This window comes from Nelusetta ayraudi, unplaced genomic scaffold (genome assembly GCF_046127955.1).
Source record: "Nelusetta ayraudi isolate G7.1 ecotype Tasmania unplaced genomic scaffold, CSIRO-AGI_Nayr_v1 ptg000033l, whole genome shotgun sequence".
NCBI lineage: Eukaryota > Metazoa > Chordata > Actinopteri > Tetraodontiformes > Monacanthidae > Nelusetta > Nelusetta ayraudi.
The window spans coordinates 19,294-87,494 of NW_027466083.1; the positions used below are offsets into that span (position 1 = coordinate 19,294).

The 68,201-nt window shown below is 43.1% G+C and overlaps 6 protein-coding genes and 1 long non-coding RNA gene across 14 annotated transcripts in view; 3 read left to right on the forward strand and 4 right to left on the reverse strand.

The window, feature by feature from the left end:
• Positions 1-3,548: 3,548 nt before the first annotated feature.
• On the forward strand, positions 3,549-17,643 carry LOC142891623 (dual specificity protein phosphatase CDC14AB-like). Of its 2 annotated transcripts, XM_076031279.1 has the most exons (14): positions 3,549-3,699; positions 5,409-5,496; positions 7,857-7,932; positions 8,959-9,051; positions 9,131-9,210; positions 10,297-10,363; positions 11,513-11,575; positions 11,954-12,041; positions 13,943-14,173; positions 14,298-14,436; positions 14,557-14,755; positions 14,874-14,968; positions 16,739-16,879; positions 17,010-17,643. In XM_076031279.1, exons 1-14 carry the CDS (start codon positions 3,654-3,656, stop codon positions 17,056-17,058), a joined length of 1,455 nt encoding a protein of 484 aa, XP_075887394.1. In that variant the 5' UTR covers positions 3,549-3,653; the 3' UTR covers positions 17,059-17,643. The 2 variants fall into 2 exon arrangements, with proteins under 2 accessions (XP_075887394.1, XP_075887395.1); XM_076031280.1 differs by lacking the exons at positions 3,549-3,699; positions 5,409-5,496 and adding an exon at positions 7,509-7,756.
• dnai4 (dynein axonemal intermediate chain 4) lies at positions 14,147-27,239 on the reverse strand. Of its 2 annotated transcripts, XR_012927296.1 has the most exons (18): positions 27,102-27,239; positions 26,819-26,996; positions 25,982-26,145; positions 25,763-25,869; positions 25,497-25,653; positions 25,207-25,346; positions 24,308-24,472; positions 23,636-23,815; positions 23,414-23,553; positions 21,930-22,016; positions 21,702-21,856; positions 20,995-21,155; positions 20,795-20,907; positions 20,144-20,242; positions 19,651-19,877; positions 19,062-19,215; positions 18,545-18,627; positions 14,147-14,165 (listed from the first exon to the last, which is right to left on the reverse strand). XR_012927296.1 is itself a non-coding variant. In XM_076031278.1 (17 exons), the coding sequence occupies exons 1-17, from the start codon at positions 27,122-27,124 to the stop codon at positions 18,598-18,600; spliced, it is 2,280 nt and encodes a 759-aa protein (XP_075887393.1). In that variant the 5' UTR covers positions 27,125-27,239; the 3' UTR covers positions 18,054-18,597. The 2 variants fall into 2 exon arrangements, 1 of the variants encoding a protein (XP_075887393.1); XM_076031278.1 differs by lacking the exon at positions 14,147-14,165 and having other exon boundaries at positions 18,054-18,627.
• Positions 27,240-29,109: 1,870 nt separating this feature from the next.
• On the forward strand, positions 29,110-34,448 carry fam151a (family with sequence similarity 151 member A). The gene is made up of 13 exons (XM_076031287.1): positions 29,110-29,203; positions 29,401-29,561; positions 29,909-30,049; positions 30,189-30,338; positions 30,412-30,574; positions 30,710-30,767; positions 30,999-31,088; positions 31,359-31,435; positions 31,614-31,753; positions 31,911-32,054; positions 32,421-32,527; positions 32,868-33,047; positions 33,866-34,448. Exons 1-13 carry the CDS (start codon positions 29,178-29,180, stop codon positions 34,175-34,177), a joined length of 1,749 nt encoding a protein of 582 aa, XP_075887402.1. The 5' UTR covers positions 29,110-29,177; the 3' UTR covers positions 34,178-34,448.
• Positions 34,449-34,641: 193 nt separating this feature from the next.
• LOC142891624 (acyl-coenzyme A thioesterase 11-like) lies at positions 34,642-45,094 on the reverse strand. Of its 5 annotated transcripts, XM_076031285.1 has the most exons (19): positions 44,962-45,094; positions 44,272-44,370; positions 43,528-43,579; positions 42,631-42,831; positions 42,419-42,488; positions 42,271-42,331; positions 41,490-41,594; positions 41,182-41,317; positions 40,893-40,984; positions 39,416-39,477; positions 38,723-38,842; positions 38,487-38,625; positions 38,028-38,083; positions 37,834-37,900; positions 37,622-37,705; positions 37,375-37,508; positions 36,468-36,635; positions 35,895-36,021; positions 34,642-35,417 (listed from the first exon to the last, which is right to left on the reverse strand). In XM_076031285.1, the coding sequence occupies exons 4-19, from the start codon at positions 42,821-42,823 to the stop codon at positions 35,175-35,177; spliced, it is 1,857 nt and encodes a 618-aa protein (XP_075887400.1). In that variant the 5' UTR covers positions 42,824-42,831; positions 43,528-43,579; positions 44,272-44,370; positions 44,962-45,094; the 3' UTR covers positions 34,642-35,174. The 5 variants fall into 5 exon arrangements, with proteins under 5 accessions (XP_075887400.1, XP_075887398.1, XP_075887399.1 ...); XM_076031283.1 differs by lacking the exon at positions 43,528-43,579; XM_076031284.1 differs by lacking the exon at positions 44,962-45,094 and having other exon boundaries at positions 44,272-44,694.
• Positions 45,095-46,565: 1,471 nt separating this feature from the next.
• On the reverse strand, positions 46,566-52,098 carry mrpl37 (mitochondrial ribosomal protein L37). The gene is made up of 8 exons (XM_076031288.1): positions 51,574-52,098; positions 50,929-51,112; positions 49,691-49,806; positions 48,755-48,943; positions 47,902-48,053; positions 47,254-47,385; positions 47,028-47,102; positions 46,566-46,856 (listed from the first exon to the last, which is right to left on the reverse strand). The coding sequence occupies exons 1-8, from the start codon at positions 51,959-51,961 to the stop codon at positions 46,779-46,781; spliced, it is 1,314 nt and encodes a 437-aa protein (XP_075887403.1). The 5' UTR covers positions 51,962-52,098; the 3' UTR covers positions 46,566-46,778.
• Positions 52,099-52,403: 305 nt separating this feature from the next.
• LOC142891595 (uncharacterized) lies at positions 52,404-55,160 on the reverse strand. Its single transcript, XR_012927291.1, has 4 exons — positions 54,880-55,160; positions 54,409-54,548; positions 53,596-54,231; positions 52,404-53,319 (listed from the first exon to the last, which is right to left on the reverse strand). It is a non-coding gene; the product is annotated as an uncharacterized LOC142891595 (long non-coding RNA).
• A 1,272-nt stretch (positions 55,161-56,432) lies between these two features.
• The window catches only part of LOC142891631 (casein kinase I-like), a 14,454-nt gene continuing 2,685 nt past the window's right edge, over positions 56,433-68,201 (forward strand). The window contains exons 1-9 of one of the 2 annotated variants that reach the window (XM_076031299.1): positions 56,433-56,584; positions 61,898-62,892; positions 63,551-63,620; positions 64,686-64,834; positions 64,928-65,162; positions 65,428-65,513; positions 66,719-66,803; positions 66,968-67,116; positions 67,905-67,985. In XM_076031299.1, the coding sequence (XP_075887414.1) occupies positions 62,608-62,892; positions 63,551-63,620; positions 64,686-64,834; positions 64,928-65,162; positions 65,428-65,513; positions 66,719-66,803; positions 66,968-67,116; positions 67,905-67,985 (1,140 nt within the window). In that variant the 5' untranslated portion in view covers positions 56,433-56,584; positions 61,898-62,607. The remainder of the gene's footprint in view (positions 56,585-61,897; positions 62,893-63,550; positions 63,621-64,685; positions 64,835-64,927; positions 65,163-65,427; positions 65,514-66,718; positions 66,804-66,967; positions 67,117-67,904; positions 67,986-68,201) is intronic. The other variant, XM_076031300.1, reaches the window with a different exon arrangement.

Consider the following 68,201-nt stretch of genomic DNA (forward strand, 5'->3'; position numbering starts at 1 on the left):
CAGAGTGAAAGAATAATTATTGACATGCGCCTCTTACGTGCTAAAAAAAAAATTCAATAGCACTATTCTGGAAAAAAACTAACAAAAACAAGTCGGGCAAGCGTTACATTCTGGGTTACGCAGATGTTGGCAGCCTTGCCTCTCGAAAAAAAAAAATCACATATTTGCTGAAAGGGAAACAAGGCTTATTTGATAAAGTTTGGGGACCATTTATATTGGTTGTAAAAGGTGTGTAAATCCCCTGAAGGTTTAATATTTTTGCAGACCTTGTATGTAACTTTGTTTATCTGAGAGTTGTTCGTTCATGTGTTCTGCTTTGTTTTTATTTTATTTCTATTTTCTTTCTTCTTCTTTTTTTTCCTCCTTTCTTCTGTTTACTTATATGATCACATCATTTGGATATCTGGGTACTCTGTCTATACTGGATGTGTGTTGGAGTGGAGATACCAATACCTGAAACTGCACTGAATGTACCTTGTATATATGACAGTGTTATATATGTATTAAAAATTTTTTTTAAAAGAATCTGAAGAGAATTTACTGCTGAGCTGTGCCATCATAATACTTGATTTATGACGCAACACTGGCACTTTATAAACAGTGGCACTTTATAAACGGTGACAAAGGTCGATGCAGTGATGGTGAGTTTTACTGTGTGTGTTGACGGTGCATGTTGCAATGTCCTCAGTGACCCCACCCACAGCACGCCTGCTAATCTGCTCTCTAATAGGCTCATTTGAGAAGATGAAGCGACAACCGGGAATAGGACCACACGACCCAACAAGGCCAAGTTCAGGGTCGGCTGAGTTCGAGTGATGTGAGTCAGACTGTGCGAGGATACTACAAACCAATTCCCAAAATGTTTTCATTGCACCGCCTATAGCTCAGGGGTGGGCAAACTACGGCCCAGGGGCCAAATGTGGCCGGCAAAACTTTTTAATCCGGCCCGCTGAACTTGAAGAAATGATATGAATAGGAAGTAAGTTGTAAAGCAGATGTATTTCCTTCATGTTTCCAGTGTTTTCACAGTCATTTCAATAAAGAGCTAAACACCCTGGTGGGGCTTCAAAGACGCTGACTTGCTTGCAACTGTGCTTCATTTTCCATTGACATTAAAGCAGCATGTTTTCTCCATCATATCCCATAATAGATTGTTTCCTCCTATGAGGTGGCTCACCAGAACACTCCATCCATCTGCTGCTGCTCCGCTACCCCCCTCTGGCACACTGTAGACCCCAGTGTGGCCCCACCAGTCCAACAGTTGGCCCACCACTGGCCGCGCTGCTGGGCAATTTGGTGCATTGGCTACCACTGTTGCTCTAAAGCAAGAAGGTTGCGGGTTCACTTCCAACTCCTGGCCTTCCTGTGTGGCGTTAGCATGTCCTCTCCTCACCAGAGCCGCTCTGGCTTCTCTCGGCCTGGACTGCCAACTCCTCCCACAGTCCAAACACATGCACATTTGGCCAATTGGCAACTTGGCATGTCTCAGATGGTGTGACTGCGAGTGCAAAGTGCGAGTGTTTGTCTCTCCAAGCAACCCTGTGATCCTGTCCGCGGTGCAACCCTGCATTTAGCCCAGACTCCAGCGCCCCCTGTGACCCTGAGAGCGAAGGAGAAGCGTTGATGGAAAATGAGTGGACGGTTGGATGACAATTTGTTGTTCGTAATGCTGTCACAGTGGCACTAACATGCAGTTGAAAATTAGCTTGAGGCCTCAAATTAAAAATAGGAATCTCACGGGAGCTTGTAAAAGTGGCGTCCATGTGAGAAATCAATTTGCAAGTGCTGAAATTAAATCAAAGCACCGCTTATAAAGACAACCCGATCATGACCCTGCAGAAATTCTCAAAAACTGTTGCGCGATTCTGCAATGTATTTGGCCCCAACCCTGGTCCTCATGGCTAACATTGAGTTGTCTATTACAACTTTACTACAAATTCTGGGACATCCCTATTAATACGTTTTGCCCACTTCTGAATCCTAATGTAGGGCTACTTTAAAATGTTCAATCAATCAACGGCAGTGCTTGGAATCACTTTTCACAATCCAAAAGACACCAAATGATCCATCCAGCCAGTTTCACCTGTTCATTTATACATGCGAAAATATTTAGTGTAGTGTCACGGTATGACACCACCCAGACGTGTACACCCTTGTACTGTACATCCTTCATTTGAGGAAGTGTGGAAGAACGAGAGGAAACACTAAACAGAGAGCAGAGACTCAAAATAGATTCATGAACTGAAATGTTTTCCAAGTTATATGAACGGTTCAGAATACAACTGGAGAACTACCACGCTGGTATTAAAACCTTGCGCCGTGCTCGTGATCATACACTCCTGCAGCAGAGTGATGATGTAAGCGCTGGTGCAGCCTGACCCCCCCCTCACCCCCCCCCCCCCCCCCCCCAGCGGAGTGTGAACTCATGGCTCAGAGGGAGCTCAGACATTTGGCACTCAAACTTTGGATCAGCACCTCGGGGTGACGGGAGCGAACTACATTCCTCAGCCGCCGAGACGCTTCAATCTGCTGTGGAAGTCTCACCAGTTACGTGACTGGACTGTTTTGAAAGGACACTGAAGTTATTTCAAATACACGGTAGAAGAAGAAGACGAAGACCTTTATTGATCCCACGGTGGGGGAAAGTGCATAATTACAGCAGCAAAAAGAAAAAAGCTGCAGTGCAAAAAGATCAAGAAATATATTAACTAAGGATATAGACAAAAATAAAATATTCATAGAAACAGAGAGCAGGAGTCACCAACACGGTTCGCCCCCCAAGGACCACCTGAGTGGCTGCAGGTTGGTTCTAAATAAATAGCGCAACTCGGCCTTGGTCCTTCGGTGACATCCGGAGAGGTTTAGGTCGACATTGAAAAACTGTGTTTAATTCAAAAGTGTTCATAAAAAGTCTTTGTTAAAAATGCCCTCTGGTTGGAAAGGCTTGGATACTGTAAAACAACTGGCAATGGTAACAACTGCTCAGTCTATCATTCAAATGTACTTTGTTAATGTACTATGTGGAAGATGAGGGATTACAGGTGTACTGTTTTTTTTCCATCAAGCCTCCCTCAGCCTCCACCGGGCGTTAAGAGCGTGAACGCTGCCAGTGCGCGCAGGTGTGCGCGTGTGTGCGTGTGCGCATGTGGCCAATGAGAAGGCAGGCATGTGCAGAGCAGCAGGGAGATTAGTGCGCTCGCTCTGCGCCTCTCAGCAGCTTGACGCGTCGCATCTCTCTCTCTCTCTCTCTCTCTCTCTCTCTCTCTCTCTCTCTCTCTCTCTCTCTCTCTCGCGTTGTCGCGCGCGCGTTTGTCGGAAACATTCGAGGAAATGCGGTAATTTGCAAACAAACCGCGGCTGGAGGAGGAGCAGGAAGTGCCTCTGCTCTCCGTGACGGCACAAGGGGACGCGGAGACTTCCTGCGAGGGGATTGGACAACCTGCCAGCTGGTGAATGTGTTTGTGTTGCGACGGTGAAAAAGTTTTTTTTCTCAATGAAAGATTCACAGCTGCTGTTGCTGCTGCTGCTGCTACGTTTTGGACCCCCGGCGTCGCGGTTCTTTGGACTCGTCTCGACAGATAACCTGGCAGTGGACCTTCTCAAGTGAACACCAGCAGGTTGCAGTGGAGAGCATCAGTTTGTGAAGGGCTCCAATGGCAGAGGACTATGAGCAGTCTGCTGCCGCAGAGTTTATTAAAGGTAAGTCACACGTGTCATAGGATTATAACTATTAAAACTTCACTACACGATGGATTCTGAAGGTAAATAGTGAATTTAAATTTAAAAAAAAAAATGCTTCTAACAAAAATGTGATCGTTTTAATATGGAGTGATAGCTGTACTGCACTGAGGGAACTTTCACAGCAGCGTATCAGGCTTCAAAAACATTCAATATACAAAGAGGTGCGCCTGCTGAAATATGAGTGAAGTTCAAGCCGCTGATCATCATAGAAATCATTTGGAGCACGTGCCACCAACCTTTCAGAACTACAGAGCTGCTTCATGGGGTCCTGAGTCAAGTGAAGGGCAACCAGTTTGCTAGACTCTACTGGAATAAGAAGCTTTCTCAGTTATACTGATCTATGGAAAGACGTGTTTAAAAAAAAAAAAAAGTTCTCAATACTTTTCAGCAATGACAAAACAAGGTGGGATAAAACTGAATTTTAAGTGCTATTTTCCGAACAGGCCTGTGTGTGTGTGTGTGTGGGGGGGGGGGGGGGGGGGGACTCGTGTGGTCCTTGGGGGGCTACCTGGTGTCCGCAGGCACCACGTTGGTGACCCCTGATTTAGAGGGACATCTATGGTGATGTCTTTTAAAAAACACTCTTTGAGAATTGTCTCATTCAAGCAAAAACATGCAGAAATTAAACATGAAATCATAAAGAATGAGGATAAGGTGAGGTGAGAGAGATTATTTCAATTTTGGTCTTGAAATCCAAAACATTTTTTGCTTCTTTTTCTCTCTTTTTTAACGAGGTGATCTGCATCAATCATTATCTCTAATAATTATGAACTTCTTCTCCAAAGTAGAAAATGTTAAATAAAAGCAGTAAAAAACAAACAAACCAAAAAACACTACATTTATACAAAGGTCACTGGATACAAAACTTCAAAAACTGTTTATGGTGAGAAGACACACAGGCCCCTCACAGGCAGAAGGTCCAGTACACAGTAAATATCCTCCAGGAAGAGGTTATTTAAAATAATCTGGGATGTCACCCTGACGTTAAGATGTTTAGTTGTAGTGTTGTAGTCAAGATGGCACCAACCAAGACTAGAGGTTCTAAAAAAAAAAAAAAAAATAGCACAACTTAGTGTTGGTCCTTCAATGACATCCAGAGAGGTTTAGGAACTAGAGAGCATCAAGACGCATCAAGACCAGACCAAGACTGTAGATGTCATAGAAACGTAACAACAAAACAGAACAAATGACTTTATGAATGGAATTTTTAAAATTCAAGTTGCCAACTTGTCAATTATTTTGAACATTTTCAAAAAAAAACAACTTTGCTTGATAAAATTAAAAAAAATAAATGATTAACGGAAAATGATGGCATGCCAAGCCTGATCAAAATGTGCATTAAACCTTCAATGTTTGAGCTCAACACTAAAAATGCACTCATCTCATCTCACTTGTGGTGCTAATGAAAGAGCTCAGAGTTGTGTGAGGCTCGAGGGATGAGCTGGTGAAGCAAAAGCTATATTTTACTTTATTATCATCCGGTCCGAGACCGGTCCGAGACCGAGACCCTTTACGAAGTGGTCTGGAGACGGAGACCAACCTCCACTACTTGCGTTGGATTTTTCTCATCTCTGCGAGAGTAAAACTGAGACAAGCTGAACTCCCCAACATGTCAGTGTGTGATACGTCTGTCATTCTGCCCTCCTTGCTGTGCTCCGCTCTGACAGATCGGCTGTACTTTGCCACCCTCCGTGTCAAGCCGAAGAACACAGCCAGCACTCACTACTTCTGCACGGACGAGTTTGTCTACGAGAGGTGAGCCCCTCCTAAACTTGTTGCCTCTGTCTGCCCGTCAGTCTGTCTGTCCAATCTACAAACTGTGGTGCCACACAATCCACAGCATCGCACATTTCAAGGAAGGGGGAGAAATATTACATAACTCTCGGTTTATTATGTGTTCTGCACAGAGATTGCACCACTGATTCCATACGTTTAGATTGTAATGGCTTCACCCACCTAGGGGTGCCTTGGATTCAGCTAGAGTAGAATAGACTGTTTGCCAAGTTTTGTACATTGTAATGAGTTCACTGAATAATAAAACAAAACAATTAAATGAATAAATAACATTTTAGAAACATTCAGAAAAGCAGCACGACTGACAGATGGAAGCTTGAACCCTCTCTTATTACATTTTTTTTTACAGCACACCACTAGTATCACTATATTACTGCTTATCCTGCGCTCACAGTCCCAGTGCCACACACAAATAAGTATAGTGGAGGAAAAGAGGTTTTAAGAACTGTATCTAAAGCAGTAATGAATGTACAGGTTGGACGTCATGCTTGGAGCATTTACACCACCAGTCAAAGGTTTGGACTCACCCATTCCTTCTTGATCTTGACTACTTTCTCCACTGTAGATACACACTGAAGACATCAAATATACGAGCGAGATATGTGGGTTCATGTGGCAAAAAAAAAAAAATATGATGGGTGGATATTCTGGATCATCTAAAACAGAAACCTTGTCAGAGTTATTTCACTATATAATTATGTAGTTCCATGTGTGTTCATTCATAGTTTTGATGCCTTGAATGACAACTTACAGTGTAAATAGTTATTAAATGAAAAAAAAAAAACATGAAAGAAGCATGTGTCCAAACTTTTGACCGGTAGTAGTCATTTAATCATTAATCATTTTGCCTCATTAGAGCAAAAAACCTCTCTAGATATGGCAATGACTTGGTGGAGATTTCAGGTGCAATGTTGCACTGTGATGATCTGGCCCAAAGTGTGCATGTGTGACGGGAAGCCAGTCACCCTCCTTCACATCCAGGCCAGCCAACGCTCAGTCGCACAGACTGTCGCCCGGACGCGATGCCTCTTCTTTCCCACGAGTGTTGAGCCGGTGGTTGTCCTCCCACGGTGAGATTGAGGCCAAGACGAGATCAGTGGCTGTGACCTGGAGATGGCAGGGGATTGGGGACAAACACTGGCCGTCACCATTCCACTGTCTGCTTTTTTTTTTATGTGATTAACACAGTGGACACACTTGGCACAGCCACCTGATGACACACCAACACTGTGACAATGTCAATGTGTTTTTTTTACGATATTATGATCAGTGGCACTACCACATTTAAAGTATGCAAAAAAAAGTATAATTTACCCCCCCTCAAAAAAATAGCTTTGACAAAATGAAAGCGGTGCTACAACTTCAATCTGCAGTATTCAGGAATCAAAATTGTGTGGGTTATAAGTGTTGTGAAGAAAGTTCTGACAACAGAGAGCAGTGCTGGGATTGCCAGCAGCCATCTGCATGAGAACCACCTGGTATGCAGGGCTGGCGCTGTCAAAAATGTGTTGGGATCAATTCCGAGCTACGAATTTCCTGGTTTCAGCCAAGTAAACCGATCTCAGAGAGAAACTCCAAAGCAAACCAAGTCTGTTAGTCTGTTAGTTTCTTAGACCAGGAAAAGAAGTCGACTTTTCCAGGTTCAGAACTTTCTGAGGAAATCAGTCTTTTTGACGATGCTTCCACATTGGATGGTCCAGGGACTCGGTTCAAATCGTCAAGGAATTGCTAAGTTTTCCGTACGCTCATTTGGTTCCGTCTGCTGCGGAGTGTAAAGATTGCAATATTTGGGAAATACCGGAGACATACGCTACGGAAAGGATCGCAGTACGCATTTGAGTAGACAGATAGCTAGCGTTAGCGGCGCATGCTCATGCAAGCAGCTAGCGCAAGAGGGTGCTATTACTGACGCTGTTGGTAGCCAAATGCTGCCAGTATCAGAGGAACAAAACAACATTTTAATACTGTCTGTCCATGAGTCCAGGACAGATACTGTAGACGCGATAACACAGCAGCCACAGCACCTTCTGCTCTTTGCTCTGCGGCTCGTATCTGTGCGACGCAAACTCCTTCCTTGTGATGCGTCAAAAACTGTGGGCTTCTCAATTATTATTATTAGCAAGCAGGAAGTGTGTACTACTCTGCTGGGATGGCTGTAAAAAAAAAAAAATAGCACTGTACAATGTTGTGGACAGTTTCATTGGGTGCTGTAAATAAACTGGTTTGTATTTTGGAGGAAAATTTACTTTGGCAAAATGAAATTTAAAAAAAAACAACAAAAGAAAAACATCACTCTTTACTCTGTTTTATCTGTGTTGCAGTTTCTATGCAGACTTTGGGCCCCTCAACTTGGCTATGTTATATAGGTACTGCTGCAAACTCAACAAGAAGCTAAAGGTAGAACACTCCACCACACACCACTAATTATGTAACGTCTTAGGATTTTAAGATGAAAGGGTTCTACTGTTGATTGTGATTAGAGGCTCAAATGCACCAATCAACCTGAATGCAGGCATTGTTGTGTTCTTTATTGTGTTTATTGTGTAGTGCGCCCTCTGTTGTCCTGTGCAGTGTTTGACGTTGTGTGTTTATTGTTTATCTTATTTGGTGTTTTTGACCTTCTGTTCTGACCTAATGGGGACGAAATATGTAAAGCAGCCTTTTGGCATTTTTAGATTGATACACTGTAAACATTTTAGGCTGTAAATGTACAGTGAAGTACTAGATACTGTCATTTTACGGTAAATATTTCCACAGTGAATTATAGTAAAACTACAACTATATACTGTCATTTAACAGCTTTTGTGCCATGGAATTACTGCGATGTAGCAGTGTGTCGTTATTTTGAGATACTTAACAGTAAAAAAAAAAATACTGTACTTGCCTGTTTACTTGCACTTTTTAACATTTATTGTGTTCTCAAAAGAAATCTAAATACAATATTTTACTGTGACGTAATAAAGTAAAATTGTTATTTCACAATACATTTTCTACACAGTATTTCACTGTGCACTGTGAAATAATACCATAAACTATTGTGAAATCCTGGGAACATTTAACAGTGTATGTCCATCATCACTTCCCTTTGAAAAAAATCAATGAATTTCAGTAGATACAGTTACAGTAGGACACATTAAGGTCTTACCTACTGTACCTTTTACAACAGCATGCAATTGAAACAGGTAGGAAAGCATTCATGGTGAGCTTTCATCCCATGAAAGATGCTTTACTTGATGGTTAGTTTGAGTTCTTTCCAAACAACGACCTCCTGAATTAGAGAAGAAACCCTGAACCGAGGTCACAGTGCTTTCTGCGTCTTTGCTACAAGAACATCGAGACAGACGGCGTCGCTCCAGACTGATTTTAAATGAGCACCGAAGCAATTATTGAATCACGAGATGTTGCTTCTTGTTCTTCTCTTAGTCACTGACTGCGTTAAGGAAGAAGCTGGTCCACTACACCAGCTATGACCAGAAGAAACGAGCCAGCGACGCAGTTCTCGTCGGGGGCTTTGCAGTAAATATCTTTTCACTGTTTCACCTGCTCCTCCAGTCACCTTTGTTCCGAGTTAACTCGACAGAACGACCTCTTACAGATAATCTATTTAAAAAGAAGCCCAGAAGAAGCCTACAGGACTCTAATCTCAGGAAACAGCGCTGGCTACCTGCCGTTTAGGTAAGCCGACACACAAATGCACATTTCACATTGACTTAAAAGTAGAAACTCCGTCTGGCCATTTCTGTGTCTCCTGCACTCAGGCTGGTGGAGAGCTGGAGCCTTGATAAATGGCTAAATAAATGATGTAAAGTGGCCAATACTAACATTTTACAAAATATAAGTCTTACAAAATGGGACTTATTTTATTTTTTATTCTAAATGGATTTAGCAGACATGAGAAGGTTTTTTGGCATCGCGATGATGGGACTTCCCCCCAATTGCACTGAACACTCAGACACACAATTCTTTCAGCAGTTTGTTGAGTTGCCACCCAACTGCCAACAGGCTTCGCCTGTACATGAAGCCTGACATGGTGTCTGTGCTAGGGATGAACTAGAATGGCATCTTTTTAATGGACACATTCAGCTCAGAGCCAAAGGTGTAGAAGGTCCCGATGTGCGCTAGCAGTCAAGAGTTTGGCCACGTACTTCAGATTTCATGGCTTTTCTTGCATTTTCATGACTATTGACATTGCAGATTGTCACTCAAGGCATCACAACTATGAATGAACACTTATGGAATATAGATTAAACAAAAAAGTGTGAAAAAACTCAAAAAAAGTTTTATATTTTTGATGATCTAGAACAGCCGCCCGTCATATAAAATACACATAACATATTGAGGTATTGAACATTTTTTTTCTTTTGCCACATTAATCCACATATCCTGGTCATATATTTGATGTCTTCAGTGTGAATCTACAGTGTAGAAAGTAGTCAAGATAAAGAAGAAGCAGCCAATGTGTCCAAACTTGTGACTGCTGGTGTACAGAAGACAAGAAGACTGGCAGGGTTCACAGTGCAGGTTTTTGCAAGGCTTTCTGGGGCGCCAAAGAAACTCAAAACACGCCGGAACCTTTTTGCTTCACAATCTTCAATTTGAATTGCAGATGTACTTAAGAAAGAAAACCATAGGTGAGTGTACGGATTACTGGCACGAGGCTCCTGCTGCTTTACAGTGTGCAGGGAGTAACATTTACCAACCTATTGCTGTGCTTGACAATGCTGTGTGTGTGTGTGTGTGTGTGTGTGTGTGTTCTCATAGGGACGCCGCAATGGGAGAGTGTTCCTTCCCCCTCACCGTGCTAGACTGCTTACACGGCATACACAAGGTGAGCCACAACCAGCGCTGCATGGAGCCACTGTGACCTGGCGGCCGGCCGGATTATGACTCTGCTGCACAGATTAGGCAGATTAGAGTTAGTGCAGCCCTCCCTCATGCGCAGTCACTCTGTTGGCGATTAGTGGAGGGTAAATCAGTCAAAGTTTAAATAGTCACCGTCGCAGGAGAAAAAAAAAAATCCCTGCGTGCTGTTGTTACATCACAGCGGCGTGATGTAAGATATTGTGAATGGTGCACTGTTTGGAACATAGCTTTTGTTTTGCCACTGATAGGCCAGGGCAGAGCAGCCCCGCCCACACTACTGACTGGCTCGTCCAGATGTTTAAGCAAATTACTATTTTTAGTCTTTTTTTTTTTATCTTCTTCTGAAGACTCGTAAGAAGTAAACACCAAGATTCAACCAAAACTGCTGAAACAAATTAATGGAAGACGTAGCTGAGCGTTAGCTGAGTGCCTCGCTGATACGGTCAGTACCTGTCCACACCAGTGGGGGGCAAACTTTTTGACTGGTGGGGCAGCAGATGGTTGGAGTGTTTTGGTGAGACACCTCATAGGAGGAAAAAATATATCATGGAATATGAAGAAAATCTGTGACTTTATGTCAATTAAATAATGAACAAAACTACTAAATATCTTTGAAGCCCAACAATATTTATCTCTTTATTGAAATGACTCTGAAAACACTGTAAAAAGTGGATGAAATCCAGCTATTTTATGACTGACTGACTATTAATATAATTTCTTCAAGTTCAGCGGGCCGGATTAAAACGCTTAACGGGCCCTATGTGGACCCCGGGCCGTAGTTTGTCCATGCCCGGTCTATTCCTATGTTGGTCACATCAGCAGTGCAGAACAAGTCAGTTCGTCCTGTTCAGACCAGGATTTTCACCTGTCGTCGTCTGACTGCTGAAACAAATTAAGTTTTCAAATCCTTTTTCTTGGAATTGAAGGCCCAGCCAGTTTTTTCTGGAACACAATCACTGCCTAAGCTGCTGCTGCAGGTTTTTCTGTCGCTCTAAGTTCTGTTTTCAAGATAATGAAATTGTAAGAGTGAGTAAAAAAAACATGAATGACAGCATCAGACATTATTTTTGAAGTTACACAACCCCTAAATCCCCTGTGCGTCTCTCTTTTACAGGCATTACAGCACGGTTTCCTAGACTTTGAACACTTCAATGTTGATGACTATGAACATTATGAGGTAACATTCTTTCACTATATCGCTGATATCAACACTGCAAAACGAAAGAAAGAAAATTAAATGATAAAATGAGACATTTTTGTCTTTAATTACTTCCTCATTACTGGTGCTATTTTTCTAAGTAATACAAGTCAAAGACAAATGGATGTAAGTTTTAAAACTTTACATATACATATAAATAACAAAATAGAGCATGTTTTCTGCAATAGCTGGACTGTAAAATGAATTTACCTGCTTAAAAAAGAAGCACTGGGCTTGAAAAAGCAACACTTGCAGTGTGTCAGGATAAAACACAGGAAAGTGTGCAATTATGAAATTAATTCTAACTTCCCTGCCCACTTGTTGACGTGTCTGCTACTTTCCTCTTTTTTTTATAAGCGAGTGGAAAATGGGGACGTGAACTGGATCATCCCCGGCAAAATGTTGGCATTCAGCAGCCCTCACTCTCATAGCAAGATAGAGAATGGTGAGTCTCTGTCAAGGCTGGAACCTCAAACCTTTATAGGAGGCTCCGTTCAGTAGAACACTTAGATATTGAAAACATACCATGGATTCATATCATCTAAGAATAATGTCATAGTAAAATTTACACTCAAGTCAAAAATTACACTCAGGTCTCCCACTTACATTTTAAACATGTATATAATTTAGTATAATAGCAGTGGCATAGTATAATAGCAGCGGTATAGTATAATATCAGAAGTATAGTATAATACCAGCGGTATAGTATTGTATAATAGCAGTGGTATAGTATATTAGCAGTGGTATAGTATAATATCAGAAGTATAGTATAATACCAGCGGTATAGTATAGTATAATAGCAGTGGTATTGTATATTAGCAGTGGTATAGTATAATAGCAGTAGTATAATATAATAGCAGTGGTATAGTATAATAGCAGTAGTATAATATAATAGCAGTGGTATAGTATAATAGCAGGGGTATAATATAATATGGTGGTATAGAATAATAGCAGTGGTATAGTATAATAACAGTGGTATAGTAGAACAGCAGTGGTATGGCATAATAGCAGTGTTATAGTATAATAGCAGCGGCATAGTATAGTAGCAGTGGCATAGTATAATAGCAGTGGTATAATATATAATAGCAGTGGTATAATATATAATAGCAGTGGTATAGTATAGTAGCAGTGGTATAGTATAACCACAGTGGTATAGTATAATAGCAGTGGTATAATATATAATAGCAGTGGTATGGTATAGTATAATAGCAGTGGTATAGTATAATAGCAGTGGTATGGTATAGTAGCAGTGGTATAGTATAATAGCAGTGGTATAATATATAATAGCAGTGGTATAGTATAATAGCAGTGGTATGGTATATAATAGTAGTGGTATAGTATAATAGCAGTGGTATGGTATAGTAGCAGTGGTATAGTATAATAGCAGTGGTATGGTATATAATAGTAGTGGTATAGTATAATAGCAGTGGTATGGTATAGTAGCAGTGGTATAGTATAATAGCAGTGGTATGGAATAGTAGCAGTGGTATAGTATAATAGCAGTGGTATAGTATAATAGCAGTGGTATGGTATATAATAGTACTGGTATAGTATAATAGCAGTGGTATGGTATAGTAGCAGTGGTATAGTATAATAGCAGTGGTATAGTATAATAGCAGTGGTATGGTATAGTAGCAGTGGTATAGTATAATAGCAGTGGTATGGTATATAATAGCAGTGGTATAATATATAATAGCAGTGGTATAGTATAGTAGCAGTGGTATAGTATAATAGCAGTGGTATGGTATAGTAGCAGTGGTATAGTATAATAGTAGTGGTATAGTATAATAGCAGTGGTATGGTATAGTAGCAGTGGTATAGTATAATAGCAGTGGTATGGTATATAATAGTAGTGGTATAGTATAGTAGCAGTGGTATAGTATAGTAGCAGTGGTATAGTATAATAGCAGTGGTATGGTATAGTAGCAGTGGTATAGTATAATAGCAGTGGTATAGTATAATAGCAGTGGTATGGTATATAATAGTACTGGTATAGTATAATAGCAGTGGTATGGTATAATAGCAGTGGTATAGTATAATAGCAGTGGTATGGTATAGTATAATAGCAGTGGTATAGTATAATAGCAGTGGTATGGTATAGTAGCAGTGGTATAGTATAATAGCAGTGGTATGGTATATAATAGCAGTGGTATAGTATCGTAGCAGTGGTATAGTATAATAGCAGTGGTATGGTATAATAGCAGTGGTATGGTATAGTAGCAGTGGTATGGTATAATAGCAGTGGTATGGTATAATAGCAGTGGTATGGTATAGTATAATAGCAGTGGTATGGTATAGTAGCAGTGGTATGGTATAGTGATGAGTGCATGTTGCTTGTGATTGCAGGTTACCCCCTGCATGCTCCTGAGGCCTACTTTGCTTACTTCAGCCAACACAAGGTCACCGCCGTGGTCCGTCTCAACAGGAAGTTGTATGACGGCAGGCGTTTCGAGGACGCCGGCTTCGAGCACCACGACTTCTTTTTCCTGGACGGGAGCACGCCCTCTGACCTCATCACCCGGCGCTTTCTGCACGTGTGCGAGAGCACCAGCGGCGCCGTGGCCGTGCACTGCAAGGGTGAGAGAGAGTAAAGCTCAGTGTGTGTGTGTGTGTGTGTGTGTGTGTGTGTGTGTGTGTGTGTGTGTGGCAACAGTAAAAGCCTCTCAAGTGCGGTACGTGCAACTTGTCTTCTGCTTCACAGCGGGCCTGGGCCGTACAGGCACTCTGATTGGCTGTTACCTGATCAAGCACTTCAGGTTCACGGCTGCTGAGGCCATCGCCTGGATCCGGATCTGTCGTCCGGGGTCCGTCATCGGCCCGCAGCAGAACTTCTTAGAGGAGTAAGTCTCGGTCTGGTCTGGATCTGGATACTCTCTAGTCTTGATAATGTCTTGGTCTCGGTTGGTGTACTTTTGACTATTTCTATGTATTCATATGTGTGATGTATGTCTGCGTGGTAGGAAACAGCACAGTTTGTGGGTCCAGGGTGACGTCCATCGTTCCAAGCAGAAGCTGCTCCAGCAGAGACAGAGTCGGCGGCAGCAGCAGCAGCAGCAGAAGAGCTCGGAGTCTGAGAGCAAAACCATGTCCTGCCTGCTGTCCAGCATGAGCGACTTGTCCATCAACACCACCATGTACAAATCCTACAGTTTGGACGAGGTCTCTGGCATCCTCTGATACTACGACTCCCCCTGGACACTTTTGAGAAACACAGTATGTGTATTTTAAAGTTGTTCAGCCACTCACTCTCTGTCCCTCTGTGTGTTTGTGTGTGTAGAATAACTACAGGGACAGCAGCAGTCTGACTCAAGGAGACAAACTCCGAGCGCTGAAGGGAAAACGGCCGCCCAGATCGACCTCGACCTCCTCACGGTAAAACTGAGCTGTGACTTGTTTAGAAGAGAATACAGATTGAAAGATGCATCCTGCGATGCGCTGGGAGACATCTTCAGTGATGTTCCTGAGGTCATGGGGTGTTTCGGGTCTCGCAACATCCTACACCCTCACTCAGGTGACCCAGCCAGGGCTGCTCAGACCCTGGCTTGCGTCCCAGCAGCATTGGCCCACGGTTCACTCCTCCTGATCCAAAGCCATCTGGAGGCCCTCTCTGCAGCCTCCATGGTGGACTTGTGGCTTTCCTTTTAGCCGTCCCAGTGATGCCAAGTAGGGTGTAGACCTTGGACAGTGAGCAGCCAGCAAAGCCTCTACACCCCACTTCAGTAAGCTCACAACGAGCCTTCCGGCCTCTCCCCCAGCACTGTTCCACCAGCTCCTGGTACTTAGACCTCTTCAGCTCATTTGCCTCTTCCATACGGTCCTCCCAGGGGACCGTCAGCTCTATAAGGAGCACCTGCTTTGAAGAGGCAGATGATAGCACTACGTCTGGCCTCAATGAAGAAGACACTATGTGGTCCGGAAACTTGAGCTGCTCCCAGTCCGACACAAAGTGAACAAACTGGCTGCTGCTCTGGGCTTTGACTGAGGCCACTCTCTGTTCTTCTGGCCCAGACATGCTTGGTGTTGGCCACGGCTTTGGAGATAGCCTCTGCAACCGTATTCAACACCTGTCGCCAAAGCTAGCGGCCTTCTCCCAGGGCTTTGGGAGAAGTGCTAAGGATGTGCTCCAATGAACCTCTACCGGGGCACAGGGAACATGCTGGAGAATCACTCTTGCTCCAGACATGAAGCTTTGCTGGGCTGGTAGGACATCATCAACAGCTTGGACCATGAACTTGATCCACTGGGGTTCTGCCTGCCAGAATATCTTCTTCTCCAGCGCACCCTCCCACCATGGCCATGATCCCTGCTGCCACATGCCCACAATCCAGCTGGTGCGTTCCTTCTCGACCCCTGCACGTACTTTCTTCAGGGCTAGATGGTGTTTGTCCTTGCCATGGAGCAGGGTTGAGGGATGGCTCCCAACCCTGCTCGCCTTGTTGACACTTTGCCCACCAAGGCCCTGCGTCTTAGCCGAGACTCCATCCTTGGCCATAATTCCCTGAAACCCTGAACTCCTCATCAAGGCTGCTGATACAGAACTGGAGTTTGTTGCTCCTCGCATACAGTGCAGATCCAGCCATCTGTGGAGGTAGCTACTGATCTTCCTCCCCGTAGTCTCCACTGTCGACGGGGTTAACTCATACACAAGCAAGGTCCCGTGGACTCTAGGTAAGATGCCATGTTGGACCTGTGTTGAACCTGCCAGGCAAGCCAGACTTATCTACTGTGGTGAGCCAAGCCTCAAGCTCCTTGATGGTTGCTTGGATTGCTGCTGCATCCCTGAGGCTACAGTCAAAGACCTTGCCTAAGCTCTTGTCCGCTTTCTCTGGGATGGATGGGGATTCTTTATTGTCATTATACAGGAGTTCAACAAAAATGAAAAGTGCCTTCCTTCGGTGCATCCGTATTAATTAAAAAGCGATTAATACTACAAACACAACTACATATCTATAAACACATCATATATATCAGATTCCTACTGATTACATGAATCTGAAACTACATTTACAGTTCACCTAACATGATGGTTTAGTTTGAAAATGTACAACCCAGAGGTTCTCAAAAACCTTTGGGTCTTTTGATTGTGAGCTAAACTTTGGAGAATATCAAATGTGAAATAAAGTCTTTGTGTTTCTCATTCAGGTTAAACTTGTCCAAGGCCTCTCACTGCTCCATTTTCCTCCCTTCAAAGTCCACCTCTTCCTCCTCCTCCTCCTCATCCTCCTCTTCGTCCTCTAAGAAACTGGTTCGGAGCTCATCTTCTTCTGCTGCACAGACCAGAAGGTGAGTGTCCCACTTTGCTCCAGTGCCATATGTTAGGTCAACTCACAGTTGATTTTCAACTGGCCACTGGTGTGTAAAGACTGGAGAACACTGCGCTCTGATGCTTCCTGTGTTTCTTCCTCCTCCTCAGCCCCTTCAGCCTCAGTCTGTTCAGCACCAGGTCGGCCATGATTCACTGACTTCAGCTCCTCCAAGAGAGACAAACAGGTTGTGCTTGTCTGGGTCTTGAGTTTACCATCAACCACGACAAGTGCAAGAAAGACATTGCTTGTGGAGACAAGGTCTGTCAAGGTGGACTTTGCCCATTCTTGACATACTGGGATCATAATGGGTTTCGCATACCAAGTTTGACCCACGTTGCAATCCTAACAAATTGAGGTCTTTGTCAGCAGTTAATAAAAAAGACATGCTAAAAGCATGATTAACCAGGTTAGTTGTTTAATATAGTAAATGTACTACTACTACTACTACTGTGTACTATTTACGACTAATCTTAAGAGAAATCGATCTCACCACAATTGTTTAAACGTAACAACACCCAAAACTGTTTGCTATACAAGATTGGTAAAGTCACATATGCAGAGCCTTGTTGTCATCAAAATACAACAAACAAAATGACAGCTTTGACAAGACACGCCCCCTGCACGTGCATTTCCACAAGTCAGTCAAAACGTCTTACGCTGAAAAAAATGAAGTTAAGCATCTTTTTATGAAAGATGAGCAGACAGAGAGTTGGCTTTGGAGTTCATTGGTGTTTACTGGAGTTCAGTGTTTCCTGAAGAAACCTACTGTGAAAGGAGAGAAAAGAGAGGCGAGCAGGTTTGTGGTTTATCACAATTCTAATGTGAAACTATGTTAACAGAATACCAGGAGGACAGAAGCCATGTGATGCTGAAGAGCAATTGCACTTTATTAAAACCAGAATACTCTTTCTAACAAATCTTTGACTCTGTTTTGAAACTAGTATGAAACAGTTTAAAGTGTGTGATGAAAAACTGCATTTTAAAATTATGTAAAGAAAATAGTGCAAACTTTTGCTTTTGTTCTGCTCTTTTGGGCTTTGTTACACTTTACTTCCTTGTTTATTAACTTTAAATTCCATAGTGTGTTTTTGTTAATGCACTTATAAACTGTTTTGCTATAATGAAATTAAAGAAAAAAGCACGACTGACAATTAAGTTAAAAGTGATTTGTCAATGACCGGTTGATTCAAAGATATTAAAAGAGGTTCTGACACTGTAACTTTTAAAACAAAGAATAAATGTTGCTGCTTCATTTGCTGCTTGAGACTTTAATTACAAATACACACATGCTTATTACTTTTATTATTATCATTATTATTATTATTATTATTATTATTATTATCGTCATCAATTTGATTATTAAATATACACGTTTGTTTTCTTTTTCCATGGAGCTTGTAGTTATTCAACAACTTTTTTTTTATCATTTTCTTTTTCAGATCATGTTATGGTGTTCACCATGTAGTTGCTTTTTGTCATATGAAATGATACTACAAATAAACCTACTGATTTTTTTAAGTGTCTTACAATTTATTTTCTCCAGTACACTCAGTTGTCAAAAAAAAAAACAATCAAGCACGTCGCAAAAATAAAAATATAGATTTATTGTTGTGTTGTTTTCTTGGATAGCAGTGTAAATTACCTTCCGCAGTAGCAGCAGTTCTTATGATATATGTTTGTATAACCTAAAGCCGTCTAGCCAATGATGCCGTCCAGAATCTTCATCTGAAAGAAAAATCAAGAGACAAACTTTGTCTGTTCAGGCTGAATTTGAAAGATGGAAAAAGCGTTGAAACAGACGACAACAGACCAACCAATCAGAGAACACTGGACGCAAATAACTCAAGTAAACAACTAACTGATGTTCAGTTAATCTTGATTTAAAATGAGCAACACACACACAGTGTTTTTCTTTACATAACGAGTCTCAGTTTTCGTCAAGTCTTTGTATGGCTGACATAATAATACTATAATACTACACAATAATACCATTCACGCTTTTCATTAACCAGTAAAGCGAACACCTCATAGGTTAGGTTACAAACTGTACACAGCAACTGTATATCTTTGATGGAAAAATGACGCATGATGTTTGGGCTCAGAAGAGAACCAGGATTGTGATCCAGAACAGCCAAGGATCACAACCCTCTCAGACTGACCTGGTTGCTTTGGCCCATTTTCAGGTTCTTGATCTCATAGACGGTCACCTGCCCATCACTGTCTCCCACTAAGACACAGTCAGTCTGAGCGGCAATCAGCAGGGCCTTCAGCTGCACACCAGGGTCAGCTTGCTTCACAATGACCGGGTCCAGGCTGCGGACCAGATGGACATTTTGCATTTTATAGAACGACGACGTGAGTGAAATAACACAAAGACTTTCAATGCAGCAGTTTGGTTAAGGAAGACAACAACATGCATCCATCTTCAACAGCAGCTACTTCCTGAGCTCAGGGTCCTGGGGGTCTGCTGGAGCCTCTCCCAGCGGTCAAAGGGTGAAGGCAGGGTGACACCCTGGACCAGTGGACACTTTATTATGGCCACATAGAGACAAACAATCATTCACACTCACATACACACCTATGGAAATGTTTTTGGAGTGTGGGAGGAAGATGGAGAACCTGGAGAGGACCCACCAGACACATGGACAACATGCAAACTCCACACAGGAAGCTCCCAGGAGACCTCGGGAATCGAATCCACAACCTTCTTGCTGTGGGGCGACAGCACTGCGAACCACTGCGACTCACATGTTGGCGCTCAGGTCCCAGATCTCCAGGACTTCCTCCTTGATGGCTGCAAACACTGTGGCCTTCTTGGGGGACCACTTGATGTCCACCACGGCCCTCTGGGTGGAGATGAAGCTCATCACCGGCTGAGACTGATCCCGCCTCCACAGCTGGATGGTCCAATCGGAGGAGCCACTCAGGAAGGCCTCGTCATTGAATGGAGACCACGCCAGGCAGTTTACTGGACACTTAGCAGAGGGAGAGAGACATAGGGTGGGGGTGGGGGGGCAGAGAGAGAGAGGGAGCACAAAAGAGTCAGCTCAGTCCAGATGATTCTGTCAAAATGTTTCATTTTTGAAAACACCAACACCACCTCTGGTGCAAAACGCTTTGAGACGCCCCTGGAAGTGATTTAGCGCATTGAAATAATAGAAAAACTGATGGAACCTCCACCCACAGCAGTATTGTCGGCATCATGCTGTGAAAGAGCGCAAACACTCGAGTTAGGACTCACAGAGTGCTTCCTGTATATCTCCAGGAAGTGCTGAGTGTTGGAACTGGAGCCCTGGTGGACGAGGCCTTCAAATGTTCCAACCAAGTAGATACTGCAATCCTGTGGGAAAAAAACAAGATACTGTATGTAGAACAGAGAAGTGAAGTACATGGTGGTCAGTGAAAAATATGTATATAATATATATATATTATATATATAATATAATATATAATATATATAATATATAAATGATTTTGCTGATATTGCAAAGACGTGTGATAAAGAAAAATAAGACATGTCAGTCATGGACAGGAAGGATAAAACTGTTTGACTGGTGGTGCCACAATGGCTTCCAACATGTGCCGGGGGGGGTGGGGAGAGGGGCAGCAGCAGATGGATGGTGTGTTTTGGTGAGCCACCTCACAGATGGTATATTAAAGAGCTTAACGGGCCACATTGGGTGTGCAGGCCATCGTAGCTCACTGGCAAAGCTCAGGAGGGGCAGGAGAGTGAAAGAGCGCTGCAATCTCAATTGTAACCACTTGATGTCACTGTTTCTTCTTCTAAATCTCCAAATATTACACGCTGAACCTTGGAAAGACACGCGCCTACGGAGTCCCTCAGACTCGCGCCACTCACTGCTGCTCAATGTTGGGCTGGTTTGCGACTTACAGTTGGATGGAAGTCAAAACACAGTCCGGGAGTCACTGCCGAGAGGACCGACTCTGCTTTCTGTTCCATCTTCTTCCGTTTGGTGGGGAGCACCCTGTTCAGCTTCATGAGGTCTACAGACAGAGATGAGACCATAGTGACACAGAAATCCAGCTGAGGGCTCCGGGGTCTTTCTGGAGGACCTTCTAGTGACGCGGTACCTATGCAGTCAAGGCCGTTGTTGCAAAGCAGCCACTTGCAGATCCTGCCGTCTGCAGCCACAGAAAAGAGAGCCTCCACCTTCTCGTCTCCCGTCAAGGTGACCTCCTGTTGGATCCACTTGAGCTCCCACACCGGGCCCATGTGCTTATTGGGGCATTCGCTGCACACACACATGAGTTGGAGGCGGAATGACAATGAATGCTTGCAAAGGAGGTTTTTTGTTTGTTATCATGATAAACAGTCTTGTTGTGTGCTTCACTGTGGTATGATGAACGCGTCTGTTGGCACGTCATGATTGGACGGAGGCGGAATTTTTTATTTACAAGTAATCAAAGAGAAAAATAGAACAACCATTCTGGACAGCAAGCAAACGTAGCCAAACAAAAGCGAAGGTAATTCTCGTGTACGAGAAACACCTGCAACTCACCGTTGTACTCTGTCGAAATTTTAGAAATATCACTTTTATTTTGTGAAAACTGTCATAGAAACGCAGCTAATGGGAGAAGACAGAGTTCTTTGAGAAATCGGAACTAACAAATGAGAACACGAAACTGATGATGTTGTCCTCCTTCAATGATGTTCTTCAATGTTCTCTCTGACCAACCAAATTTTAAATATGCACAAACGAAGGTTCTGTACAAAGACCCATCAGTCATAAACCAGGTGAGGGGGAGACAACTGATCACTGATGGTGGCTGCTCCTCACCAGCTGCTGACGACACACGCCTTGTTCTCCATAGTCTGCACGTCATAGATGGCGATGTTCCCATTGATCATCCCCACGGCCAGCTGACTGGGGTTGTTGGGGGAGAAATCCAGGCAGGTGACGGCGTATTCGCAGTGGATGAATCGATCGGGCCACTGCGAAAGAAGACACCATGACTGCGTCCAGTGGAGGAGGGACGTGCGCGATGTTTGCCGAGGGTCCTCCTACCGTGTGGTTCTTCAGAGACCAGCAGCACACCAGGCCTGGATTCTGGTAACTGAGGTCAAACTCACCGTAGCCCACAGCCAGGAGGTCCTGCCAGGGACAATAGAAGTGCTTCTGTCATTGAACGCCACACGAATGCCAACTGGACAAATATTAGCAAGTATCCACTCCATGTTGAAAAGGGTGGAGGATGAAGTTCATTAAAATTTATCAATGTCCATCTTATATACACACAAGTTCTGTTGTCTTCCTCACAACTCTGCCACAGACTCACTCCTGTCACTGATACGCACTGTGTGTTTGTGTTTGTACATACACGCTGTTTTTTGAACTTGCATGTTCCTCTGAGATTGTGAGATTTATTTTGAAGGCCTTGTGGTCACTGATGCTGGTTTGCTTTACGAATGATTTGAATGGTTTTGAGTTTGTGGACCAAATCCTTCAGTTTGAAAGCATTCAGTTTGATGAAGATTGGGTTAATTGTTTCTCTGTAGGTGGTTTTACTTTGTTTTCTTATTCTTCCTTTTTGAAGTATGAATATTGTTTTGGCGTTTGATTTATATGTGCCCTCTCCTCCCTCCCCCCCATTACTACCACACCGTAGGTAATCCAAATACATTTGGATCCACTTAGGTCCAATTTGGGAATCTTACATTTTGTGGGTACAATTACCCAGATGAGAGCAACAGTACACAAGCAACTGTCGCATCTGAATTATTTAAAAATAAATCAGCATGTGCTCTACACTTCAAAATGTGTTCTCATTAATACAAATGATTTGAATGTCATTTTTGTACAAATCACACATGACAATATTTCTTACAAACTTTTATGCACATGCCAATTACACTTCACCTCAATACCTTTTCAAAGCCGCCACTCGCAACACAAGGTCAACTATGAAACAATTAACCGCCGGTCCTTATCAGGCAACAGGCACCTTGATAAGCCCTGATCACATCAGCCTTTTGCTGGCCCAGGTCCCCTTACATGGGGGTAATAAACACAATGGGACTGTTTCATCAGTGGAAATGTTTTATCTCGAGATTGGACCTCTTGGCCGTGTCATGGATTTTCATGGCTGCTGCTTCTCAAACATTTTAGTGAGTGAAAATAAATACATATAATGGTACTGAGCCACTGTGTCATTTAATTACCTATACTGGCTACCTTATGCCTCTATATGGATCCGTGTGGAAAAACCACCTCATGAGAGCGTCAAAACCTTTTAGCCATATTTGAGAGTTGAGTTTACACCGATTGTATTTTGTATTGTATGGCCAGACTTAAAGATTTTGTCTGATTTGAGTGAGTATTTTGTACTGTTGGTTGTAAATGTTGTGGGTCCGTGTTTGATTTTGTTCTGGTCTGGTTTTTCGTGTTGTTTTGTAGATAGGAAGCTGTGTGTTGTAAATGGTTGAACATCTAAATAAAACCCCAAGCATGCAGCGACGCAGAGATGAGCGTGTGTTCCGTCTGGTACTTACCGGGTTCCTCTTGTTCCACACCATGCTGCTCACACTGCATCCCTTGGTGAGGTCACAGGTGAAGGCCCAGAGATACTCCAGGCTGGGGCGGGCCTGCGGACCCTGCGTGTCCTTGCCTGTCCCAGGCTTTGCGGGGCTGCCTGGAGGTCACACAAGTGTTCTTGGAAGTTTCCATGTTGGCGCTTCAACGACCAGCCTTCAGTAATATGAGGGCCAACCTACCATTTAGAACTGGCAGCTGTCTGTAAGCTGCCAGCTTGGGTTGCATTACATTTTCCAGGACGGTTCTCTCCATGATTTGCAAGTGGTTTTGGAAGTGCTCAGACTGCAGGACCTGCTGCAGCTCACACTCGATGTTGACAGTTTTGCCAAACACCTCGTTCATGGAACTGGCAGTGCTGGCTGGGGGAGAAGCAGAACATCACACATGCAAGCTCATGGAAATACACCCGTACAAATCAGGAGGAAAAGTTGTACGTGACAATTTGCACCTCTGTAGATCTACACTGAGAATGTTGTGTGTGAATATGTACATTTACACTAGTAGTGATTTCATGGCTATTCTTTCATTTTCACGACTATTGACATTGCAGATTGTCACTCAAGGTATCAATACCACGAATGAACACATATGGAATATGGATGAAACAAAGTGGGAAATAACTCAAACAAGTTTTCTATTTTAGATGACCTAGAAGAGCCAGCCGTCATATTAAATACGTATACAGAATATCACATATTTAGGTCTTTTTTTCTTTTGCCGCATTAATCCACATATCTTGCTCATATATTTGATGTCTTCAGTGTGCATCTACAGGGTAGAAAGTAGTCTATAGTAGTGTATACGAGTCATCATTTTAGCCTGTGGAGGAGACGTGTTGCCTGGAACTCTACCTGAACTGGCAGTGCTCGACAAAGAAAAGCTCAAGTCTGCCGCCTTGCTGATGTCCGCAGCAGCCTCGTGAAAGTCGACCAGTTCCAGGTCGTGGGTGCTGACTGACTCCTGGTGGTCAACGCTGAGCAGAGAGTCGTACAGGTCCCAAGTGGTCACAATTGTAGCTGAATGCAAGGAAATAGAAAAGATGTGTGCGATTCAAGAAAAAACAATAACAAATGCTTTTACTTGCTTTACTGAAACGTGAACATTTCAGAAATTGATCACGTAAAAATGTGATAGTTTTGTGTTATAACGTGATACAGAGCCCTGTTTTTTTCCCTATGGTGGCAGCAATGTGCTTCTATAATTATTCCCCCTAAGAAATAAAAATGCAAAGAAAAAAATTTTCCATGGCTTTTTTTTCTTGGTGCAGACTTTGGAGGGTTCACAGTCATTTCAATAAAGAGCTAAACACCCTGGTGGGGCTTCAAAGAAACTGATTTGGTTGCAACTTTGCTTTGCTTCATTTTCAATTGACATTAAAGCAACACGTTTTCTACATATCCCATGTTAGATTGTTTCCTAGGGTGGTCTGGGTGGTTCTGTAGTGGCTCTGGGGTGGTCTGAGTGGTTCTGTAGTGGTTCTATGGTTGTCTGGGTGGTTCTGTAGTGGTTCTAGTTGGTTCTAGGGTGGTCTGAGTGGTTCTGTAGTGGTTCTAGTTGGTTCCAGGGTGGTTCTAGGCCAGGAATGGGCAAACTACAAAGCTACAAACTATATTATAACCATGTTTTTTTCCTCCTATGTGGGGGCTCATCAAAACACTCCAAAACATCTGCTGCTGCTCCTCCACCCACCCTCTGTCACATGTTAGAACCCAAGTGAAAAGTGAAAGGTGTTGGCCAGCCCTGGTCTAACCTGTGTCCACCATGACCACGCAGTCACTCTGAATGTGTTTGTTCTTCATTGGCTCGTTCAGCGTCTGCATGGCTCGATCCACATACTTATTGTTGCCCATTCGGCTGCTGCAAATCTCAGCGTACTTTTTGTTTCTCTCTCTGTCGAGGCAAAAAGAAGATCTGCGGGTTAAAACTGCAGGCGGATTCAAACACGTACAGAGACAAACACATGCGACGAAACACACACATGAATTCAATGCATACCAATTACTGGTCATTGTTTTCTTTAATGTCATAATGATCACTCACATAATGGCGTCTGCACCCTCACTATCCACTGATACAAACTTGTTGGGTATGTCCAACAGTGACACGCTCTCGGTTTCAGTGAAGCAAACGTCGATGACTTCTTTCAACATTTCCTCCGTCACTTTTTCTGCTGCTGCGTCAGAAGTCCAGTGAACCTCTTGAGTGAAAAGGGGAAAAAAATGTGTGTTTTTCTGTTGGTGTTCATTCACTTTGCTCGGGAGCAGTTTTTACATGACAGGGTTTAACAGTCAAGGGCTGCAGTGGACCTGCGTAGTGGATGGGGAAGTCGCGTTTCGACAGTGGATCTTCAATCTCCTCATTAATGGATTCGATGACAGACGGGCTGGATATTCTGGTGCTCCCAAATAACGACCTTGAGCAAAATATCCAGACAAAGGAACCGTGAGATGCTACGCTGACACTTTTATTGCGACAGACTGCAGTGTGAAACATGAATCCAAAAGTGATGGTGCGAGCGCTGGGACCTGGAGAAGGGAGTGGACAGGCTCCCCGCCACCGAGGTGTGGTAGGACGCCGAGCCCACGGAGATCTCATCCAGGAAGAACCTGGTGACTTTGGAGCGCACGGCCGCCGGCTCCGACTGGTACAGCGGCACGGGAGTCACGTCATTGTTGTCGTCGTCAAACACCTGCAGTAGATTTAGATTGAATTAAGTCAAGTTGGCCACCCAATCTTTTGAATGGAGTTGTAGTCCAAGGCCGCAACCAACTGAGACACCAAGACCCTATCAAGACTAGAGAGCATTGAGACCGAGACGTGGGGGGTTTTGAGACCAAGACCAGACCAAGGCTGTAGATATCAAAGAAAAATAACAACAAAACAGAACAAATGACCAGTAGCTTTTTTTTTTCTCAATTCGAGTTTGCTTCTCCATCAATGGAAGAGCAACATTTGCTTCCAGCAAGGTAGCGTTCAATCATTTTCTTTAACATTTTGCCAAATATTTTGAACCGCGCCGTGAAACTTTGGGCAGCAAATTTGCAGTGAATCACCGGCTCCTAGTTGCATCACTTTCACTGTCATTATTTCCGCAGGAAATGATCGTAAAAAATACACCTAGATATTATAATTTACCAGCGTTCATGTCATGAAATCACTGCGACGTAGCAGTGCGTCATTATTTACGGTATAAAGAAAAAAAACAATATAACAGTAATTGCCTGTTTACTTGCAATTTAACATTCATTCATTTCATTTATTGTGTTCACACACAAGTGGGTATATAAATATTTCACTGTGAAATAATACAATAAAATGGTGATTTCACAATAAATGTCCCATCATGAGTGACGGCCAGTTACCCGGACGAGCTGCCTCGGGGTTTGCGAGGCGCATTTGTCGGAGGAGCGCGAGCCTTTGGCGCCGCTGGAGCGGGAGAAGCTCCTCCTGCTCGAGGAGGCCATGATGCTGTTCCTCTGCCTCATGCTGTGGTTTCCTCCGTGCGCTGCCGACACCGACATGCTGGCGGACCGCGACGAGCTGGAGGGCGAAGAAGCAGCAGCAGAACCCAGACAGGGTCAATTGGTCGGTGCCGAACCCTTCCGAGCACCTGGAACCGAGTGACTCGTTTGTGGAGAAACTTACGGCGCGGCTCGGAGGTTCGGCATCTTGCAGACGTCCACTTCAGGAAGCGCTTTAATAAAAACTTGGTTTGGTGCCAATTTGGGATCTGTTGATGCTGTTTGTTTTTGTTTTCCCCACCTCCCCCCCCAGATTCAGGGCTTTTCTTTCAGAATTCTGCCTTTAATGTCAGTTGTGGTCGTTGCCATAACAACAAGACGCTACCCCCATACTCCTCCTACCCCGTGCGCATGCGTGTCCGAGTTGAATTCGTGCACTGCAGCAACTGAACTATAATGTTCCAAGACTTTGGCGTGACTGACTCATTTCTGCATTGAACTCCCGTTCTAAGTAGCTTCATGTAGTAATCTGTTGACATGAGGCTGTGCTCAACATATTATGGGATGGCTTGGACAGTCGTTTTTCTTAAGTGTCTCATTAAATGTGACTTCAGAGAATGAACATCGAGTGTGCAATATGCAGCCATCATTACAGAGCTTGAATGTGTTAAAATTGCTTATTTTTTAAAAAAGAAAAAAAAAAAGAAAAAAATCTTCACCAACCCACGTGTCACAAGGCTGTGGGTTACTTTGCGGAAAAACGATGGCTGGAGTCGCTGAAGCAGGTCGAGGTGTTTATTTACAAAAAAAAATGTGAGGAAAAAAAAATGAAAATGAGGAAAATTTAACGGGGGAAAATACAAACAACGGTATTGACCTGCTCTGCTCCGGTCTGCAGCACCCTCAACACTGAACCACTCAGCCTCGGTGGCCTGAGGCTTTTAAACCACCAAGCCCCTCCCCCTGGTCCAACCCACAATGAACAGGTAAACAACAAAAATACCCAATAAAGGGTATTCAAGTATCAGCAGAGGCTCCCTGCCATTGATCCCACAACAACAACAAACATATACGCAGTTTGACACCCCTCCCCCCCTCCCCCCAACAAATGAACCCCAGAATCATCCCACAACACCACGAGTTAAAAGATTACGGAGCCCCACATGGTTTGCTCCACTATCAGCACACCTGTGCAGGTGGCGGCTTCCTGTTAGCTATAGCAGGCCCCACTTCACTTCAGAGCAGCTCTGGTTCAGACTCAGTGACTGGAGGAGAGAGACAGCAGTCAACACAACCCCTCAGGAAACAATTACAGGAGTCCCTGTGAATAAAATAACCTTCGTCACAACAATGGGTGACATCGCGATGGCTCCGTGCATCTTTACACGTTTCCATGACAGTTTTCTGCAAAATAAAAGCCATATTTCTAAAATTTTGACAAAGTACAATTGCGATTTGCAGGGGTTTCCACTAAATGGTGTGAAGTGCATAAGCCGTAATTCTGGTCAAATCTCATCCTGCCAGACGCCACTTTGAGGAGGATGGAGGTTGCGTTTTGGAGCAGCTATTTCAGTTGTCACTACTGGTCACGTGACCCCCGTACATCACATCTGCTAACGTGTAAATGGTAACAAAAAAAAAAGTGTTTCCGTGACACTTTTGCGATATTCCTCTGTATGGATACGTCTGGAAAAACCACCTGATGAGAGCCTCAAAACCTTTCAGCCACATTTGAGAGGTTTTTCCAAGTTCAGTGGTTTCCATCACCAGTTTTTATTATGGCCATATTTAGCTTTGGAGCAATTCTAGGGGTGATGGAAACGCAGCAAGGGCGGAGAGACCAGCACTGAGCCAGCTCCTCCCCCGAAAGCTGGCTAGCACCCAGCTAGCCCGCCACGCTCATCCCAACAGCAGCAGCAGCATGAGTGTGAGTGGCAGCACCAGGCTGGAGCGTGTCGCTGTGAGGGAGGTTGCATGGCAACCGCAGTGCAGGGGGAGGCGGAGTGGGACAAAGGACACAGTCTGCACTCAGTGGACTTGTCAAGTCTTGGTGATTGCACCTGCAGCCGTGCACCCTATCACATCTGTTATCTCTGCTCTTTGCACAAGGCACGTGTCACTGAGGAGGGGAAGAAATAAAAACACACACACACACACACACTTACCCACGTGTCTGTCGTCCGCCGGCTTTGTGCACGTCCAGGGCTCTTAGCGGAGGAACTCCTGCACTCGAGGGATCAGGCAGAAGAGGTAGAACAGGATGGATGCTGAAGAGCAGCAGATGGGGTCAGTACAGATACACCAGTGCCGTGTTTTGTCATTATTACGATCATTATTGTTATTTATTTGTTGTGTGCAATGGGATGTGCAACTCAAACCAGAGAGAACATCATCGCACTTTTCTGACTATTGCCAACAAACATGTACCTGTTTCTATTGGGCTGTTGTGTGAACTGGAACTTTGTCTGTTTGTTTGGTTGCAGGTCGCCGCCACATAAGAACCAGCAGGGTTCCAACTCAGGGCAGCAGATCCAGCACGGACTCTGCTTGTGCTCAAAACCAAAGCTGATTGGCTTCTCTGTGACTCTTGGATTACTGGTGTCCTTGGCTGTTCTAATCCCACTGGTGGTCATCCTCATACCAGGTACCCCTGTACATTGCCATTTATCATACATGATAAATATGTATATGTGTAATATAGATTTGTGTTCATATTTCTGATAACAAATAATAATAATTAAATAAATAAATAAATCTAAACTTGCCGGAACTGAAATCGACTCATGGTGTTTACACTCTTAGATAATATATCTTGCTAAATTGCAAGAATGTTTAGTAGGCTACGTAATAACCAGATGCTATAAAATAGGGTGGGGCTAAGTTGTAAAAGAAAAAAGTCACAGCGGTGACTGTAATGTGTTTTGCCAACCCTGTGCATTCCTTCAGGAGCGTCTGTCTGTCTGTTTGTGGCTCTCCGATCATCTTCCTTAGGTCCACCTCCAATCTTTCCTACTGATGGAGACATGCTGGACTACCTGGTCCAGATCGGTGAGATCAGCGAGCCCGATGGTTTGTTCGCCACCTGGTTTCACAGAGCCAACAGCAAAGAGGAGATGAATGCAGCTCTTGCCCGTAAGCTCGCAGACACAACGGCTTGCACGCAACACTTGCTTTGGTGGTTTGATTATAGCAGGAAAAAAAAACATAAATTCTCGTACAGTGTAAGATTTTTTTGCTCCATAAAAACAAAACTTGTGCCCATATTTTCTAGTTGATTCCATGATCCTCGAGGCTGATGTTAATCTACATGGTAAAGGAACAGCTGAGGAGAAGCCCATCCCCATCATGGCCCACCCTCCAAATATATACAGTGACAACACTCTGGACGAGTGGCTGGACGTGGTGCTGGCTTCGCAAAAAGGTGGAAGAGTTTTTGCTTGTTCCGTCTGCACGTTGGAGAAAAACTCGGTTAAAACGCTGTGTCTCCTGTGCAGGCATTAAGTTGGATTTCAAGTCTTTGGACTCGGTGGGTTTGTCCTTGGATGTGCTCAGTGAAAAACACAGCAGAAAACCAATAAACAGGCCTGTGTGGCTGAATGCAGACATCGTGCGTGGCCCCAACACACCCAGCTTCGTTCCTCCAATCAATGGAACCCAGTAAGTTCATCCTCAGTCTTGTATTTGCTTTGTTTTGTTTCATTTAATTATATGACACTTTTTTTTATACAAACTCATAGGCAATAGAAGCTGAATGAATAATATGAGCTCCGCTTGGCTTTTCTCCTTTTTCAGATTTTTGCGGTTGATTCAGGAAAAGTTTCCGCATGTGACCGTGTCCCCAGGATGGATGGTATGCATGGCATGAGACACCTTTAGTTTGGTGCTCCATACCAAACTGATGATTTAAAGTAGCTATAGTCCAGTCAGGGACTGATGTTCTAAATATCTCTACTACAAAACATGAATAAAAGAAAGAACTAGTTTGTTTTTCCCATTTAGTGAAGCCGCTGTTTTAGTCCGACTGTGATTGTTTGTTTGTTTGTTTGTTTGTTTGTAACTGGGAGCATTTATTTTTTTGCAGGTGCTTTACCTGCCTTTAATTGCAGTGAAAACCTACACCAGGCAAATGATGGAGGACATGTACGAACTGATAAAAGATGTTCCTCAAAGGGTGAGCTATGAAAAGCATGAGCCATGATTAAAAACTGGAGAAGAAAACTTCAAAGGAAAAAAAAAAAAAAAAGCTGTTTTAAGATGTTTTCCGATTTTGTCGAGAGATTGCATCTGTTGCACGTCTCGGAGTAAAAAGCTCAGGCGACGAGCTATCCTATAGTTTTGGATGCACCAGACGACGAGAATGCAGTGAATTTAACAGCGACAGTGTGATCTGAGGCAGTGGCCCCGTGCAGCCGTTCACACCTCTCATTCAAAACTTGTCCAGGTGACGTTTCCGATCTTCACCGTGTTAGCCCGCGGCGGGTGGCAGCACATCAGCTGGCTCCTCAGCCAGTCCTCCAGGTAATACCCATCGCTTCAGTCTGATTCAACACACATATAAGACGCTGGTAATTTCACTGGCCGTTGCTCCTCAGGGCTTTGCTTAATAATCCACCAAAGATGCGATGGCATTATCGTCTATTTTTGCGCCTCCACGTGATGCTTTGCTTTGTCACACTGAGATTGTCCTGGTGTGCAGGTACAGCCTGACACTCTGGCAGGACAACCAAACGCACCCAAACGTGAGCGACCTTCTGTTTATCCGGGACAACACCCACATTTCCCAGGTCTACTACGACATCTATGAGCCGACCCTCTCTGAATTCAAGGAAGCAGCAAGTACGGACGCGAAGCCCTCCGGCTGAATCATTTAAGCACCGACGTGATTTTTCCCTTTTCCAGTTTTCAAGTTCGCAGTCAGAAATTATTTGTTGATGCCGATATTTTCATCTGCGTCCATTCTGAGCTTTTAAATCATCGACTCAATTGTATGCAGAGCAGCAAAGTGGTGTGAGAAGGTTCTACCCTGGTGGAGACCTGATGGATTTCCCAGTTCACCTGCCCAGTGGAGCAGAGGACAGTCTGGTAGCGCAGTGGAGGCCCGTCACTGATCGGACTTCCCTGTCGACTCAGCTGTCAGGTATCCACACGATGAATCATTGCATCAGTGTGACTTCATTACTGCTTCAAGAAATGAATCGTTAGCCTAATAGCCTAATGGCCTAAGTCATTTTTTTTGGCCAAGTTGTGATATCAGCCTAACTTTACCAATGTGCTTGCAAAAAAAAATGTGTTTTTTCTTGTTTTCCGAAAACGTTCCAACGTGACTTAGGCAACTATGCTATGAGGCTAACGATATGACTCACGCACATATTTAAGCTTTTTTTTTTTTTTTTTGCTATATACATATTGCTGAAAAAATATACCTGAAGTACATTTGCAGCTGTCAGTTTATGATGATTAAAAAAAATGGATTGGTTCTATCATTTTCACTGTGTTTTAGCAGATGGTTCTTGGGGCATGCTGGTTATCCAAGTGGCCAGTGACCCGAAACAGCCAGGACTCCCCCTGGTGGAAGGTTTTGGAAGAGGTTCAGAGGCCTTCACGTTACAGGTGCAGTTATTGCTGTGAAACAACTCACAGGAAAACCATGGCGTTTCGAGTCAACCCGCTAATATTAAACAGAACATGCAGAGGTCAACTTGGAATAAAATGTAGTCCGATCCACATTTATGCTCTAACAGCATAAAGCAGGTATACAACACAGTTCTTTGAACAGCACTGCTGCAAGCACCCAGCAGTGCTTGCTGCAATGCAGTGAGTTTCAGTCCGCTTTCAGTCTACTGAAATGCACGCTGAACTACCCAACTAATGCAGTGATGTTCGGTTGTCAGTGTCTTGAAGACTTAACGTGCACACTCCTGAGTTGGAACTCTGCTTTATATACTTACAGGAAGTCTTGGAGCTGCTTGCAAAGAGCCCCGAGCTCCCTTGGGGTGTTTACCTGCGGATTCAGTCTCAGAAAGTTCTTGAGGCCTCGCTGGAACTGCTGGCGTCGGCGTACAGCAGCGACGGACTCTACCGGCCTGTGTGGATCGCAATGGATGGACTACGCGGCGCCGAGGACACAAACGTAATTTCCTGAATTTGTTTTTATTCATTAATTTTTTTTTTTACCGCTGGCTTTTAGTTTATTGACTCTTTGGTTTATTAACAGCTCGGTATTTATGCATACTGAACTCACAACATCAGGCCAGAGCAGGGCAATGTTCCGATTGTTGTGCTGAATTTGTGTTTTTAGATGCCACAGCTGTCACTTGCACTTCTGCTATTGACGAAAACTTATACAAAAATACAAAATCTTTAAATGGAACTTTTTCAAAACCCCGCGGTGAAACCATTGACTGTGTATAAAGATTGACAGAGTCATCGTGAAGTCGCCCTTCTGTTTGTGAATATCCATGTTGAAGCCTGGCGACTTCCTCCGATAAGCGGATTACACATGGCTACTGAACCTTAACCACACCCACAACTTTTTGGACATTTTCACCCAAAATGACACCAAGTTGGACAAAGTACATTTTATTTTACTAGGATTTAGTCCAACAAAACATTTGTAACCAGGGTTTAAGGTTGAGGGTTCCTCTCCGTATTGACAACCAGTCATTTTTAGTCTTTTTGCAACCAACTTTGGCGGTCTCTGCTGGACAAATGATAAACTGCAGGTTTTTGGCTCTTTCACGTTTCCCTTCCTGTTTAAACCAGAGGCTCTGGACTTCTTTTTACACAATCAGTGGGTGAAACCAGTGATTTGCAACAACTTTGTGGATTGTTGACTGAGATGTTTAAAAAAAAAAACTGAATGTCTGTGTCATGGAATCTTAATTTAGATGATAATTAAGAACATGATCGGAGGGTTATGTGACATCTGTTCTCTTCTTGGTGTTTCAGGACTTTATATCCACAGTAGACTCCATGTTTCCCTACGTCACCCTGGTGCTGAGCCAGCAGACCTGGCCGCCTCTGATCCCCCCATCAGTAGGAGGGCTGTCTCAGAGGGTGGCTCTCCACCTGAACGCAGCATCCCTGTCACAGGAACAGGAGGAGGTCCAGTCTCTCATGGACATGATGGACAGATACGATGTGATAGTGCAGCGGGACACAGAAGGCGGAGCTGCAGATAATTCTGTCTTGCAGCAGCTGATGGGTCGGCACAGAGGGAGGACAAGCACTCACCTGTACCTGCTACCTGCTCAGTTGTAAGTGCAGCTGGACCTTTGTTGGATGTGCAGTCATTTATATAAGCTAAGTGCTTTCATAATTAAATGGCAAAGCCAAATTTGAATGTTGTATGTGGTCATGTGTAACCTGATATGTAAACCAGTTTACTGTACAAATATTCTTTGACAATTTATACGAACCTGTAATTCGTGTTAATGACTGAACTGAGTATCTGAGGATGGAATTGGATCAGTTTGTACAAACAATATGTTGCTCTGTTTTAGTTGAGCTGCTTTGCTGAGATATCAAAGGGCAGGTGTTCTGTCTTGTCTTAATTATCTATTAGTTTACTGGTAAACTACTACCAGTCTATATTGAAAACTGCATTTAGTTGTCAGCGTGCTTGTCACCTGGACAGGATGGGATGTATTCACAACTAACAGAAATCTACACCAAAACACAAATAACTCGAACCGCAACCATGAGTCCCTCCAAACTATCGGGTGGATGGAAAACTAGCAGACTTCAAGGCTGATTTGCAGTGCATTGTTCCAGTACAGAAGAATATTGCACAGACAAAAACCCCATAAAAATATTTAATTTCCAATGAAAACATTAAACACCATTATTAAAAGAAACACCTTGTGTTCCCAGAGCGGTCAGACGATGCAAACCACAGCTTTTACGCATCATCAACCCACTGCAGTTTGAATGAGTTTTCATTTAGAGCATTAAAAAACATTCTCCACTGGCGGATCAAATTTCAATTTCAAATTTGCATCTAAACAGAACATTTCTATGAAACAAAAACTTAATGTATTGATTTTAAAAAATATTAAAAATTTACATTAAAGTGCTCCAGAAGTCTCTGCTCTGTCTTCTTTGCTCTTATTCCTATGATTTATGCTCTTTTTCGTACAACTGTGCATTGGTTTTAACCAAAATACCCTCTAGTGTTAATCGTACCAGTTTACAGCAGCGTCACCTCCTCACTCTTTAAGACCTGAAGCGGCTGAACTTTGTGCAGACAACCTGCTGCCTACAGCTGGGTGCTGCGGAGTGTTTCGGACAGGCGCTCAGCTCCGCCCTCGCGGCTGGGACTGTGTGTGCTGGCGAGCCGGTCCTGTTGGCCGGGTTGCTCCTCAGAGAAGGACTGCAGCCTGTACTTGGTCAGGTACTGGCTGCAGGAGCAGAAGGTGTTGTAGAAGGAGGACGAGAGGCCGGCGATGTCGGTGGAGATGTAGGGAAGGACCTCTGGAGACGCCTGGTTGTAGTAGCTGATCTGGAGGGGGGGATAAATGAAACCATGATTCAAAGTTTATCAGGATTACATGGAGATCCTTTTTAGCTTCATCACCGACTCCAAGCGTGGGAAAACTACGGCCCGGGGGCCATATGCGGCCCGTTGTGATTTTTAATCCGGCCCGCAAAACTTGAAGAAATTATATTAATAGTCAGTCAGTCATCAAACAGCTGCATTTCCTCCATGTTTCCAGTGTTTTCAGAGTCATTTCAATAAAGAGCCACCGCCAAGAGCAAAGACACTGATTTGCTTCAGTTTCCATTGACATTAAAGCAACATGCTTTCTCCATATGCCATGATAGATTGTTTCCTCCTATGAGGTTTGTCACCAAAACTCTCCATCCATCCATCCATCTGCTGCTGCTGCTCTGCTACCCCCGTCCGGCACCTTGTACAACCCAGTGTGGCTCCACCAGTCAAAGACTTTGCCCACTGTGAGCAACTCTGGAGTCTTACCAGCGACATGTTGCTTTTGGTCTCCAGGATGGTGAATCCAGCACACAGAACTTCTCCTCGCTTGTACCCTTCAACGGGAGGATGAGTGGGGAGGGACACCGAGCGCAGGGCGATGACATACGAGTCCCTGCAGGGGGCGGAGAGCAGAACAGAGGGAGCTGCGGGACAGTTCTTCGCAAAGTGAAAGCAATATTTCTAAAAATTTCGACAAAGTCCAATTGCGATTTGCAGGCGTTTCCACTAAATGGTGTGAAGAGCATAAGCCGGAATTCAGGTCAAATGTCTTCCCGTGAGACCCCAGTGTGAGGAGCATGGAGGTACAAAGTAGTTGCCATAAATCTGCATTCCAATCATAAGTGAACTGGTCACGTGACCTCGTACGGCACGACTGCTGACGTGTCAATGCCAAAGAAGGGTTTCCATGACACTTTTATGGATCCGTGTGAAAAAAAAACACCTGATGAGAGCATCAGAACATTTGAGCCATATTGTAGAGCCGTTTCCATCACCAGGTTTTATGGCCATGTTGAGGTTTTACGTAGGTCTAGGGCCAATAGAAACGCAGCTACTGACCCGCTGTCGCATGGTTTCCTCTTGGAGGCCAGCAGGATGAAGTCCTGGAGGTTTCCTTCTCCCTGACTGGCTGAAGTGGACGAGGCGACGCTCCCGTGCTGCACGGACGGAGTGACCACGCGGTACAGGAAGTCGTCGCCATCCACCTGGCAGATCTGTTCGCACTTCCTGTTTTGAGGATGGAAACAGAGACACATCCCCGACTGACACGAGTCATTTTGCACTTTTTTTTTTTTAACTTTTCACTTTTTAACTTTTTTTTAACTTTTTAACATTTTTATTAACAAGTTAATAAAAAAAAACGTAGCGGCAGTGAAACAACAGAGGAGCGCAGCGACGGCAGCAGAGGCGATGACCGCAGTGCAGATCCAGAGTTTATAATATTTTCAGAACCCTCTCATAGGGAATGAATGGTGTTACTTTTAGAGATGACAACATCAGAGAATGTAGGGGCTGATAAACACAATGAAGGATGAAGGACCCTTTATTTTAGCCTAAAGGACCTATTTATATATTTTTTTTATCCTTTCAATTCTCGTTTATTGAAGAGCTCAGTTTTTGTACTGAAGGTGTTGTCAGCCACTTTCATTTTCATAGTATATTTTTAAGTGTGCAAGCATTCTTCCCCCCCCCCAGTATTTTCTGTAGAGAGCATAACTTCATTTCTGTCAAAGCCAAAGGTCAACGTTTGCAAAAGTTTTGGGAATCTTGTTTGTATCTGCTGAGGCAGAAACGTGTGGATGTTGTCACAGCTTTGCAAACCAGCAGTAGGTTCTCATCGCTGTTTCTGTTTGTTTTCAACCTCAAGGTTCTCTATGGATCCACTTGGCTACATTTGTAGCAACACTGTTAAATATTAATACATGTATTTTTTTCATTACAGTGAGAGAGAGTGTGAAAGCATTACTGGTAGTGCATGTCCCATCTTGGCCTGTTGCTGAGCTCCGCCAGCAGATGGAAAGCTCTTTCAGCAGGAACGTCCACCTCTGCTTCCACCTTGAAGCTCAACATGGACTTCTGCTCAAGGGTGTAAAGTTGAACCTGGCAACAGTGAAACGTGCAAAACGTTGAGCAGCAGACGACAACCGGGACCTCGGAACTGTTGTCACCTGTTGAATCTCAAAGGGGAGAAAATGTTTGCTGGGAAGAAGCACCTTGTCCTTCTCGGAGGTGAGGCGCCAGTTGTTCTTAGTGGCCAACACCTTCAGAGCAGAAACATTGTTGTAGCTCAGATACACCTGCAAACAAAGGCACAATACGTAGCGTATGTATGATGACGGTGAGCACAGACTGGAAGAGACCTATGAAACTATGTCAATCTAAATTCTGCTGCCGGTGCATCTTTGGCAACGAGTGGACGCCCCACCTGGTTTCTGGGGTCAAAGGGCACAGACAGAGGAACCTCAGCCTGTTTACGGGAAACAATGTATTTTCTAGAAGGGAAGCAAAGATAGTTTTTCTGAATGAATCACTATTCTCCATTACTCAAGCTCAAGTTAAGCCCAGTGTACATTGTTGGTTCAAGTGCGACACGTGCAGCACTGTGAGGTCCGAGCTCACCTGTCCAGCCGGATCTTCTTCCTGGCTATTGCCTCCTGGAAACGCCTCTCCCCTTCCTGCACAGACACATACAGAGTGTAGGTCAAACATCTTCTCCTTCTCCTCCATCTCCTTCACCTACACATCCAACCAGGCAGGGGTGTCAATACACCACTAACATTAGTATCTGAACAGCATTTTCATCCCAATTACAAAAATCCCGGAAAAGCATTTCTCTTTTGGAAAAGAATTGAAATCCTCGACGTAAAAGTGAGGTCAAACATCTCAGATCCAACCTTAAAAACTCTTAATGGTTTTCATCTGGCTGGAATATGACTGTAACAATCACCAACCTCAGGTACAGCTCAGCTATCATAAACTTATTTGGCTTTCAGGTATTTAGGCTTTGCGTCATATTTACTTCTTGACGCCAGCAGCAACATTCTGCTCCTGCTGTTGTGGTCTCGTGGACTCACTCACCAGAGGTTCAGGTCTGAGTCGGGGTAATATACATGGCTTTCCATTATCATCAAGCACCTCGAAGATCATAAAGGCGGAGTTGATGTGGCGATTAGGTCCCTCCTCCTGATAGGCCTCAGCACGCACGCCCACCTCGATGCTGCAAGGCATCAGTCATTGACTTTCATGCTGTTATCGTGTTAAGTGCCATCTTTATCAAAGCCATGTCTCTTTTACGACCGGGAACAAGCTGGTACCTGTTTTTGAAGGCGTTGTTGACGATGGCCCTCAGCAGCAGCCGGTCCCCCACCTGAGAAGGCCCTCGGAAGGTGAACATGTCGATGGTTCGCAGAGTGGGATGAGCCTGACACAAGCGGCTGCACCGCAAACAGAGAGACGGTTTATTTTAGAACGATTGCCATAGTGAAGTTAATGCAAAATGTAAAATAAAGTGTTTCCAATGGCTGCTTGGTGCAAAACGCTCTAAATTCCCTGTAAATTCCCTGTATTGACAAATTCCCCTGTATTTGCAGGGAAGCAGATGTGATGGCTTTCATTTCAGGTGTTTGATTTGTTGTTGTAGGAAAATTGGTAGAAAAAAAGTAATTGTGAATGAATGATGTGTAAGGTGGGCCTGCTGTGATGCTGTCTTATAATTCTGCGTTTTTCAGGAGCCCTTATCTTTATATCGGAGACAAAAATAATATCCAGGATGGGATGAGAGTCTCCTTTCTCTACTTTAAATATTTTATAACCACTAAGAAAATGCTTATTCAAAAATAATGACTTTGATGATTAAAATTCTACACCCTACTATGAATTAGCCAACTATATTAAAAAAAAAAAAATTTAAAAAAAAAGCATATACACACACGATCTCAATAACATGCATATGATACTTCTCTTACACTGCGCATGCAGTATAAATGTGAACTAGTTGGAGATGGTACCTGGCAGCAATCGTGGCTACATTGACCATCCAGGCCATGATCTGTCCTCCAAATGTATTCACCTGGTGGGACACAAGTAACAAGGCGGCACAGGTGAGACGAGAGGGTATGATTTTAACGGTTCAACTCTCTGAGGTGGACTCTAACTACGAATTAATAAATTGTAAATATTTCTATATTATATATCACTATATTATCTTGTGTTAAAGATTAACTTTATTTTCCAAAACAATCCTAAGATTAAAAGGGTATTTTTTTTAAACCCTAATCCCCCAAAATCTAACCCCAACCCTCCTAACCCTCCTAACTCTGGCTCTAACCCTCCTAACCCTCCTAACCCTGGCCCTAACCATCCTAACCATCCTTACCCTAACCCTAACCCTCCTAACCCTAACCCTAACCCTCCTAACCCTGGCCCTCCTAACCCTAACCCTCCTAACCCTGGCCCTCCTAACCCTGGCCCTCCTAACCCTAACCCTCCTAACCCTCCTAACCCTGGCCCTCCTAACCCTGGCCCTCCTAACCCTAATCATCCTAACCCTCCTAACCCTAACCCTCCTAACCCTGGCCGTCCTAACCCTAACCCTCCTAACCCTAACCCTCCTAACCCTGGCCCTCCTAACCCTAACCCTCCTAACCCTAACCCTCCTAACCCTCCGAACCCTGGCCCTAACTCTAACTAGAGGAAAACTGGTGGACAAGAGGCTCCAGAACTTTCTGGCAAAAATCGTAATATGAAATGAGGCAGAAGCAGAGGTTTACATGGGGACAAATATTCTAATTAGAATCAGTTTATCTGTCCAAAGCAAATAGAAACGCTCCCCATAAACACCTCATTGGGAGCAAACAGCCCCAATCCACCTGGTGTTTGATTTGGCTTCAGAGGCTCGAGTGACAACCTCTCACGTAAACAGTGGAACGGAATGTTGTGTAGCCGCATTCTTTCCGCGCAAGCACCGTCTTGACGTGGATGCGCAGTGACATTTCACTACACTTGCAAAACACGGCGGCTTCCCAGCACAACAGCTGCTACACTGGAGCTCTGTTCGAGAGATTGTTTTTAAAGTCAAACACTCCAAAAGTCTGGATGACTCCCGTGATCATTTCATTCATCTGCACACTCATGCAGATGAATGAGTGAAATATTGCTTTCATTTTGCAAAATGAAAGCAATATTTCTAAAGTTTGGACAAAGTACATTTGCGATTTGCAGCCGTTTCCATTGACTGATGCGAAGGGCAAAAGCCATCATTCTCGTCAAATCTCTTCTATTTGAGAGGTTTTTCCAAGTGGAGCTGTTTCCATCACCAGCTTTTATGGCCATGTTGAGGCTTTGCGCAATTCTAGGGGTGATGGAAACGCAGCTGGTGACAGCACCAGATCACAATACATCAAGTCACATGCACACAGCTGACATGAAATCTTAATTCGGACTGAATTGAATCATCATAGGAAAAAGTGCATGTGAGCCAGATACCTGGTGGTTGGCGTGTGGTGGCAGCACCAGCTCAACACTCTCCACCTTGGTCTTCTCCGCTGCCACAGCATCGCCTGCTGCCAAGCTGCCATCTGACACACACACACACAGTGTCACAAGAAGGGAGCAAAGCTTGATTGTAGTCCTCAGGTCAACAAGAAAGTCAATGACTTCCCACACTAGAGTCACTTTATATCAGGCAAAACAGCCAAAAAGCCAGCATTGAACAAACACACGGCAGCTTTTTGGTTAAGGTGCCTGTCATACGAGTGGGCCGCAGGGAGCCTACCCTGTTGGAAGGACCTATGAGAGAGCAGATCCTTGATGATGTCATCGTGCAACATCCTGACCCGCCGTCTCTCTGCTGCCAGGCTGTGTTTCAGAAGCTCTGACTGAGTCTGAGGCACGATGGGCTTCAGGATGACCTGGAGGGCAAAGGCACCGACCGTTACATTTCCTCTCATATGGTGAACAGGATAGAACTGGAAGAACCTTCATTAGTCCATGTGGGGAAATTGCACGTCATAGCAGCAGGAGCAGGAATAAGAGATGACATCTGGAATCTGCATCTCCAGTTTGAATCGGTCACTCGGTTACCTTTTGCCCCGCGTTTGTGCGCTGGGTGACGAAGGTGGCGAAGGCATGACAAACTTTCCACTGGCGATCAGAGAAGAGGTCCTCGCATTTCACCAGTATGCCCACCTGAGAGTGCACGAGGAGAGGACATTATTCCACAGCACCAAGTATTGATGATTGCGGTCACGTTCTTGTTTTAAAACACATTTTAATGCCTTCACTCCACAAACTCTTCTGCTCCGTGCATAACAGGAAGTGATGCGGACAGTTTTGATTTTGAATCCAAAACAATAAGCTGATGAGTCCAATTTTTTTTTTTTTTTTGATGAATTAAGTTCTTTAAAAAATCTATTAGTGCCATTAAAAAAAACTGTTCAGGTCATCATTACACACTGCTGGTATTGACTCTATTGTGTTGTGTTAGTGTTTGGGGGACTGGCTGATCCCACTCTCTCAGAAACACGGGACAAACACACACACACACACACATATATATAGATTTATATACACATACATATATACGCAGATATATATGCCTAGATAGCTAGCTAAACAGCTAGCTAGATACATAGATAGATAGCTGCGTGTATATATGTATATATACCGGTATATACACACACATACATATATACATATATATATATATACACATACATATAAATATATAGATATATATATGCCTAGCTAGTGAGCTAGATAGATAGACAGATAGACAGACAGATATATATATATATATATACATACATGTGTGTGTGTATATACGTATATATACCGGTATATACAAGAAAACAGCCTCTCTCACCTCCATGCTGGTGTTGAAAGCTCGATTGACCTTTGCCCTGATGTTGACCACTTGGGCCACCCTGAACAGAGGGGAACAAGAAGGAGTTGCGTCAGGGCTCAATAGACAGAGAGAGACCTGAGGTGTCAGTGGGCAGGCTTCCTCTGACCTGATGGTGTGTTCAAAGTGGATGTCATCCATGGAGGCTGTGACACAGGGTGACATGGCATGCCTCTCAGCTGCCAGTAAAAAAAAAAAAACACACAACAGACACGCATCACATCCTGTGTTGTTCCTCAGTGGTTAGGACGCAGTCCAGACGCACATTGACCCGAAGCGCTTGCACGCTTGCACGCTTGCGGCTGCTCTCGTACAGCTCACCGGCGAGGCAGGCAGTGGAGTCGATCCACTTGAGCAGCTGTCCCACGCTCAGCTCCTGTCGGTGGTTGCTGTGACAAGGCATCACTATCTGACTCATTTTCACCTCCGCCTGGCTGGCAGTCTCTTTGTCGTCCTCCTCCTCCTCTTCATCTTCTTCCTCCTCTTCCACATTCGGCAACAAGGTGGAACTCATCTCCAGAGCTGTGGAAGAGGGAGTAGCTTTGAGGTGAATGGGACTATCACTGTGTTCTTGGCTGGCACGAGAGGCAGCCTGCTTCATTTTTACAATCCATTGGGATGAACTCTTTTTAATGGTACAATTCTGCCAAGAGCTGCCTGTGCTCACAAGCTCAGAGCACAGGCAACTGTTGCAGTAATACTGCTGTGAGAGATGAGACAGACTGTGTTTACAAATGTGCCATCTTCACCAGGCAAAGAAAAAAAAAGCTACTGTGGAATAAAGTTCATAGAGAATTTCAACAGGAGTTCATCCATAGGCTCGTGGGAGAACAACAGCACAGTGAAGCAAGGCTTGAAAAAGCAGAGGGGGGAAATAATGCAGCGAAACGCTGAATGTCCCTCTGACTCACTCTGCAGGAGAGCTACAACTTGGAAGACAATTTTTATTTATTTATTTATTTTTTTTTCCCCAGCGACCCAACGCGCTTTATAGCAAAAGATAAAGAAGAAGGTTGGAAGACAACATGTGAATGATTTGGGTCCGACGAGTCAACGCTCAGAACTCAATCCAATCAAAGACTTGAGTGACAAGCAGTACACGTTATAATGAAATCATCATGTCTCATCATTTCCACTTTTAGATGACTGATACTGTATGTTGAGCAAACAGTCTTGGTAAATTCCTTGCTGGCAAAGGGATTATTGAAGTGTGTCTACCTTTGCGAGCACAGCAGCTGATCCTCAGAAGGGTTGGGCTAGTTTTGTTTTTCTGTTGGCACATAAACATACTTTACAGACACTGAAATAGCGGGTGCTGATATCTGAAGTTCATGTCGTACCATTTGTTTCTACAATCATTGTTTCCCCCCACTAGTAGTAGGTCAGAGTTGAATCGAGGCGACACTAACTAATAACAGTCACGGATTTCGACATCTTTCACTTGAAACAGCAGTTCCCGTGACGCAATACTGAGCAAGGAGACGGTGCCACTGTACATACAGTACACACAGGACTGGGCTGCACAAGTTAGGACAGCTTGTTTAAGTTGAACACACGCGCACAAACAGCCCAGCTGACTGCTCTTTTTTCTCTCGATCTTGAGGGGGCAACAAGCGATTTTTATCTGGGTGTCTCAATCGGACTTCTCCAACTATAGTCGGATTAACGCATTACAGGCACTTCTCCAGTTACGGAGAACGGAAAAGTTATAGTCTCTCTCTCTCTCTCTCTCTCTCTCCCTCTCCCTCTCCCTCTCTCTCCCTCTCTCTCTCTCTCTCTCTCTCTCTCTCTCTCTCTCTCTCTCTCTCTCTCACACACACACACACACACACACACACACACACACACACACACACACACACACACACGCTGAAACCTGCACTGGCTGCATGACAACTGTTGGAATGAATGGATATATCTCAAATGTGTGAAATGAGCGCGGCCCTCAAGTGAGACTATTACCTGTAATCAGTCCCTCTCGGTCTCTTCTTCTTCTTCTTCTCCTTCTTCTTCAGTCGGTACCTTGTAGCTAGCAAGCGTTAGCGCTGCAACTCGACTCGGCTGTGAAGTATTAAGCAGCGCTTATTGTTCACAATAAACCCTGTTATGCGGTGGCACTAAACTTTCTCACAAGTACTCACAAGTGTGACGAGCCGAGCCGACAATAACACACAATAAAACAGCGATTATAAAGTTTTGTCAGTGTGTGACTTTCAAATTAAAATCCCAGATAGTTCACGAGCCACTATCGGTTGACTTTTTTTGATTAAAAAAAAAAAAAAGATAACATGATACATGAGATCACATGGGGTCGCCGATAAGATCGTTTAATGTTTTCCCGACGAATGTAATAAAACGTTAAACGCTATCATAGCGTTGTCGTGTTTATTGCTGTATTTGGTGCAGCATTTAATTTTACAAATGCAAGAAGTGTAAAGTACTCCAATTTACAGGCACATTGAAAAATATAAAAGCATTAAAAGTACTTCAGACTAAAGAACAGCGTTTCATACAATAGCACAATAGCACAATATGCTGAACGTGCGTACACATAAATACAAGAATAATATTTGCTATTATTCTGAATGCTAAGACTGACTTCCGGTATGTTTTGAAGCGAAATCCTGAACGAAAACAAAAACAATACTTTACGTTAGATGTCAAAGGTCGTTTCTCCTTCCTTCTCTCTGCAACACTGTACTAATATTATCTCGTATTTCAATTATCTCGCGTTGTTTTCTCCGTTCACGGTGCATCCACCCACGGAACTGTGCTGACCTGCCCACTTTGTTGAAAATAAAAACTGCTGACATACAGCTGTTTCCCAAGTAGGACTTCCCACTCTTATTAAAGACCATATCAAATGCATTATCATATTATCACAAAGCCTTTTAGCACCTGCAAGGCGAGGCAGCTGTAGTTATAAAGCACATTTCCATACACAAGGCAACTCAATGGGATTTACATGATTCAAAGCTCAAACATTTTAAAAACAGGCTCACAGTCTTGAAAGACAAAGTGCTGAGGGAAAAAAAAAGACAGCTTAAAATGAATAAATAGAGCAATAATAAAGGAGAATAGAAAAAAAATATGATTTAAAAAAATATAATATAATAAGATGAATAAAAGCAGTCAATCATAAGCATAAGATAGTCTTCAACCTGGATTCGAGAAAAAAAAAATCACACTGCCAATACATCTGGAAACTTCGTATATTTCCTTTAAAAAAAAAAAATGGTGCCACATTTGTACGATGCATTTGTGCATTCAAACTGCAAACAGCTTCAATGTTTGTGGAAAAATTTGTCATGTAATTTCCGTCGCTGCTCGACAGCTTTTATGCCCTCTACTCTTGGTTTGTTCACTGTATGGATGAAGAGTGAGGAAGCAAGAAGTTTTAACAATTTATTGATTCATCAAACATGAGCTCCAGCAGCAAGTCCAATATCTCCTGCACACATTTCCCCCAAGTGTTGAGTGGGGTTGGAGTCCGGACCAGTTTTGAAGTTTAGCTTTATCAATTGACATCAACTGACGGAAGATGCAATGAGTGACTGGAATACTCTTGAATTTCAGGTTGCATATTTTAATTTCTTGTAAAAAGAATGCGGCTCGTTATGTCTAAACAAGCGATATCTCACCACCTTGAACAGGTGTCCCTGTAAGCCGTGAGAATGAAGCAGAGGACAAAATAAGAGCACAAACACACTTTTAAGACACCACATTTCTCACTCTACCTTTAACCGGCTTCACTATCTGCATCAAAACAAGTTGTATGACATTTTGCAGAAACCTGCTTATCTTCTATGCAATCTTATTTCTAACTTTTCCACTCTTTGTTTTATTTTGTTTTCTTTTTCTTTTTTTTGTGTTTGATTATTTATTCTATATTGTTTTCCCCTTTTCATGTTTATTTCTGATCACATTATAAATACCCAGACACAAGCTCAGATTTTCTTTGTATACGTCAATTTTGGTTTGGATGTTCATGCAATCCTGCAACACTTTTGTGTCATAGAAAATGAATACCGGTGCAATGGAGTGATGTATGCAAGATCCTTTGACTCAATTAAAACATTTGAAATAATGCATTTAGCAGAAACCTTTCATACTTCCATCTTCATGGTTGCTCAGAGTTGTGACCCCACTGAATTATGACATTCCTCATCCATTAAAAATAATAAAAAATATGTGTTACATGGTAAAGGTCATATTATGCAATGAGTTTTCAAGATTAAAATATACAAACACATTCATTCATGTGTAGTAGACAGTTTTTATTAAACAAGCTGCTGGAGTAGCAAGACAAAACTCTTTGCATCAGAGCAAATGTGATGTTTCAGTCAGATGAACATTATTATAATTTTTTTTTCTCTCTCTCTCTCTCTCTATCTATCTATCTATCTATCTCTCTCTCTCTCTCTCTCTCACACACACACACGCGCACACACACACATATACACACAGTCCTACACAGCTCCATGTAAGTAGAGAGCCAGGAACTTGCTGAAGGCTTCAGGTTTGTATCCTGACAGACCAGCTGGGACCTGCAGGGTGCAATTCACAAAATCAGCTGTTTTTGATCACATTGTTTGACATCACCATGAGTCACGTCGCTTGGTAAGCAGCGTCCAGAGACCCAGTGGCAGAAAACAGAGTGGCTCTGGACCTTGAAGTGATTCACAGTTGCCAACAAACAGGAAAAACGTCGGTGTTACCTTGACTTGTTTTTTCTTGATGAGCGGTCGCACTTTTGCAAAGTCATAGAGCTCGACGTCGTCCTCCAGCCACACCTGCAGGTCAGAGACAGCATTGCAGACTTGTCACAGTCCGATCACAAATTCCGACACAAATGTTTAAGCTGTAGCATGCAAAAGCGATGTGGGTTTTCAGAACATTTAGAAGCTCACACACGACCAGACGGAAAGAAATAAAATGACGTACTTGGTTCTTGATGCCGTCATCTCCTCTCAGGTCTGTGGTGTTGAGCTGGAACACCATAAACTGGAAGATTCTGCCGTTGGTCCCCACGGCCTGCACTGTCACAGGTCGGTCTAATATACTCTGAGGCTGCGTCTGAGACACACACACACACACCAATGCATCCATGTAAGAGGGTGATGAAAGTTAAGTTGCTGTCTCTTTATGTACACTGCCAGTCAAAAGTCTGGACAGACTAGCTAATGCAATGTTGTTGTTTTTTTTATCTTTACAACTTTCTACACTGCAGATACTGAAGACATCAAATATATGAGTAAGATATCTGGAATTATGCAGCAAAGAAAAACACGTTCAGTAACTCTAAATATGCTTTTTATGAAAGGCGGCTATTTGGAAGAATTTCAGTATAAAAGGTGTTTGAGTTATTTGACACTTTTATTGTTTCCTCCATAATTCCACGTGTGTGTGTAGTTTTGATGCCTTCAGTGAGAAAGTGCAATGTCAATATTGATGAGAATGAAAGAAAAGACATTCAGCTCATTGGTTGAGTCCAAACTCCTGACTGCTAGTGGAGACTCAAAGACAGTTTTTAGCACTGACACAGTATTCAATGACTCTGTAGGTTTAACGCTGTGACCTGTGACTTCTTACCCCATACAGTTTGTGTGCACGGGCCAGGGCGTTTCCAAATGTGAACATGAGCATTTTTGCTCGGAACTGTTCGGGCTGCAGCTTGTGGCCGGCGTCAGCCTCCTGGAAGTACAGTGTGTGGGCGTGAGGGTAAGGATAGTCCCCGATGAAACCTGAGACACAGAGGCAACTTCAAATTAGACGTCGGAAAACTTTCCACTGTTCTTCTTCTTCTCGTTGTTGAGGGGCTCCCTGCTCCATCTTCACTCTGCTGGACAGAGAAGGGACTTCGCTTTCTGGATATTTAAAGAAAGAGCAAACAACAAAAAAAAAAGTCTCCAGCAGGCAGTCCAATGCTGCAGCAACATGTCTGTGTTCCTCCAACGTGTTGGCTGGGCCACAGGTTTTCCTTTGACATTCACCAACAACACAGACACAACGTCAGAAACTGGAAACTCGCAGGAACAAAGTGAGCATAAAAAACGGACCGCAGTCGATTATGGAGAGCAGGTTATCAAAATGAATTAAAGTTAGCCATAAATAAAGATGCATAGCAGTAAAAAAAAAAAAATGAAACAAAATAAAAGATATATAGCAGCAGCATGTGTAAATAAATGCTGCTGTTGCTACTGAAAACGTATGGCTGCTTGTTTGAATATTAGATATTTAAAGTATTTTCCCAAAGATTTATGTCTAGAATACCAAAAAATAAAACCTAAAACCCATTCTACATATACTATGCATATGCGTATATAATTGCTGCATAATTACACCTATCTTACACAAGTCGTAAGTTAGCCAGTAAGCAGTTGGATGGACAGTTTGTACAGTATGTGAGCCAGGAGGAGCCATCGAGTGACAGCTGGTGGCTCACCTGTGCAGTTCAGGTTCTCCTTGTACACGTGCACCTTCTGCAGGTCGATGGTGGGAGAAACTGGGTAGAAGGTTTCCAGCGTGTGCTCCGCCGTCTCCATCACCTCCTGTTTGCCAGAAACCTGTGCGAGTGGATCCATGCAGCTCAGCAGGAAGCCATTCTGACCGCGGATCTGTAGCACATCTTCTCCTGACAAGCCACAAAAGAAGTTGATAAATATGCAGCCAGTGTGTTAGGATTGGCTCCTGATCATCATCATCATCATCATCATCAGAGTGGTCGTCTGTATGGACTCATGAGCTTTTTTTTTCGAACCTGCATTTCTGCTGCCTCACATGATGGGATGGAAAACCATGCTTGACCGTTTGTCTCCTTTCTGTTGTCCTTTGTCTTCATTTTTATTTTTATTTCATTTTTATTTCATTTATTATTGTATTATTTTACTTTCTTTCTTGTGTGAATTTATTGATGTTTTGAACAGAGGAGGTTCTTTGATAAAACCTTGGGCTTCTAACCCCTCCTGCACATTTTCTATCTAATCTTGTTCACTTTATATTGGATGTGTCTGTGGAGATTCATTTATCCAATTAGAAAGTTCTTCGAAAAAGGATTTTATTTTAAAACACTGGAAATAAAAAAAATAAATAAATAAAAAAATAAAAAAAACACAAGATGTTTCGGTCATCTGCATCTTTTCTGACTCACACATTGGGCTGTCGTGTGACCTCGGTCATGTGACCCTTATGTGTCTATAACTGCCAGAGCTACAAGGGTTAAATAATGTGCACCTCACACATTTTTCATTGTGAAATTTAGGTTCTCAGGAAAAATCGCAGCTTATCAATTAATCGCTAATCGATCGCTAAGGTCAATCAACTAACGATGAATGAATTAATCCATAATTTGCATCCCTAATTTCCAGGTGGGAAGCTCTACCTCTCGTCCACGTAGCCGCCAGCGAGTATTTCTCCGCGGTGAGTCTCCTTCCAAAGGCAGGGTGGCTGGACTGGAGTGTCGCACACAGGTGGAGAAGGTTGTGGAGCAGCGTGTTGCTGGGAGAGGAGTGGGTGAGAAAAAAAGAAAGAAATTCATTGAATACCTGAACAAGCCACAGGGAAGGAGGTGAAGGTGCAGCCACTCTGGTGTCTGAGCCTCTGGAGGACGCAGAGGACACCTGGCTGCAGTGCCAGGAGGGGCAGTGATGCCTTTTCACCTCAGAGATGATCACACACACACACACACACACACACACACACACACACACACACACACACACACACACACGCACACGCACACGCACGCGCACGCGCGTTTCCATGACAGCTTGTCACAAAATAAAAGCCATATTTCTAAAATTTCGACAAAGCACAATTGCGATTTTCAGGGGTTTCCATTGAACGGTGTGAAGATCATAAACCGTAATTCTGGTCAAATGTCGTCCAGCCAGACCCCAGTGTGAGGAGGATGGAGGAACAAAACACGTTGCATTTTGGAGCAGCGATTTCAGTTGACACCACTGCGGCTGCCGCTGTTATCATCAGGAGACAAAAATATGAAAAAAATAAAATAGAAAAGTGTTTCCATGACACTTTTGTGATATCTCTCTATATGGATCCATCTGGAAAACCACCTCATTAGAGCATCAAAACCTTTGAGCCATATTTGAGAGGTTTTTCCAAGTTGAGCTGTTTCCATCACCAGGTTTTATTATTGCCATATTTAGGTTTTTGTAAATTGTTGGGGTGATGGAAACGCAGCTGGTGACTCAACAGGTCTGAGATACAATAGTTGGCTTACATTCAGATCCAGGAGAGCCTGCAAAAAGTTTGAAGCTTTCGAGCATCAGACTAAAAGAGCTTCTGCTGCATTTACTTCTAACATGTAAATTACACACTGCTTTGTTTTTGTGTACTTTATCAAGACAAATATTACAGAGGTGCATTGCTGACACCCTACAAAAAAACAGGGCTCGGTTTCACGTTATAACCTGAAAATTATCATGAAATAACGTGATGGAGTCGTTCGCTCACACACAAAACCCGCAGAGGAAGAGGTTCAGCACAGGCTCAGTCTTTCAAACGCTGCTTGCAGCTTTAAAGTTGTTATGGTTTTTATAAAATGAGTTTGTTTAAGCATTCTTCAATGGAAAAAAGGTTACAATCTGTACAAAATACCTGTATTTCAATTTGTCCGGTCGTTCCACTGTTGTGTCCCAAAAGCGGGCATGCTTTATGGCGTTCTGAACACGCTCATCCTGATCTTGTATCTGATTGGCTGGCTTCTCTGCCAATGACAGCAGCTGGGGTGGCAGGTTCGGGATGAGCTTGGTTTTAGTCAACCACAGCGCTTGTCGCACACCTGAGACAAAGAGAAAAAGACATTCACTTGACTGTTTCTTTATGACAACAATGTCAAAACAATTTACAAACCATGCAAGCTGGATCTGTGAGTGAATAACTTATTGATTGTTATTATTAAAATCAAACAATAAGATAGAGCACTCTGTTGCTATGTTTGCACTGATTAAGTTTTTTAGAGGATTCAAAACTAGACTCAGTCAAACTAACCTGACCTTCTGACATGCATTTAACCTCAAAAACCTGACATTAGGTTGTTGTATCAATGTTACGGATGTTCATTTGCAGACAAAGTGAGGTAAAATAAATTAACAAAACAAATTAAAATTAATATAAATAGATAAATAAAATAAAGTGAGGATTTTTTTTTTAATTGCAGTTTATTATGGAGACTAAAGTAACAAAATGGACCTGAAAACGTGTGCCTGCTCGTTTAAATATTCGCCATTTAGAATATTTGACCTTCCAGCGCGTTGGTCCTGTGGTTGAAGATGTAGCACGGTTTCTCCTTGTACAGCGGCATGTCGTGGAGCGTGGGGGACTTGTAGAACCTGGGGTCTTTGAAATCCTTCTCCCAGTCCGGGTTGACCGGCTTCGCCAGCCCCGGCACGTAGTGCATCCTCTCCCCGTAGGTGATTAACTCCAGCCCGGGGATGTCCACCTTCTCCCTGGGCTTGCGCGGAGGAGGAATCTTGGCCGTGTGACGGAGACTAACGCCGAAGTGTCTCTGGGGCTGCTGGCGGCGGCTGACGGCTCCATGTGCGGACAACCGTCTCAGCGTCTCCCCGGAGAGCCAGTGAGGCCACAGCGGAGACACCGCTTTCAAACAACTGGCCGTTTCTGAGAGCATTTTTATATCAACAGGTGTAATCCTCCGCAATGTGTATGATAACTGCTGGTGTAAGTGCTCTGGTGACCCGAGTCATTCCCCGTCAGTGACTGTCGCCCCAGTGCGCCGCCATGCTCATTCTTCTTCGCCTGCTTCCTGGAAGCGCCAGGAGGTTTTTACAGCGCCACGGCAGGACAGGAGTTGAACTGCGGCTGCGTTACCAGGTCCGCGCTTTTTCTTAGGACGAGCTCATTGACTGACTTTGAGACACAGTTGAGAAGCTCATATGGCTGAGGGTGCTCTAAAATATATATTTATAGATAGATAGATAGATAGATAGATAGATAGATAGACATAACATGTAAGTTTTAGACACCGAACATGCATCTTTGCATCATGCGTGTAATGAAAATGAAAATGAACATGCCACGTGCACAATTTATTACAATTCTAGAATGCATATCACAATTGCTAAAAGTCAATCATCAAAACAAAAAACAGCTAAAATGATTTAGAAAGCTATAGTCTGTCACAATGTGTGGCTTGCAAAATATGAATGTATGTTTTATGATTTAAATGAGCATAGACCCACCTATTAAAGCAAAGTCTATTTTTTAACAAACAACTCCACTTACATGTGAACTTGCACCTGTGGTATTGCACATTGTAACAGATTTTACCTCGGGCACCTGCCTACATGGCATCAGTTTTTCATTCACACTTTATTTATTTATTTATTTTTATCAGGTAACCTCTGAATAAAAATGTAAACAAGTTAAAACGTACATAAGAAGCAAACATGTCTTTTAAAAAAAAGACAAAGATCTTTCTTTCTTTCTTATGGACCTATGATGCTGAAAATAAAGTTGAATGATGATCTAGCCGTTGTATTTTGAATGTGTTGGAAAGGCAGCCTCCAGGGGAAAGATGCAGACTTAAGGTTGATGCTGTTGGTGTTTCCTCCTCAAAACATTTTCTTTGTTCGAACACAATCATTACCATTTTGAGGAAGCAACAATTTATGATACAAAGAGGTTCAATGCTTACAAGATTCTTAGTAAATCATCTCTCTGGGAAGTTGTACTGCACTATGAAATAACATAAGACAAGCAAAAAAAAAAAAAAAGAAAAATGAAATTGACATTGACATTGAAAATATCCAGCAGTGACGAATCCTGGAGCTCTAACATTTAATAGTAGGTGGATTCATTTGCGTCAATACAATTTGAATGGGAAACCTCAGACACTAACCATCATTGTGACAAAAGATATAGATCACTCATAACCTATCTTGTGCCTTAGAACCAGAGCCACCAAACAGAGGACGAGAGTCAGAATTTTACCCAGCAGAATCCAGAACCACGTCTGACCCGGCAGGCCTTGGCAGGTGTAGAAAAAGGACGTTAAAGTAAATCATTTTACTGCAGCAATTCAGAGGAAAGGGGAAAAGCAATGACAGACAAAAAGATAACTAGCCATTACCAGGAATTAAAACAACAAAATAAAATAAAACTACATTTAAATATTCTAAATTCCATACATTATAGATTCATTATATTATCATATACATTATTCATTATATTATAATGTGCTTCTCTGTTAAACAGCTCAGATGATCAATCTTGCATCGTTCTTGAATGGCTACAGGATCTTACCTGCTTCACTGTTTTGCTGTTTGGTGCTTTGGCTGTTTGCGGCTGAAAACTGTGCAGTGGTTGCTGTGGTCGGGGTAGACGTCGTAATATTATCTGAAGAGAGATGAGGGTTATGCTTCATTAAACTAAATTTCACGTTGCCATGTTCACTAAGACGTGAGACAGGTCCGGGCAGGTCTTTCATATCAGCAATCAGTGATCACTTATCAGTTCATTTCTTCAGGGATCATATTTAACCAACAACTGTGTGTTCAGTCAGTTACAGACGCTTTATTTCAACAATTCTGTACAACTATCACCTCGAGTACATGTTGAGTAAGAATGGATTAAGTTGGCTTACGACACAATTTCCATGTTGTTCTGGTTACTGGTTGTGCTGCATGCCTACAGTTATTCTTGTGTGCTCGGTTAATATGGGACAGACTAGTGAGGTTATAAATAAAACGTAATGGAAAGCACAGTGGTGTTCACCAGCATCTTACCTATGACAGTAACCTGGATCGATGGGCTGATTGCATACAGCGGATTGGTCTTGCAATGGTACTCACCAGTGTCTATTGCAGTGGCAGAGTTCACATTCAAGTCCACAGTCAAGTTGGGGTGAGACTGAGTTATATTGAGCAAAGAAACTGTGACCTGCAGGTAGAAAAGCCATGATGATGTCTTAATATAAGGTAATAAATGAAGTTAACACACGATGTTAACACATGCTTAGGCTTTCTAGAGTATACTTTCTTCCAAAGGTCATTTACAATTGTGCAATTTATTATTATAATGCACTATTCTAAAGGTCTGTATCAATAATATGATTACCGTATTCTTCTTGACCATCCACATTTGTGCCATGTGCCGGGATCTTAAACATGTAAATCTACAGCTCACTTTAAAAGCAGTTCCAGTTGGGATCACTAAATTTCCTCCATAAATGCTGGCAGTGGTTTCATTGCATCCACCTGTACATTGAAATTAAACAGACTTGTAAAGAAACAAACTCGAAACAAACTGACAAACACCAAAGTTAGATCACAATTTTTAGCAAAAAGTTTTAGAAAATACTATTAAATTCAAAGATTAATAGTCGACCATAGCATAGAAAAGAGACTGTCGGGAGATTATATTATGTTTTTTTGAAAAGTTCACTTCATAACATTGCCATAATTATTTTTGCCTTCAAAAAAAATATCTGAGCAAACTATACAAAAGTAATTCATTATTTCATGTCAATATTCCCTACTTTTAATAATAAATAACTAAGAATAATGTCATCTAAATATATATATTTACCTTCAGTTTGTGCCCAGAACATCACAGTTATCACCATGAACAACATGTCGGCAACTCTTCTCATCCTCACCTGCCTATCAGCATCAGATTGAGGACGTTCTGATTTCACTCTCAGCTTTACTTTCCAGTGACGTGGGAAGCTGCAAGCTAGGACAGGATGTGTGTCTCTGCATTTCTAAGTTGATGAAAGCTGATAAAACTGCTATGAACTTTACATGAGTAGTTGGTCATTTAAAAGAAATGCCTCAGTGGACCACAATGATTTCAGATTTCAATGCAACAAGAAGGCTTATCAACAGAATTGCAAAAGTATGTCCCCAAAAATATTTGTAATGGCTCTGCTGATATTTGCAGTGCCTCTGCTGATTGAGTGTATGAGAGTGTATCAGCCACATGTCTATTATTATTTGTTTATTTTATATCCATGCTGAATGTTACCCAAAGATTTATGTCTAGAATACCAAAAAATAAAATTCAAGACCCATTCTACATAAACTACACATAGTGTAGAGTGTAGAGTAAGTAGTGTGCAGTAACCTGTAAATCTTAAGTTAGTAATTAAGCAGTTGGACAGTTTATCCAGTATATGATCCAAACTTTATAAATGGAGTATAACCACCTGTTAACAACAAACTGCACAAACACCTTCATGTAAACACTTGTGAATTTTACACACTCAATCTGATGTCATGTGGTAAAAAAAATTGGACCAAATAGGATGGCAGTCTCAGGGTGCAATGAACACCTCGCTGGGGTAGTTGCTACTACCCTAGAAGAAGTGTTATCTGAGCCCTTTGTGACATCAATAAGGGACGAGTTCCAGGTTTTTGATCCTTTTTTTTTTTTTTTTTTTTTTTTAATGAAAAGGAAAAGAACTAAACGAGGACCTTTTCTCATTTCTCATGAGTTTTTTTTTTTCTGATAATAGGAATAAAAACTTCCTCTAAGCTAAGCCCAGAGACACAGCCCAACTATGCAGCTGCCTCGGTAAGGAGAAGCCAAACATCACACACCTTCTCATTCAATTTTTTTTATTTTATTTTTTAAATCTTTACAACTTTCTACACTGCAGATAGACATTGAAGACATCAAATATATGAGCAAGATATATGTAATTATGCAGCAAGGAAAAACACGTTCAATAACTCTAAACATACTTTTTATGAAAGGCGCCTATTTTGAAGAATTTCAGTATAAAAGGTGTTTGAGTTATTTTCCACTTTTACTGTTTCCTACATAATTCCATGTGCCTTCATATATAGTTTTGATGCCTTCAGAGAGAAACTGCAATGTCAATAGTCATGAGAATGAAAGAAAAGACAATGAATTCATAGAGTGAGTCCAAACGTTTGACTGTTAGTGTATATAAACGCAATGAGTTTTTTGAAACAATAATAATGATTATTTATTTTTATTTTTTTTTTTAAATAAAAAACTTTCTCTACAAATCAAAGTGTGCGTGTCTCTCTTTTGTGGACACTTGTACTAACGCGGACCCGCAGTAGCTATTCTCCAAGACAAGCTACGGCCTCTTCCTTGCGTTGGTGTCGCCGCACCTATCTTCATTTGCGTAAAATGCGTTGCGGCCACTGGTAAAGGCTCTTCAGCTGGTTAGCCAAACATCCACAGAAAGAGACATGAGCAGGAAAACGAGTCGAAGAAAACAAGAACAGAAAAAATAGCTTTCGTACACACATCTGTCTAGGTAGGTTGACATTTATTTTGTACTTATTTTTTAAAAATCTTGTTTAATTCGGTGATCCGGCTGCGTTTATGAATGAGTGGCTATGTCTGTGGTCAGAATTTCAGCGTTACTTAGCCCACAGTGGCTAGTTAGCCCGCTAACATGTTAGCTATTTCAGGTTATTTTCTTCTCGCTGCTACGAGCTAAGGAGCTACCTGTTGTGTTCTAACAACAATCTGTCTCAATCAGAACCACATTCTTTTCATTTTTGCTATTTCAAAGTTGACTTGTTGTTCACGGAAACTGTCAAGCTTCACTGGGAGCCCAAACATTCAAACTACTGTGGCCTAAACCTAACTTCCTGCGTCTCCCCCCCCCCTGCGCGAGTCTTTGGTGGATATTCTGTAAGGCCAAATAAGTTTGTTTTCATTCAACAGAACACGAAACAAGGTCAAATGGAGACTGACTGTCGGCGTATTGACGTTAAACCACGTCGCTGTTGTTTACGAATCAATTTGCTTGCAGTCGTTTTTTTTTTTTTTTTTTTTTTTTTTTTTTTAGCAACGTTAGCTCTGCGACCTAACTCGAGGTGCCGTGGTCGTGGAGCTAAGCGATCCTCTCGGCGTTTTTTTGGGGAAAGAAAATATGGTCAAAGTTGGCGGCTTGTGATAAACTTGAATAAAAGTGCATTGCACAATTTCCCCCATTTTGCCGTTGATCTCCTTGCTCCTGCCGAAGTCTCGTCTCAAACGACTCCGAGGCAGTGCAGCGATGTGTGCAGCAGTGTGGGTGTTGGGACAAGGCCATGTTAGTGCATCCCTGCGCCTTCTGTCCCCTGCAAATCACAACACAAGCTCATACTAAATGATGTTATAGACTCTGAGGAAAACAGTATTTGTATATGTATACAATATTTCACAACTCTGTGGTTAATTTGTTTGTTAGAAACTCAAGCAAAGAGCCTAAATTTGTTTTTTTGTTTGTTTTTTAGTTTAGAAAACCCTGCTTATCCCTGCCTCTGCACGGTTTGACTGTTTTTTTCACATCTGCTTTGGTTGTTTGTTGTACATAGATTGATTTGGGTGTTTATAACGACTGTAACGTTTATTTTTTTTGTACTTTATTAGTGTAGTTTCCCAATTTGGGATCAATAAAGTACATCTATCTATCTATCTACATGGTGTATGTTTCTGTATATGCCATTTAACAATATGAGCCATGGTCGACACCACATCCATGGTAACGTTGATAGACCTTTTACTCAAAAGGCATTAAAGCAAGTGAGAGGGAATATTGGAATGCTCAGGTATGAGTGATGCCAATCCGCTGTATGCCTGAAATGCGTCATCATTTAAACAAACAGAATATTTCAATAGATTTTGTGTCGTGCAAAATTAAGCTTCCAATTAGGGACTTAGGTTTTTGTTCAACCAGGGTATGCAATAATTTTAATCTTGCATTTTTGTCCCCACGTGTTCTTAATGGTTTTCATTGTATTGTAGCTTGCCTGTTTTATTAATTAACTTGCAATCTTTTTAGGTTAAAGTTTGAAAGGGTTTGGTCAAAAAAAAAAAAAAGCAGCATTTCAGAGAAACTGCTGCAGCAGATGTTGTCTTTCGAAGATAGTGTGAGTGTGTTGTGCCAGTTGCTAAGTAATACGGCACACGTTTCCAGACCGTGTCCTGCCGAGGGTGAACTCTGTCAGCTGTGAGGCAACACGCACTTAGTGTTTTGTGGTGCTTGTGTCCTTTCATCGTAGTTATATTATATGAATTGATTGTGTGTCACAGTCCTTAAATGTGAATTCATGTGCGCGTCCTGCGAACACACTTTCCAGTCGGCGTGAGAAACTGTGAATGAGAAGCGGTGAACTGGGATATTGTCTTAAGAAAATATTTGACCACGTGATAACAATCACCTCGTTTGTGAACAGTGTCGGCTCGTCGTGTGTTGTCATGATCAGATGTCCTACATTTGATTTGCTGCGTTGAAGAAGCAACAAACCAGCCTCAGGTGCGCCGCTGCCAGCCGCCTGTCTTTATCAAATGAGATGAAAAGAGATATCTATCGCATCTCAGGAGAGGCCACCTGCGAAATGCGTGCACACCATCATCACCATCTCACAATCATATTCAGCGTCACGGGCTTAGGTTTTGAACACGCAAGCGCGACCGTTTCCGAGCCTATGCCTTAGCGGAGGCTGAAGATGTGTCGGGAGATATTCTGCTGGCAGCGTTCATTGTACTGTGGCTTGGCTAATGATCTGACACAGGCCTCTGTGGGAGGAAACACACCGTTTGACCTTCCACAGAGGATGTGATTAAAGATACCTGCTTTCAGCAAAGAGAGAAAAGATTAACTGCAAAACGGAATCTGGTTCTAACAATTCTCAGAAGCGTGCAAATCGCATTGCTGGCGGCCTAATTTCCGAACTCAGCCGGTCACGGCTCCCGCAAACTTGATGTTTGCGCGTGAAAGCTTTCTCTCTCACAGTCGAGGGAACTGCAGAACGTCAACCTGACTGAATTCAATTCAATTAAGTTTCAGTAAATGGTTCAGTATTGGCTTGTGAGCATGTGATCAGTTTTGTCAACACAGTGGGCTTTGTCTCGGTGGTTTCCGCCCGCTCGCTGTTGTCCTTCCTTTCTTTGTTGCGTGTGTGAAATAATCACAACTCGCTTATTTGTCGTTTTCCCTTTTGTGTGGCGGCGTGTTATCGTGAAATTGACCGCAAGCGTTCAAGTGTAGGAAAAATGTTTGGCTAGGGGAACTTTTCACTTGATTATTTTTCACGTCCCAAGTTCAGCGTCGCGAACAACAGTAGAGGAGAAACATCTCCTGTAATGAGAAGAGCTTGTTTTATCAGGACGTTGTCAGACGTTGCCTGAGCTTCTTGGTTTAAAACTAGACCTGTAGAGTTACTTTTTTAACACATTTTTATTTTATTCACTATTCTCTAAACGGCTATTTTAGCTGTACGAGCAGTTTGGCTGTTATTTAAAACGCAGTTAAGAGTTTCAGGCTCTATCCAGCCTGGAGGAGGTGAAGAACTGGCTGCCCGTTTGCCTTTGAAACGGCTTCTAATTTGGAAAACAAGCACAGTGAACTGAGCCTGGTCTGAAAATTGATGCTCCTCCAACGATGACGATTTCTTCAACCGTGCATTTTTTTATTTTTTTTTTGACAGAAGCCGAGGAGGCCGTGCTTGGTTCTTTCTCAGTCGCTGACCACTTCCTTTGTGCTCTAAGTCACTGAACAGCGAGCGCCTATTGAGGAGGAACAGCGTGGCTGTGTGATAACCAGCAAACGTGTTTGTGTGTACATGAGATGCACGGGACAAACTGTGACGTGTGCGAATGAGAGAGGAAGACGGGAAGCAGGAAAGAGTCAGAGTTGCATCAGTTTCATCAGTAGACAAGAAGAAGGTGGATCAGTGGAATTGTCTCTGTTGGTGTTGTCAGGTGTCTCAAGCTGCATTGTTTCATAAAAGTGAAAGTGAATCATCTTCAGTTGTATCAGTGTGTTGTGACGTGTTCACTGCTGACACTGCAGAGTTTTTTTCATGCTGCTGTGATCACTCAGAATGGATCTGATAATTGCAGAGGCCAGTGGACGTATCGGCTCCCCTTGCTTTGCTGTCTTGGTTGAGTTTTTCCATCAGTAGCTTCCACCGGTGTTCAGTTAATACCGACTGCAGGGCTCTGTAATCTGCCCTCTATTGGCGTCGCCAGTGTGTGTGTGTGTGTGTGTGTGTGTGTGTGTGTGTGTGTGTGTGTGTGTGTGTGTGTGTGTGTGTGTGTGTGTGTGTGTGTGTGTGTGTGTGTGTAAGAGCAGGTGCATTTAATATTATGCAATGCAGATCGGTTGCGCTGCATTCCTCAGCATGTCTGATATTGATTCTGATTTTATTTTGTTCACTTCATTTTGCAGTACGCCTTTGACATGCGCTTCAGTACATGGTGCTGATCCTATGAGTTGAAAGTCTTTTCTTTCATTCTCATGACTGTTGGCATTGTAGTTTGTCACTGAAGGCATCAAAACTACGTGTGAACACGCATGGAATTATGGAGGAAACAATAAAAGTGTCAAATAACTCAAACACGTTTTATATGCCAACTTTTATAAAAAGCTTTTATTGAAGGTGTTTTTCTATGCTGCATAATGACATATATCTTGCTCATATATTTGATGTCTGCAGTGTCTGCAGTGGAGAAAGTTGTAAAGATAAAGGAAAAACATTGCATTGGATAGTGTCTCCAAACGTTAGACTGGTAGCAGGGATGCAAATGATCAATTAATTCATGAATCGTTAGTTGATTGATGTTATCGATCAATTAAACCATTAATTGATAAGCGGACATTTTTCCAGAGAAGCTAAATTTCACAATGAAAAATGTTTAAGGAAGACATTATTGAACCCTTCAATCATGTTGAGGGTCCAATGTGATGCGTTTTTACATAAGAGAACAGTAAACAGTGATCCTCTGACTTCGAGTTGACTTCTAATGGGTTATATTTCAACTTTTTCTGCGAACCTGTTCTAGGTATATTATGACCATCTCAGTATCTACAGGTGAATTGCTCTTTCCCGCCACTCCACTGTCATAATGATATCAACTACCCGTGTAAAAAATGTTTCATTCATTATGACTAATTGAATTTAATCGATTCTCAACCGACAATTAAACCATAATCGATTTAATGGTGGCGATTTTGGACAAAAAGCATTTTTTTTCTCTGAAAACTCGATTTTCGATTTCGATAGCTAGGGTTAATCTTGTTAAATATGCCACAAAAACGGGACAAGTGCATGTGGTACGCGACTTCGGAAAAAATAAATATTTACTAACAGGCAGTGGCGAGGGCAGGATACCGAATCACTTCCTGGTTTTGACATATGCGGTAGCTAGGGTTGCGAGTAAACAAAGGTAGCCAGTTAACAGCTTCTCGAGGATGGAGGAGGACTACGGTGGCCTGGAGGCGCCAACCCAGAAGCAGGAGAGAGGAAAAACGATTTTCAGATTTTCTTCTTTTTAACATCTTCTTGACTAAAAAAAATAAATAAATCGGATTTCGATTAAAAATCGATTAATCGCACAGCCCATATTGCGACTAATTTAGTTTAATCAATTAAATTCTTAAACGACAATTAATCAAAAAAATGATCAATTGTTAACATCCCCGAATGGTGGTGTGTATATGTATATATATATATTTTTATAGGTCAACATGTGGATGACGTGCGCAAGTAGAGATGGTTTTTAAAGTTTTCTTCGAGTCTTGAACATTAGTTTTGCAGTGATTTTGCAGTGATTTTGTCTGTGTTTCCCACAGGTGGTGCGTGGACAGCAGGCACACAGCGACCCTCCCACTCAGATGCGACGGCCTCCTCCTCTGTGTCTCCAGGCTTTCCGTGTTGCCAGAGCCCAGGCAACGTGTGGATGCTCCGCGGCCGACAGCAGTCCACTCGGCATCGGGCAGTTTGCAGTGAAGAGGAGCGGCGTCTGAATTAGTGCCCGGCAGAATCAGTGTCTGAGCCGAGCGTCGTCCCGGGTGCAGCGGAGGCCTGCAGCTGTTGTCATGGTGCTGTGCTGTGTCTGTGTGTGAAGCGTGCGCAGCCTCTCACTCCTTCGTATAGCATGACAGCGTATGGTTAGCAGCGCGTGGCGACAGCTCTGGCCATCGTCCTGCCCTTCACCACCTCTGGCCCCTACAAGGGGGTTTACACTTGTTTGTACCCACTGGCCCCTCCTTCATCTTTTCTCTTCTTTTTCTTTCATTTGATCACCTGCCCATCAATTCAGCCAGCTGTTGAACACCATTTGAGTCCATCAAGCACGCCTGAGTGGCCTTCTGTTCGGTCTTTTTCATCCCCAAAGCCGTCGCGAATCTTCAGTGCGGATCGACTTCCCACCGCTGCTCTGCAAAGCAGCACCTCGCCGAGGTCACGTCAAGACAGTCGAGCCGCAAGGCCGTCCTTTTGGTGCTTGCTTTAGTTGCATGGAACCGGCTTAACCGTGGAGAGGCCAGGCTACCACAAACTGATGGACTTTGACAAGCGGGGAGTTGGGGGAGGGGGTGGAGGCGGAGGTGGAGGAGGCGGAGGAGGCGGAGGCGGCGGTGGGAAAGGGGAAACGGAGGAGGGGAAGAGGATGTCTGCAAAGACAGGAAGTCGCTCGGGCCACGGCGGACGGAGCGCCGGCTCCAACTCGGGAGTTTTGATGGTGGGACCAAACTTCCGGGTGGGAAAGAAGATCGGCTGCGGGAACTTTGGAGAGCTGCGGCTGGGAAAGAACTTGTACACCAACGAATATGTGGCCATCAAACTGGTAAGGCTTTGTGTTTCTCACCCGTTGTCTCTTCTCCTGACTGACTCCACACTGTGGCTACAAAGAGACTTTTTTTCAGAAACATTCTAGATTTTTTTTTTTTTTTTAACCATGTCTTAGTCAAGGCATGGGCAAACTACAGCCCGGGGGCCATATGCGGCCTGTTAAGCTTTTTAATCCGGCCCGCCAAACTTGAAGAAATTATATTAATAATTAATAAATTTGCTGTTTTTCATTCGTTTTAGTAATTTAACAGTCATTTCAATAAAGAGCGAAACAGACACTGGTTTTATTATAACGCTGTCCTCCTATGAGGTGGCTCACCACAGCACTCCATCCATGTGCTGCTGCTCCGCTACCCCCCTCTGGCACATTATACAACCAGTCAAACAGTTTGCCCACCTCGGGACTGGAATATGTTGATATTTTGAATAGATGGATCCTTACTGGTAAACTGGAAAACACATTTGGGACGAGTCCAAAGTAGCAAAGGATTATGTAATAGAAAACATCATCAGTCAACATCATCAAAGAATGTGTTTAAAATAATCGCTTTGTCACTTGTCAGTGGTCCAAAGTTGTTATTTCATCCATCATTTATTCCGTGTGAACTTACAGCCGTGCCAGAAAACCTCAGTTTTGCCATTGTGTTTTGCAGGAACCCATCAAGTCGCGAGCGCCGCAGCTCCACCTTGAGTACCGCTTCTACAAACAGCTGGGAAGTTCAGGTGAGGAGCACCGTGTTGGAGAAGCAGCAGGACAGACAGAGGAGGCCTTCACTCAGGGTGCACTGGGGAACTGTGGTACGGTGTCCCTGTAAGGACATCCTCAGGTGTCAGGCTTCAGTCTGAAGGTGTGAGCTCTCAGCGAGACCTGTGTCAGGCTTCAGGAGAACCAAAGCTGTCAGATGTATGACTGCATGAGGTGTTGCTGAGACCTTGTGTCTTTTCATCTGAGACTGTTCTGAATTGTGAACCCAACTGCGGTGCTGCTCATGTTTGATTGGGCCTGAAACCCAATCAAAGTTGCTGTTGTGTTTATTTAGAAATGACAGATGGGAAACAGAGACTTCCTTTAAGGTTAAATGTGACTCAACAGTACAGCGTCATGAGGCCTTTAATTCACACACTGGCTGCCTTTCCATGACGGTCTTTAGCAAAATAAAAGCCATATTTCTAAAAAAAGAAAAAAAGAAAAATTTGAAGTACAATTTTGATTTGCAGGTTTTTCCATTAAATTCTCGTTAAAATCTCGTCCTGAGAGATTTGACTCTCTGTGATTACTCGCAAAAAACTCCTCCGTCCAATCATAATGCAACATTTTCACTGGTCAGTGAACTGGTCACGTGACCCCGTACGTCACGCCTTGGACATGTAAATGCCAAAAAAAAAAAAGTGTTTCCATGACACTTTTGTGATGTACTTGCACCTCTGTATGGATATATGTGGAAAAACCACCTGATGAGAGAATCAAAACTGAGAGGTTTTTCCAAGTTAAAGTGTTTCCATCATTAGTTTTTATGGCCATGTTTAGGTTTTGCACAATTCTAGGGGTGATGGAAACGCAGCTACTGATCCAAAACTCGATTGAGTTTCAAAATGGAAGTGGATCAAATGGAAGCAGTCCTGGTTCTTCATCATCATCATAGGAAGTCATAGCTTGAACCTGATGACTCTTTAAGGAGTCTTTGATCCAACTTAAACCCTAACAGCATTTGTTCATGAGTGCCTGTTCTGTTCATAATCCATGTGTAATATTTCTACTTGCTACTCTGTGTGTCCATGTGCATCCAGAGGGCGTCCCCCAGGTCTTCTACTTTGGACCTTGTGGGAAATACAACGCCATGGTTCTGGAGCTGCTGGGGCCCAGCTTAGAAGACCTCTTTGACCTCTGTGACCGCACCTTCTCTCTAAAGACTGTACTCATGATAGCCATACAACTGGTAAGCCAAACATAGAGAGACATCAACTCCCCGCCGTGGAGTCCACGGCTGATTTATTTATTTATTTACTTATTTATTTCCGGTCCCGCTCAGATCACTCGGATGGAATACGTCCACACCAGGAGCCTGATCTACCGAGACGTCAAGCCAGAGAACTTCCTGGTGGGCCGGCCGGGCTCCAAAAGGCAACACACCATTCACATCATCGACTTTGGCCTGGCGAAAGAATACATCGACCCGGAGACCAAAAAACACATCCCGTACAGAGAGCACAAGAGTCTAACTGGAACCGCCAGATACATGAGCATCAACACACACCTGGGGAAAGGTGAGCAGTGGTCAGCACATTGCATTCGTACCACAGCAGTGCAAGTCGTGTCACGCTGCAAACAAGTATTGCGGGAACACGACCGACATGCGGAACCCCCGCTGGCACCTGGGATTGTAAATCCTGCGCACTGTATTTTTGGGGCCTTTGCAGTTCTGCAATATTGAAATGAGCATGCTTGTTTTTTTAATGGGTGCCAATTCTTGTCTTTGGAGGTTCACTGCCAATGCACACCTGTCATTTATTTTGTGTTTGACCCTTTCAGAGCAGAGCAGGCGGGACGACCTGGAAGCCCTGGGCCACATGTTCATGTACTTCCTGCGGGGCAGTTTACCCTGGCAGGGCCTCAAGGTGAGGGAGCACCCACAAAGCACCCAGTCGCTTTATCTCTCCTGCTGCTCTCCTCTCAGACCTGTTGAGTCACCAGCTGCGTCTCCATCACCTCTAGAATCCAAACCTAAATATGGCCATAATAGAAACTGGTGATGGAAACACCTCCACTTGGAAAAACCTCTCAAATATGGCTGAACGGTTTTGATGCTCTCATGAGCGTCCAAATCCATATAGAGCAGGGGTGTCAAACATACGGCCCGCGGGCCGGATCAGGCCCACAAACAGTTTTTTTTCCAGCCCACGTGATGATTTTGCAAAATATAAAAACTGCAGTTTATCCATGAAAGAAAGTGCTGTTCTAAATGTGTCCACTTGGTGTCGCAATATCGTTTTTGCTTCGCAAACAAACTCAATACTGAGGCTGAGCAAACCGGCACAAGTACAGCCATGCACGTCTCCTGTTGGCTACCCTCAGTACCCCAAATATTACTGTCGAAACGGACAAAGTTGATGCAGAGCAGTGTTGCCAACTTGGCGACTTTCTCCCCCCAAAAAGCCGCTATTCTCCCCATAGCGACTTTGTTTTTTTTGTTTTTTTTTGTTTTTTTGTCAAAAGCGACTAGCGACAAGTCTAGCGACTTTCAGGACAGCCAATAGCGACTTTCCTTACTGAGGAGTTGGCAACACTGATGCAGACTGCAGAGTGCTCAAAGAACAGGAACAAAGAAAACAACTGCAAGTTGTTGTTATTTTTTACCTTATTATTCACATACCATGATTTTAGCGGTCCGGCCCGCTTGGGAATACATTTTCCTCTATGTGGCCCATGATCCAAAATGAGTCTGACACTTTAACCCTAACCCTGGTCTAGAGGAATATAGCAAAAGTGTCATGGAAACACTTTCTTGGCATTGACACGCCAGCAGACGTGACGTCACGTGACCAGTTCACTGACCAGTGAAAATGGCTCGTTATGATTGGACGGAGGAGGAGGAGACGGAATATTTTTTACAAGTAATCCAAGAGAAAAATGTAAGAACCGTTCTGGACAGCAAACAACATGGAGAGTTGAGACTTAGTAAGGGTCTGGCGGGACGAGCTTTGATGCAAACATCCGCAAGTCGCAGTTGTACTGTGTCGGCATTTTGGAAATGTATCTTTTACTTTGTGCCACACTGTCATGGAAACGCAGCGAATGACTTCCTTCCCTGTGCCGTCTCCAGGCTGACACCCTGAAAGAAAGATATCAGAAAATCGGAGACACAAAGAGGGACACGCCCATCGAGGTGCTGTGTGAGAGCTTCCCAGGTTGGTTTGTTCACCCACAAGGAGCAAAAGCGTGCGGACGTTCGGCGTCATGTCACGGTGGCGTATGTTGATCGTTCCCTTCTCATGTCTTTTGCGTGTGTGTTTTATGTGTGTGTGCCACTCGGGTCTGTCTGTCTGTCTGTCCGCCTGCGTGCGTGCAACAGAAGAGATGGCCACCTACCTGCGGTACGTGCGCCGACTGGACTTTTTTGAGAAGCCGGACTACGACTACCTGAGGAAACTCTTCACGGACCTGTTCGACAGAAACGGATACATCTTTGACTACCAGTATGACTGGACTGGAAAGCCACTGGTTAGTGTGGAGTGGAGGTGGAGGTTCAGTCTTCTTTGCAAACTTTACCACTGGGTTTCGTGAATTTCTCCATCTATCTATCATTTATCACTCTATCTATCTATCTATCTATCATTTATCACTCTATCTATCTATCTATCCATCCATCATTTATCACTTATCATTTAATAGTTAACTATCATTCATCATTTATCTCTTTATCATCCATCTATCTATCTATCTATTACTTATCTATCATTTATCCATCTATCCATCTATCTATCATTTATCACTTATCTATCATTTAATAGTTATCTATCATTCATCATTTATCTCTTTATCATCTATCTATCCATCATTTATCACTCTATCTATCCATCTATCTATCTATCACTTATCTATCAATCACTTATCTATCATTCATCATTTATCTCTTTATCATCTATCTATTTATCATTTATCACTATCTATCCATCTATCTATCATTTATCTATCACTTATCTATCAATCACTTATCTATCATTTATCATTTATCGCTCTATCATCTATCTATCTTTCTGTCTATCTATTATTAATCTCTATCATTTATCATTTATAATCATTCATTAATCATCCATCGATCTGCTGCTTCCCTCAAAATTAAAAACCGTGTACAACAAGTTGAAATTCTTGTGATGGAAGTTTTCAAACGACACAGAGACAAGTGTTGAGTTTGTTGCTGCTAACTCACTGACGACAAGGACTAATGAAGTTGGTTGGAATATATTGAGTTTGCGCCCTCGTGTTAACCACGCTGCTGTGATTTCTAGCCCACGCCTATTGGACCCGTGGCGAGCGATGCCCCGCTTCAGACGAGCAACCGTGAGAAAGCACCACAGACCAAAAATCAGGTGAGCTCTGTCGTTCTGGAATGTTGCTACAACTGATGTTCAATCTGTCGAGCAGTGAAATAACTCAGGAACTGACTGGATGGACACAAGCAGGGGCTCCTCTATGGGACTTTTACATGTATCTGGTGTTGGTTTGAGGCGTGGGCCAAGAGAGAACGTCTTCTTTCTTGGCTGTCTTTACATTAAATGAACCCTGCTCCCTAGATCAGACAGGAG

What these genes read in the sequence shown, in the direction of transcription:
- LOC142891623 (XM_076031279.1), top strand. Translation starts at nt 3,654, where the DNA reads ATGGCAGAGGACTATGAGCAGTCTGCTGCCGCAGAGTTTATTAAAG. An exon ending in ATGACTATGAACATTATGAG is followed by an intron (nt 11,576 to 11,953) that starts GTAACATTCTTT and finishes TTTTTTTATAAG; the next exon opens with CGAGTGGAAAATGGGGACGT. An exon ending in TCGACCTCGACCTCCTCACG is followed by an intron (nt 14,969 to 16,738) that starts GTAAAACTGAGC and finishes TTTCTCATTCAG; the next exon opens with GTTAAACTTGTCCAAGGCCT.
- fam151a (XM_076031287.1), top strand. Translation starts at nt 29,178, where the DNA reads ATGGATGCTGAAGAGCAGCAGATGGG. An exon ending in GGTGCTGGCTTCGCAAAAAG is followed by an intron (nt 30,339 to 30,411) that starts GTGGAAGAGTTT and finishes TCTCCTGTGCAG; the next exon opens with GCATTAAGTTGGATTTCAAG. An exon ending in TAAAAGATGTTCCTCAAAGG is followed by an intron (nt 31,089 to 31,358) that starts GTGAGCTATGAA and finishes AAACTTGTCCAG; the next exon opens with GTGACGTTTCCGATCTTCAC.
- mrpl37 (XM_076031288.1), bottom strand. Translation starts at nt 51,961, where the DNA reads ATGCTCTCAGAAACGGCCAGTTGTTTGAAAGCGGTGTCTCCGCTGTGG. An exon ending in CCGGACAAATTGAAATACAG is followed by an intron (nt 49,807 to 50,928) that starts GTATTTTGTACA and finishes CTCCTCTCCCAG; the next exon opens with CAACACGCTGCTCCACAACC. An exon ending in GTGCACACAAACTGTATGGG is followed by an intron (nt 47,386 to 47,901) that starts GTAAGAAGTCAC and finishes TGTGTGTCTCAG; the next exon opens with ACGCAGCCTCAGAGTATATT.
- LOC142891624 (XM_076031283.1), bottom strand. Translation starts at nt 42,823, where the DNA reads ATGAGTTCCACCTTGTTGCCGAATGTGGAAGAGGAGGAAGAAGATGAA. An exon ending in CACTTTGAACACACCATCAG is followed by an intron (nt 42,332 to 42,418) that starts GTCAGAGGAAGC and finishes CCCTCTGTTCAG; the next exon opens with GGTGGCCCAAGTGGTCAACA. An exon ending in GCACAAACGCGGGGCAAAAG is followed by an intron (nt 41,318 to 41,489) that starts GTAACCGAGTGA and finishes TTTGCCCTCCAG; the next exon opens with GTCATCCTGAAGCCCATCGT.
- dnai4 (XM_076031278.1), bottom strand. Translation starts at nt 27,124, where the DNA reads ATGCCGAACCTCCGAGCCGCGCC. An exon ending in CCCCGAGGCAGCTCGTCCGG is followed by an intron (nt 26,146 to 26,818) that starts GTAACTGGCCGT and finishes AATCTACTGCAG; the next exon opens with GTGTTTGACGACGACAACAA. An exon ending in CGTGGTCATGGTGGACACAG is followed by an intron (nt 24,473 to 25,206) that starts GTTAGACCAGGG and finishes CCTTGCATTCAG; the next exon opens with CTACAATTGTGACCACTTGG.